Source organism: Trachinotus anak, unplaced genomic scaffold, assembly GCF_046630095.1.
Source record: "Trachinotus anak isolate AG129_WGS33_773 ecotype Australia unplaced genomic scaffold, CSIRO_AGI_Tana_v1 ptg000028l, whole genome shotgun sequence".
NCBI lineage: Eukaryota > Metazoa > Chordata > Actinopteri > Carangiformes > Carangidae > Trachinotus > Trachinotus anak.
In genome coordinates this window covers 3,871,393-3,940,872 of record NW_027273879.1, presented here as the reverse complement: position 1 = coordinate 3,940,872, position 69,480 = coordinate 3,871,393, and the positions used below count along the sequence as shown (strand labels likewise).

The 69,480-nt window shown below is 41.4% G+C and overlaps 1 protein-coding gene across 2 annotated transcripts; it reads left to right on the top strand.

Annotated features, from left to right (window-relative positions):
* Positions 1–21,595: 21,595 nt before the first annotated feature.
* olfm1b (olfactomedin 1b) lies at positions 21,596–42,231 on the top strand. 2 transcript variants are annotated; one of them, XM_071466204.1, is made up of 6 exons: positions 21,596–22,118; positions 28,743–28,892; positions 29,608–29,763; positions 32,268–32,487; positions 37,431–37,537; positions 40,037–42,231. In XM_071466204.1, the coding sequence occupies exons 1-6, from the start codon at positions 22,053–22,055 to the stop codon at positions 40,709–40,711; spliced, it is 1,374 nt and encodes a 457-aa protein (XP_071322305.1). In that variant the 5' UTR covers positions 21,596–22,052; the 3' UTR covers positions 40,712–42,231. The 2 variants fall into 2 exon arrangements, with proteins under 2 accessions (XP_071322305.1, XP_071322304.1); XM_071466203.1 differs by lacking the exon at positions 21,596–22,118 and adding an exon at positions 26,767–27,262.
* Positions 42,232–69,480: the final 27,249 nt, after the last annotated feature.

Below are 69,480 nucleotides of genomic sequence, written 5' to 3'. Positions count from 1 at the left end.
CAAGATAAAAGCACGTTAGTACTGTCAGATTTTTAATCGCATCTCTTTCAATTACATTGATTTTGTTACATTTTCATTTTTCTTTGAGTTCAGTCTCCGTCTCTTACAATAAATCTACAGCCTTCTAAATCCTGCTTTGTTAATGCATGTCATTTTACAAATAATCGCCTTTCTTTTTCTCACTTTGACTCTCTTGCTTGCGCACACATCCATATCCACAATTTCCAGTCATGGTGAATAAATATATTCCATAAATGATAAATCAAGAAGAGAGATTTCTCCCCTTCCCATTCCTTTCCTTTCCTTTTTTTCCCTTTCTGCTCTGCTACAAACACACAAACACACATATCTTCACTTTTCCAGTGTAAAAGTCTCATGAGCATATGCTTTTCCTTAACTAATTAAAGCGCTAAACATTAAATTAGGGACCCAGTCAGCCTCCCATTTGTCATGAAGTGGCAGACTGTCACCAAAATCCAGACGCTTCTCTCTGCCTCTCCACCCCTCCTTACCATTTGTTGTTGTCACTAACTGTTCAATTGAGGCACCTTTTTTTTTTTTTTTTTTTTTTTCCCTTTAAGAGAAGGGTGCAGCCGTGCCTGTCTGACGTGTAGATGCTACTGAGTGCCAGCACAGGTGTACAGTTGGCAACGAGAGTATCATGCAGAAGCAGCTCTGACAGCTGAAAACTCGGCGTGATACCTCACCAGCCTGCTTCAAAACACAAACATGATTCTACAGAATTTTAATAGCAATGCAATATGAAGTAGAGGAAAAAAGAATACTGGGCAATTTCTGTGGACGTCAGTGTGAATTGGAAGTTTCTAGAACAAGTAGAAATGTGATGCATGGCCTCTGAGCAACAAAAACAAAGCAGATTGTCCGCTGTGCATATTAATTACACTGTGGCCTTGTTTGGAGGAAAGCTTGGGGACAAATTGTTAACCTACACCCAGGTGCCTGGAAAATGATGACAACTCCCCACTTCACAATCCAAGCTCCTAATCCCACTTTGCAGGGGTCCACCTGTCTGAGGATTGTTAGTTAAGGCTCTGCTACCGGTGTCCATCTTTAGCAGGGTGATTCTGTGTTAGCTTTGAGAGCAGCACCCTGCAGCAGTCGGGGAGTTGGGATGGGGGTGGGTGCGGAGTATCATTATGGGAACCACGTTTCCTGCAGTAGCTGGTAGCTACAGCCGTTGCTGTTGTGCAGCTGCTGACAGGATGGAATTAAACACAGTTTGAGCTCTGACAGTGAAGGCTGTGACCATGAGGAATTTTTAAGGCAGACTCGCAGGCATCGCAGCGTCCTATCACGAGTCCTCAGCAAAGCATCCTGCACAGCATTGACTATCAAAGGAGTATGAGGAAGGGAGGGGTGAGAGGGGTGTTACTAAATGTCAGGTGCCACATTTGTTATATTACATTGAATCTCTGCAACTTCACAGTGATAACAAGTCACTGTGCCAAGAAAAAGTTTAGCACATAAAACCACAACTTCTTCTTGTTTTACACTAAACAAGAGACAATTTATTATTTCTAGGTGCAGGTAGGTGGATTTGTTTACTTTGGACCTTGTGGATGGGGTCAGGCTACTTCACTTGTATTGGAGTAATATTTGACCAGGAGTATCTCTACTGTGACAGAAGTAGGTGTCTATTTTGTCCACCTCTGGACAGAACGGACAGATAAAAGCTGCATCCCAATCATAGACTGTAGGGGCAGCATCCTTTAGAGGACACAGTCTATGAAGTTGTGGCCTTTCATAGTCATCATAGACTGCAGAGGCAGAACTGAAATGAAACGGTCCAGTCACCAGCTGTGCCCGCCCCTTACTGTTGTGTTGCAGGAAAGTGGTTTTAACAGTTGTGCCATTAGCTGTTGAACTGAGCTGAAACCCAATGCTTACATTAAAAAAAATGTAATCCTGGGGCTCTCTGTTGGCGTGGAATGAATCTTGGAATAGGTTGGAGTCTTTGTTGCTCAGGAAAAGACGGCCACATTTGAAGGAGCCTTCGAAAAGGGACAGCCTGGTTGCACCACTGTGACAAGATCAGTCTTCAAATGCAGCCTGAATTGTGACACAGTATCAATGTCGAACTATTCCATTAAAACAATGTTATAAAATATATAATATTGGAGAAACTGCTGCCTCTTGCATAAGTGCCAATTCATGTTTCTGCCAGTGGGTGCTCTAAATGGTTGAAATTCCCACACCCACACTCAATATACACTTCCTGCAAAAACTGCAGCCTACATGACTTGTTGCTATACAGATTTGGAAAAGTCAAATGCACACATTTCAGCACTATAGGAGATGAACAGCGCCAACGACAAATATATACACACACAGAGGGCCCAGAAGCACCCACGGTTTCAGCACCTATGGCCTCTTGTGCCGAGTAACAAAATATACATCAAATTATCTCCCAGCAACGACCATATACAGTCTTCTATATTGTTTGTATGTTGACATAAAACTATTAAAACTTGCATGTGTGCCTGTATGTTAAATAGCTTGTGGACAATCTGTCTCACTCAGACAACAAACATAAGAACGGGGAGGAGGGGGGGGTCAATCACTTCTGCACTTGGAGGACACGGCAATTTTTAATAATAGCTCAACAAGTCTGTTCTGTTCCTCAAAAATAGGTTTGTCTTTCAGCCATCTGTCTCTGTTGAATCATTTCATTTCCCCATTACATCCACTACTGTCTCTCCTCCTCCTTTCTCTGATTTGCTCAGTCCTCCTCAGTGCCGTCCACAGTGCCTGATGCAATGTGCCGGCATCCACACATTAACGCCAAAGTCAATGGGAAGACGGAGGGGGCGAAATGATTTGCACAGGACTGTGGGAATTAGTTGCACAGCAGTCAGATACCCTGGGGTTGCATAAGAAGGAAATTGGATCGAGAGGGAGCAAGAGTGGGCCGTGTGGTGTCATTTATTCCGATAGATCAGTAGAGAGGTGGTGTATCACTCATAATGGTGAGCAGTGAACACAGCTGAGCTGCTGTGTAACATGACAGGCAGGAGCCATAAACTTACTGTATGTAGGTGGCAGTAACTTACTGAGCAGCGTAATGCGGAGGCATGATTTGCTGCCAGGACTATGAATGTGCATTGAAGATAAGCTTGTGAAAAGGCAAGACGGTCTTCATATTGTTATCTATCCTCTGTGCATTTACTTGTGTGACCCCCTTTCATTTTAGGTTTTTCATTTCATTTTTCATGTCCCTGTGAGAGTGGCGGCAGTAGGCCAACAAATCGTTAATGGCTGATAAAGGCTGTGTGGTCGACTTTTTTTTTTTTTTTTTTTCTTTAGCTGTAAATAAGAGAAATCAGTGTATTTGCTTTGACACAGAAATAGCTTTTTGTATTGTGGCCTACTTGGTTCTGTGAGTCAATGCATTATTAATGGTGTTGTGCTGCGATAAAACTGCGAGCGTCCAGTGCAGGATGGGCTAGCACATAAAAAGAAAAATATTTGGCAACAAGATGCTCAGGCATTATGATCTTTATGATCACAGCTTAAGCTTTCAGATTATTGTGTTAATTATTTAATAGCCGAACAGCTGTTTGGGCACCTCCTCCTATTTCTATTACTTCAATTTGTTTTCTCATTCCTGGCTGGAGAAAAAAAGCGTCCAGTTGAAAATAGAAGCAAATGGATTACAAAACACTGTAGTTTTAGTTCAGTAGTGATTGTGCAGTATTATCATTCTGACACACTCCTTAGTTCCAAGATGCAAACAAGACCCGTGCAGCTTGATGCCAGTTTCCTTGTCATTTCAGTCGGGCTCATTTAGGCATAAACTGGCCTCAGAGAGAGAGGGAACACGGAATTAGCTGGAAGCCAAGTCACAAAGCATTCAGCACCTGATTCTCAGCTTGGACAGATGGCAGAATTGTAGCATGATCGCACAAGCATGCATGAAGACAGAGAGGAAGAGGGGAGAGGCAGAAACACACACACACACACACACACACACACACACACACACACACACACACACACACACACACACACACACACACACACACACACACACACACACACACACACACACACACACACACGTCTGTGTTCCCTTAGGCGTGTGGCCAAGAGACCCAATGTTTCATATGGATTAAAGTCTCTCTATGAAACCTGCGACTGAACATGAGACACTGGATCATCAGACATTGCCAAAACAGCTGTCAGGGGGCTAGTCACAGTACCCGGCAGTGAGTCACAGTTCCTGTCCACAGGATGTTTATTTTGTCATATGAGGATGTGAAGGAGATTTTCAATTCGGAGACCATCACACTTGGCCCACCATGTGTCAGATCCTCCTCCGCCCAAACGTCACAGACCTCTGAGCTGTCGGACTTCCTGTGCTGATGCTGTCCACACAGCTGGTGTTCCAGACCTGGTTACTGTAGTTTGAGGATCATAACGGCTTTCACATTATGCCCATATATTTGCGCACCGGTATCAGCTGTACCCACGCTTAAGCCCCGCGGTTTCTCAGGGCCGGTGTTAATCCATCAATACTTAGATCTGTCTCCCCACCCTTCCATGGATCCAAGATGACGAGCAGAGCTAAGAAAAGCATGGACAGACAGAAGCTGGTGATAACACATTATCCTCGCCATCTAATCCCCCTTCTAATTAGAGATGCTGAATTAGACCAAGAAAAAACAATACAAGGAAAAAATGAGAAGAGACAGTACCAGACATGCACGGGGTTTGTTTACTGTTTGAACTAGTCAATTAAAGGACCATACCGCCAGGTTTGCATGTTTAAAGCCATTAATTACACATCACACACTTTACACTACTGCTGAGCGTTTTCCTAAGCATGCCAGAAGTCTCTAGATTGATTTCATTGCTTCCAGGCAGCCTTTTGTTTCCAGCTATTGGTTTCATTTCAGTACCTCATGAAATTTCATTAACTTAGAGGCCATTTTTAATTTTCTTTCTAACAGGTGATCCATCACAGTGAATGTAGATTTAACTTTTTTTTTATCTGTTGGAACCTCTTTAAAGGTGTCCTTGTTGGAGCATTCATGAACACAACCAAGGGTGAGCTCGCAAATAGCTGTATTTTAACGCTGCACTTATTTAGATATTTAGATTTATTTAGATATTTAGATCTATCTATCTAGTTCCATTCTATTATATATTCCATAATTCTCCTTTTGGCTGTGTTATTGTCTGCACCAAATAGCTAAGAAAAATATCCACTGTGTTCACTAGATAGATAGATAGATAGATAGATAGATAGATAGATAGATAGATAGATAGATAGATAGATAGATAGATAGATAGAGTGAAAAGGTGTGACAAACCTACAGAGACTTATTACCCAACTTTGCAGCTCTAGAGTTGTTTTGCCTTTTAGCTCATTGTTTTGGTTCGGCTCTCGTCGACACAGTTTTGCAGCCACAACAGGCCACACTACCTGCCCAGCACCAAATGATAAACCAACAAAGTTAATGATTAGCCGGTGAACACAGTGGATATTTTTCTTAGCTATTTGGTGCAGACAATAACACAGCCAAAAGGAGAATTATGGAATATATAATAGAATGGAACAAAAAATAAAGATTGAAAAAGTTGGCCTGGTCAATAGGAGGGTAGAACTTTTTGTTTTCAAGTGGGAGAGCAAGAGAAAGTTTGCTTTTTGATAAAAGACCTACAGTCAGTGTTAAAGTTTAACTGCAACCGCATTCTCTCTCTAAAATTCACCATACCACAGCTGCTATAAACAGATGTTTCACAAAGCTGGAATGAACTGACAGGATCGTACCTTAAAATCTTTGAATCTCTGAGCATCCTTCAACACATCACCAGGGTTTGTGAGGGTTCAGTGCTCAAAACTGTTATCACATGACAATACAGAAGACAAAATGAATAAACATGAAGTCCATAGTGATGGAATATCTCTGTTTCACTTGTTTGAAAGTTGGAGGTAAGAGCGTACTGAAGACTAAACAACAATGATTTCCTGGAATATAATGTGCACAAGTGAGAAAGACAATGAGGTTGTTTATTACTTTAATTATTTCCTTCTTGATTTCATCACTGTCTCTGTATAGACTTAGGCATGAAGGTGGCATCGTGTGTGTGTCTGTGACTGCTTTTTGTGAGAGAGGTAGAAAGATGCTCCCGGTGACACCATCTACTGCTGTCACTCACCTCCCTTCCCCATTATCTTTTGTGCAGTCCCTCCACCCTTTCTCTGGCTCCTATTTTGTCTTTCAGCGAACATTTATTGCTTTGCAGAATTTAAATCCCTCCTTCACTCTTGTGCTGCATATTCTTCGCTTCCCTCTGACTCTTTGTTTGCTTTCCCTATCTGTATTTTTTTTTTTTTATATCAAGCACCAATTTTCTCTCAGTCTTTTCGTATTCCATCACTCACTGATTTTTCTGCTGCTGCTCATCCTCTTTGTGTGTGGTTGTACACCACTGTTGTCTTATCCTCTCTGTTTGTACAGGCAAAGCTGAGGTAGATGTTATTTCTCAGGATGCTGAGGTGTTAATGGTTTTTAATAAATCCATCCTATACAAGGTTATAGAGAGTAAAGGAGAAGAAAAGGGGGTAGTGAAGAGAAAAACGCGTCTTGCTTTTGCACACTTTTTTAAACTAATTAGATTGCAGTTTGCTATGTGAACTGAGTGGACAGATTGAGATTTAAAAAAACAGAAAAAAACTGAGTTATAGAAAAATTACATTTCTGTGACCTGGAAAAATATGGCAGCTACATCTCAAAAAGCAGCTTCTCTGTGAATTTCAGAAGTTAACTTGCTGATGTTGTGAAGAAACTTTGCTGAGCCCAGAAAATAAACGGGGGATAGTAGATGGCCTAGTGAAGGCTGTTTGAGGTGTTACTCAGACAGAAAGATGTTAAAGTATGTTTCCTCCCTCTTCACGGGACAAACTGCAGCATATTTACTCCTGGACAAATCTTTATCAAACCCTGGCGAACACCCAGAGTCAAGAGTTGTAAAAGTTTTAGAGAGCTATGAAAGGTGTGATCTGTAATTGGCTTGGCATGCTGCTTTTATAACTTGTGGACAGTAACAGGAAACACAGATCAGAGATGTCAAAAGGCAAAGTGCTGCAGGCCAGGTGGTACTCTCAAAGCTATATCCAATAAACCTGAATTGGTATTTTTGTATCATCACTGTCTCTTTTCCCATATCCTGGCCGGCACCTCACCCAAACCCCAAGACTAAAACAACTCGCAGTTTCTTTATTATTTTTTGCTGTTGATGGAGTCGGTGAGAAAGCCAGACAGACCCAGAGGGTGGTGATGTCAGACCTCTACTGATACACAACATTACAACTCAACCAACTGGGGGCGACAGCAGTTTAATAATGTACATCCACTGGACAGAAAAGAAGGCGCTGCCATGTTTTTTATACAAGAAGTATCTCTTATAAAAGGCGTCTCTATGCCAGGCAGCGTTCTGTGTGAACTCTCAGCTCGCTAATATAGGTACGTCACATTACGCAGGCAGTGCTGTACTGGGAGACAATAGAGCTTAATGAAGGCAGCGTATCCTCCTTTGGGCAAACGTAGCTTCCCAGTCCACTCAGCTGAAAACTGCATCATCTACAGAGGACTAAAGAGGGAAATCTCAAGCTGCCATGAGGCAGAGGGGAGCCTGTCCACCCTCACTCCAGGCACCCTCATCTTCCTCCCCTCACCAAATGACCCATTGCCTGGTTTATGAAAAGCAATCTCTCTCTCTCTCTCTCGCTCGCTCGCTCGCTCGCAGAAAGTAAAGTAATAAAACTGCAGGATGAATGAGGCATGCTGAATATTTGGCTAAACACATAATCTGTGTTTTGTAATATGTGTATTGACAGGGGCAGCTTTGTTTGCATAATTAGACACAACTGACCATATGCTGAAGCCCTCCCACAGCAATCATCCCTTCACAGGCCTGTCATGATGAAGCAGTGTGAGTACAAAGAGGACATTAAACATCATCACGCTGAACACGAAAACTGATGTACTCATCAGTTCACCTTTACAGCTGTGTTGTGTTTACAATTGCGCTTTTGCCAACTATTACTAACTTTGTAAGAGGAAAGGCTTTTGTAGAAGAGGTAAGAGCTAAATCAACCTACATGTTGGAAGTGTGGTGATGACATTGAAGTCATGCGATGGTGGTGTAGTTTGTTTCTAGCTTAACATTAGCTTTTTACTTCTGGTCAGTATCAAACTTTATCTTGACACACAATAATCCAAACATCCAAACCCCATGTAAACATCCTATTGGCTTTTCGTCGATGGAACCAGGGTGACGCTAACATCCGGGTTAGCCGGAGCCACAGCCAACTTCATGGTAACAAACTCAGTTGACTGACACTTGATTTTACATGAAAACAAAATTAAGGAGTACAAGAACATGCTGCTGCTCTATTTCCATGTCTTTTGTTTGTGAGGCTGCTGACATTTTTTTTTTTTTAAACTGGTAATTGTTGCTTTAGCCTTGTGTTTCAGTATTATATGTCATCTGTAAATGGACTGCAGTTATATAGCGGTAATATATAAGCTAATCAACCGCTCAAAGCGATTTACACTCCAAGTCACATTCACCCATTCACATTCACACAGCGTGTGCTATCTACACAGCACATCTCAATCACACTCACGGATACACCGATGGCACGTAAGAGGCAACTTGGGTTTCAGTATCTTGCCCAAGGACACCTTGACACACGGACTGGAGGAGCCGGTGATCAAACCACTGACCTTCTGATTAGTGGACGACCTGCTCTACCTCCTGAGCCACATCCACTCTAATCACCCTAAGTAGCAGTCTTTTTAAAATGATTCAACCAGTTCTCAACTGCTAACTAGCTAGAAATGGATGGTTACTGGTAATGAGAGGCCTTTTTTTTACTGTCTGAAATGAGGAGACCATTATTTCAAAAATTACTATATCTTTCATCTGGTAATTCCTATCACTATAAGCTGTGTTGTGCCATGCATGCTAGCATGGAAAGCTAACAGGAGTAACATCTGTAGCCAAGTGGGGTGGGGTTGAGCAAAGGTCAGTTTCATGCAGGTGGTGTCACTTTAACAATAATTTTTACTGTATTTACTATAATGAATTATTCACAGAATGAAATTAGACCTCAGAAGAAAAGGGAAGCCCTCTTGATTGTTTTAGAAGTTGTTGAATCTTCTCTTGCCTGCAGAGTTTGAAGGGAAAGACACTTTTTTTTTTGGTCTCATCAAAAAAGGAGCAACACTATCACTGTCTAAAGATTCGTAAAGGCTGCTAATGATGCCCAATGTGATGCAAATTACTCATTCATAGCCGCTGCCTGGCTATGCCTAGAAAGGGGGGGGGGGGGGGTTTGGATGGAACCTCTAATGCAGAACAGAGCTGAAATTAATTTGCAAACAATATCTTTTCTTATACCACTGCAACTAAATCAAACACAGAAAGGAATCCCGTTGAAGCCTGCGGATGCTTGTTCAGATTACATTAGAAATTCTATTTCAAAAAGAGCAGCCGACAGTGCCCGGCCTGCTCATCATCACACTGACAATTTACCCCCCCCTACCTCCCCTCCTGCCAGTTTGAAGAGCTGAACAGGCTGAGCGTCTGGTGTCAAATTCATTCAGAGAAGTGTTGGTGCGGTTTAATATTACATGCTTTGGGCATCCAGTTAGGGTTGGGCTGTGTGTGCACATCAAGACTGCAAATCAAAACCATTTCTGCGCTGCTTTGTTCTCATACACATCAAATTCACAATCACATGTAAAAGAGAATAGTGTTTTTGGCAAGATGAAGTACGGCTCATTTACTCAGTGTCCAGCTGAAGCAACAGATATTTAAAGCATCGACCTGCTCCATGCAGGGCTGCACATCAGCTCTTACGTGATGTGGATCTGTCAACACAGCTCAGGCAAGCACTCTGTTCACTGTGCACATACAGCACTGAGATGAAGATGTGAGGAAGAAACCCTCAACTTCTTCTTGCAAACTAAAAAACCAATGCCTTGTCAGAAGGCAGCTCTGCAGGGTCATGTTGATTTACTCTGTTCATTGTGCAGCCTCCTGAAATAAGAGAGAGGCAATGACTTTATAGAGTAATCGTAACTGTTTGATGCTTCATATTTTTATTTTATTTTTTTTTTTTTTTATTTTTTACAATCCATACTGGTCTACAGGCTGAGAAAACATTATGCAATCAGCTGATTCAGTTCATCACAGTATGTCTGGTGTATAGCCATGTGTAGGATATGAGAACAAGCTTCACAGAAAGCATGAAAATGACAAATTAAACAAACTACCTCAATTTCTTTGCTCAAAACCAAAAACCAAAGAAAACAGGGGTTTCATGATTAATTTGTGTGCTCCTTTGATTACTAGATACATTTTCAAGACCAATATTATTGTATCAATACCTTAAAAACTGCAGGACCACCTGCAGAATGCGGTTGGGGAAAATGAATTATTTGCAGCAACACTACACTAAAATGTTTCCCTGCTAAAAAATTTAAGCTAGCCTGTTTGCTGGCTACCATCTTTGCACGTGTGTAGTCTGTCTGTGGAAGCCTACAACAATGGGGGAGGGGTGGATGAGACTGATTGTGTCCCAACTGTATTGTAGGGTGTCTCCATCTCTGTTACATTGTTTGTTTGAGGGGGGGGTGACAATGCACCTCTATGCATGCCCACTAGCAAGACAGATGCTTGCTGCTACACAGGTGTGATTGGATCATGCACCTGCCTCTGGTGTGGGCATTGATTTCTTCCCCTGCAGGGCCCAGTATTTAAAGGGGGAGACCTGAGAGACTGAGCTCCCATTGATTTTACCCTCAAACTGATCATGAGTCTTTGGAGACATGATCAACATTAATCTGTGATGCTGCATGATGGACCAACTAGCAGGGGTTCGGCCGTTCACTCAGCGCAGATACAAGCCTAAATGAGCCGTTCAGAAGCGGAGCGAGGCAGCTCCGCTGTTCATATGAAATCAAAGCTGTATGTTGACATTTCGCTTGATTAGCGTTGCAACATATCGACAGGTCAGGGTTGAAGAGCGGCGATGCAACGAGGGCTTAGAATGATAATGTGTTATTGCTTCAGAAATGTAATTGTAGCCTGAGTCAAGGATGAATTACAATGAAAACCTGCGCGTTTTTGTCTGTGGTTTTGCTGGTCCAAAAGATTAATCCCTGCCAGGGCTGATTTTCAGTAGGACACCCCAGTTTAATTGCAATAAATTGAGAATTCATTACTGTGCCGCCAATGCCGAATGTCACTTTCCATCATTTGTCTGCTGACTCCGTGGTGACTCGACAAGCACACTATATTTATAATTCACACACTCTCACATACTGTCCTGAAAATAGTTTCTCTATGATATCATTCAGTATAATGAATGATTAATTACACTGACTGTCAAACTAACCCCATATACAAGTGCAGTAAATATAGCATACCCTACTATATATCTGTACTTTATGTAATGTTGCTACAAAATAATACACACTAAAGACAATATACAGGAAATTAAAGTCACTCCCATGAATTGAAATACTGTATCCAGCCCTGTGATAGACTGGCGACCTGTCCAGGGTGTTCCCTCGCACCCACTGTCAGCTGGGATTAGCTCCAGCTCCACCTGCGACCCTCAAAAGGATAAGCAGCATAGCTAATGGATGGATGGAACGATGTTGCCTCTCTTGACCTCTGATTCATGGTTATATCTCTAATGCATTTCTAAATTAAAATACACAGTTGGTTTGGAGCTGAGGGTGAGTGTTTTGTCACCCCGGATGACATTTACTTGCATTTTTTTAATGGCACTCACACAAACCCAGAGAGAATGGATTGCCTGGGGGGCACATCGACAAAGCGAACAGTTAAACAGCATCATTATCATCCATAGCACCAGGCAAACTCATTTCATTTTTAATGTATGTAGGTGCATTTCTATTTGTGTGGCACAAAGGCGATAAACAAATCAAAGGAAATTACATTTAGATATGCAAGCTGCTGGCTGTGTAACTTTGTGTGCGTGTGTGGCCATAGTCCACTTGTGTGTTTGTATAATGTGCTTTGGAACTTGTGTGATGAATGTGTCTTTGGCTTTGTATAAAATTAATAATATGTAAGAAGTGCCATTTTGGTCCACACTGACATAAAATATGAACATTGAAAAGTGTGTGTGTGTGTGTGTGTGTGTGTGTGTGTGTGTGTGTGTGTGTGTGAAGCTGAAGATATGGAACCCTGAATAAATTATTTGTTTACAATGAGATTGTGTATCAGTGAGTACATACATGCTTGTGCGTACACTGTATTTGTGCACATCATTCTGCTCATAGTAGCTTGATCATTTTTCTGCATATTGATTTAGTTGTAATATGCATGCATTAATTTTGCAATCTTGTACAAACAAAATCATACACTAAGAGGGGTGGGTGTGTGTGTGTGTGTGTGTGTGTGTGTGTGTGTGTGTGTGTGTGTGCTCGTGCTCGGTCTCTCCTCCAGCCAAAACAGTATTCCTGAACAGCCACCCCTTTTTGTATTTGGGAGTTCCACCAGATACTGCTTGATTTCATGCTTTTCAATGATGCTCTTTGACCGGCTGCAGACTTTGCCGTAGGCACTCAAAGCAGAAATATTACAACCATAATGAATATCGAAAAAATGCAGTGCGGGGTTTTTAACAAGTGCTTATACACGGTGTATTAGGATGATGAATTCCCCTGCCTTGGCACCCTCCAGATACAGCACAAAAAGATGAAAACTATGTCTCACACACAGAACGAGAGCGAGGAGAGACAGATTTATAAAAAAAAAAAAAAAAAAAAAAAAGAGGGGGAAAAATGCATGTGTTACTGCACAGTGTGTGATCTTGATTAAAGATGCACTGTCGGGAGAGGTGGACAAACTATTACACACACCTTTGTAATAACTGCAATCCATTATAACAGCACAAACAACTGCAAAAACCATGAGAGTCATCAGCATCTCTGACACTGCATCTGAACAAGAACTGCGCACGATAAGCTTCAGAGGTGCATTAAGATGGCACAGGTGTCCCCCCCCCCCCCCCTACAGGTACACATGACATCATCTGACAAACAGCCCTTAAATAGGAACATGAGTATGCAGATAAAAGCCAGACCTCTTTTGGATGTTAGACAGGTAATCCTCATATAACACACTGAGGATATTCAATGCTGTCTGATTTATGAGCCGTCTTTATTTCTACACACACTGTTTTGTTTTTTTCTTTTGGTTTCTATGGCGCCCCGGTGTTAAAGCCAGTGGAACTTGCAGTCACTGCTTTGAAGTTGTAACACTCTCACTGTGACGTCTCAGAGTAGCAAATACATCACTATAATCCGAGTGCTTCCTTTGATGGTCTTTGAAATAGTGTTTAACTGAACTCCACAGTGCTAGTGTATAATGGTTCATGCAGGAATCGGGAATCACATTCAGATCACTACTGAACTGAGAGGGCAGTTTTTTGCTCTCAAGAACAAATCGCACACATTCACCCTCATAAATCACTTGAGAGCAGCCTGGCAAAGTTTCTCAGAACCAACTTTGAATACTAAGTCACTTTTCTTGTCTACTCATCTTGGCGTTCATTTTCGCGTGTGTGCGTGTGTGCGTGTGTGCGTGTGTGTGTGTGTGTGTGTGTGTGTGTGTGTGCTGCTCAACCAGTTTCTCTTGTAATGTATAACTGAACAATTTCTGTATGGAACAGTTACACAGTGTCAGGGTGCAAATCCAATTTCCAGACAATAACAACTGGTGAGGTATAATTTGCCGAGAGAGATCAACCAAATCTTGTGTACTGAGAAAAGTTCCAGTTAAGAAACACATTTTCAATACAGTTGTGGGAATATTACAATAACTGTCATGAATCAATTCATAGTTAACAAGTTATCATGCTTTAACCCATATTGATTTTTTTTTTTTTTTTTTTTTTTTTTTTTTTTTGGGGTCATTTGGGGACAGCACTGACCTTTTTACCTTGACTAACATCAGAGACAGTTCAGAAAGAACAGAGCGTACTTTGAATCATTTCCTGTATCTGTGTCACATGGGTTTTGCCACAGCACCGTCTCTTTAGGAGAGTATAGCGGCAGGTCTTTGCCCTCCGATGGGAGAAGTGAACATGAGCACAGATTATGGCTGAGTCTTTTGCCGCATAGTCACTGAAGTAAACACTGGACCAGTTTTTCATATCTTCCAAATATTCTGATGCTAAAATAGTAGTTTTCAGACAAGTTAAACAGAATTTAAAAACTTGTTTCTTAGCGTTGTTGTTGTTGTTGTTGTTGTTGTTGTTGTTGTTGTTGTTGTTGTAGTATATTCTTATTATTAGACTGATTATGATCTTGTACTGGGTTGATCAGATTTTAAGCTAGCAGATAAAAAGGAGCAGCAAAATAAGGTGCTAACTTGTTCTGTATCTAGTGTTTTATTGTTTTGATGTGGACAAGCCATAGTTAAAAATGCCCAAGCAGCATGTCTGTCTTTTCTTTTCCAAAGGATGCAGACAGTTAAATAACAAATTAGCTGTTAATATTAGCTGCTGTACTGTACACATTTCATACTACTGACCACACCCACTGAGGGGACAGGAAGTGTACACCATTTCATACCACTGGCACAGCTTGTAGTGGTTCATCTTTGTTGTAGAGCATCTTTGCTAACATGTTGGCATGTAGGCAAGTGTTAGCTCCTTATTTACATATCCAGCAGATACAGACCGACATTCATTTGTGTGTGTCTCTGGATGCCAAATGTTCCACTATGTTTACCAGCTAGCTTTGCCTGTCTGCTGCTCGGTGCTGGTCAGGCAGCATGTGGTGAATATCTTTGCTGGAAAATATCAGAAGGAGTCAGCGTTAGTTGCTGTCTTTTAGTTCATTGTAAAACCACAATAATGGTGTGAAAAACGCTTAATGACCTTGTAGACCTGAGGGGAACTGCGATAATTGTCACTACAATTAACACATTTTTACAAATACGTAATTTTTTTGTTCCATTGTAACTATACTGATATACTAATATACTATTTATTATAGCAGCTTTAACCATCACATGACTATAGTGATTGCATTTATAGCAATTGCAAACAAAAGTGACACAAATCAGTGTACTCTTTAACAGCTGTGCTCCACACAACTACAGTAACAAGCATTTAAATGAAGGCTAAAACACACACTGCGTTGACCTTCAAGGCAAACACAGTGAAGAAATCTGGAGCCTAGCGACGCTATAATTTGAGGACATGCAGAAGGTGAGGCGTTGCTGCGAGCTTATACAGCGTAATTAAGACATTCACAAATCTGGCAACCCAGTAGGGTGGAAAGCACATTACTGAGATGCAGCTCCTTCCTCTAACTACTGATCTGGCAACTGACGGCATCCTCCTGTAATTATCTCTGACATGAATACAAGAACCACACAGAGAAGCTGTGTGTGATGAGCAAACAAAGGACGGTGCCGTATGACAGAAATACTAACATCAAGAGTGACTGTGAGCTCTCCCCATCCCTCTCCCATACTCTATTCTCTCCATTGTTTTGTTTTGCTTGTCCATCAGTCCGTGTGCTGCTGCATTTCTCTTCCTTTTTTTTTTTTTTTTTTTGGCTTTCTGTTTCTCCATGATGGCCTCGGTCTGTTTAACCTCTCCCTGTCTTCCATTGTCCGTCAATGTCCCTCTGTGTATGTCTGCAGCATCATTCTGGCCTGACCTACATAACCTCTGGTCATCAATTTTGTATATAGCTGATGCATTATGATGCATGGATGTCTGTGGCAGAGAGGTCCCTCCGGGGATGACACACACACACGCACACACACGCGCACACACAAGCATAAATCAGAACCATAGCCATCGCTGGCTAACATAAGCCCCCCAGCAACAACACAAACTAACAGCACTGCAGCCTATTCAGAGGCAGAGAAACATGGAGAAAGACTGCACAGTCTGACTGAGGATGATTATCTCGGCAGAGACACTGGATGTAGTGAATAAAGAAATAAATGGAACGGATAATTAAGAGATGAAGGGAGAAATACACAGACCTTGGGTTTAATAGAGGTTTGACGCAACAAACTGAATAGAGAACAAATAGGCCAATACAGACGCATTGAAACCTTGTAAACCCATACAGTCATTCAGCTGTAAATGATGTTTGACTATGTGTTTATGAGCAGCACATACTATCAGACTGGAAGTGCTGAATAAAAGAGCATCTACAGTTAGCGTGTCGCACAGTGAATATGTCTGGATCTTTTTGGAGTCTCTCTGTTTTTATGGCAGAAGGTGCATAATATTTGTCATTTAGGATTTTTTTCCCCTTTTTGCTGTTGCTGTAAATGTCTGCATTAGTTTAATCACAGTGCTTAGTCAGTGAATCAAAGGCAGGGCCTAGGGACTGGCCTGCAGGCTTCTCCACTCCAGGGCATACAGAGTTAGTTGTGTTTACCGTAGCAAACTGTCGCTTCAGCAACGCTTACAGCAGCCTACATCACCTACAAAAACCTACAGATAAACATAAAAGACATAAATATTACTGCATCTGTGCAAAAGATCAATTCGGAGGAGGGAAACTTGACCATTTGCCCCGCCCTGCCCCGCCCTTTCTGGTGTGGCACATATGAAGTTTATGTTTAAATGTGGCCAATTTTTCCCATTTAAATTCTTAGTACTTTTTGAAACAACTGATCCTTGATTTAACACACAGACAAAAGCAGGCTTTTCATTTCAAGCCAGTAGCTGTCAGTTTTGCCAGATGAAATGATAACTGTGGCTGGGATATTTTATTGAAGCTAGCTGGCTAATTATTGTTGACTCGAGTTACGGTTGAAAAACTGTGTCCGACTGCTTTGTTTTGAAACAAGAATCCCATGAAAAGGTTTTTAAATGTGCCCTTAATGGCTACATACATGAGATAATGCTAAAAGACTGAGGCTAATGCTACATGTCCCAGGCAAACAGTCAGCATGTAGAGAAGTCTGAAGCTTGACAGATCAGCTGTACCTTATTCCCTTAGGGTTGCTTAGCTATGGCTGGACAGGGGAGGGGCTTAACAAATGATCATTTGCAGAAATATCTAAAACTATTTAAAGTTTTCAGCTGTGAGGAGTGAGATATTACTAGTCCATCCATCCAATTCTGTAATGAACAAGGTTAGGTCAGGGAGGTTGGATGTTAATAATCTAATTCATACTCTGTAATTCTGAACTTCCCATAAAGCTTTAATGACTTTTGGATGTGGCAATTGGAGAGGCCACATAATGTGTTTGACTTCATCTCGACAGCGATGGAACCGCTCTTGAATTGCTCGAGCAGTAGCGACATCACCATCCTGCAGTATGAGAGCAGCATAAGGAAAACATATTTGCCTCACTGGGTGCACCTAAGGCTGCAAACACAATCTAATATCCTTTAGCTGGTGTACAATCATGTAGAGAGATCATTGGATCTAATGTTTCAGAGTAGATGGCTGTCTGGATCGCTACAGAGCTAAAACCATGGATAACATCTGGTAGCTGACACTGATCCGTCCATCCAGATGGAGACAAATGAGTGAAAAAAATGATTCATCAGCCCAAACTTTTTTCCTTTGCAGGAGCCCAGGATTTGTGCATAACATTCAAGTGCAAAAAGGACAATTTCACAGAGGTTGGTTCTTTTGAGAATTTCTAAAACAAACATTACTATTTGTCATTTGTACAGATAGGTTGCTTCATTTCTTTTACACTCCCTTTTCTTTTTCTCCATTTACTCTTCTCCTCCCTCCTCCTCCTCCATCTTCTTTTCTTTCTCATTCTCCACACAACACTCTTTCTTTTTTCCTCCCAAGGTCTGCAGGCTAAATGCTGATCGAGTGATTATCCAATACATTAATACTGACTGAAGATCAACACACAGGGGGCTATTAAATCATACTTTTATGAAGGTCTGCCTGTGAGTGCAGAACTGATCAAGGTCCTGGGCCCATCCAGACCGGGACCACTTCACACTAAATGAACAGAGCATTACTGAGACATAACAGGAGTGTGGAATATATCTTTAATAGGTATCTGTAGCATCAGGTCTGCATAGAGCACAGGGAGAGAAAGTGATGAAAGGGGGAAGTAATGGCTGCGTGCCTGAGAGGAAAGACACAAATTCTATTAAGACCTAAATTTAAACTGGAGCTCTTTTGCTTGGTGTCTCTCTCTCTCTCCCTCTCTCTTTTGCACACACTATACTCGCAAAAACCTAACTGCGAAGAAGAAGAAAAGAACTCAGCTGATGAAAGAACTAGGCCTTTCTCAAATGAGGACAAATTTTGGAAGGTTAATCAATTTTTTTTTTTATTCTGTGAAACTTGGATAACTATGCCAAATCTTGGCTTTTTAGTTAATGCTAAACACAAAGAGAAATAAAGAGTGAGAAAAGTGAGAGTCAGGGGGTGAGGAGGGTGTGCAATCAGTCTGGGTCCTTTCACAAAGTCAATGCAGCTTCTCAGCACATGCATTTTCCTCAGAGCGACTTCCCCCTCCAATGCACCTGCGATGAAAACATTTTACATACATCTGCATGCAAACAAGACAATCCAGAAATTTGCATTTTGAGCTCAATGGACAGGAAATGAATCATGAGGAGAAATACCCACATACGAGCAGCCACATTAAATCAACATCCCCACTCAGCTCTGCTCTGTTTGAACAGCGTTTTCATTGAATTCTTCCAAATCACAATGGTGCTCCATCATCTCCTGTTCCCTGTGTTGACATTCAGAATCTTTGAAAGTTTTTCCATTCATCACCTCTTCTCGACTGCCCTCGTCATGATCCTCTTTCTAGTAGCACGAGTAGACTGGAATGTGAGGAGACGCATTATCATGTCCTAATTTAACCTCTGCAAAAGTAAAAATATGCAGGGAACCGCTAATTAATCTAACTAGAGCTTGGTGTCGTCTCTCACACACAAGCCTCAAAACACCCAAAGACAGACAAACACACATCTAAAGTGCCCTTCTGTTCTTCGCAACTTTGCCTCTTAAAGGAGCTATTTGTAAGTTTTAAACATGGTTTCTTGCCAGGAGTGGGTGGTGGTGATTTTGGCTTGACAAGAGCTTCAGCCATGGCTGTCTTTATAAAACAAGAAGTTATAATCCGCCCTCTGAGCAGCGCTACATCTTCAGGACAGATTGGAAGCTACAGTGAGTAGCAGTGGGGAAAGTGACACGTACACACCCCGGTTCCATGGCCCAAGTCTGGCCCATAAACTAGATTCCGGCTGTTATCCTTCTGTGTTAACCGACAGTCAGAAGATTTTATTTGTGTGCGCCAGAATTGGTCCCGATGTGGAACTAGCATCTCACAATAATGCTGTATATGGGCCAGACTTGGGCGTACACTGGGCCAGAAGAAACACAAGCATACAGGCTAGATGTAACGTGCTATCTGGGCAGCTAGGTCATATGCAAGCTTCAGTAGAAGAAAAGATGCTAACATTGGCATTACTTTCCACTGCTGGAGTCAGCTCTTGTTGAGTAAAGGAATGAAGTTTTGATGCAGAACGTTTCCTCTAGACTGGTAAGTAGACAGCTTTTAATGTTAACGCTGACTATGTAGCAATAGCAAAACTTATAAATAGCTCCCTTAATAACAAACATTTAATCAGGAGTGGTTAAAGGGTCTTCTCTGCTTAGTGGTATCCACTTTAGCTTCATGTTTTCAAGACAAACTTTAATATTGGCCAAGGTGCTGGTGAGATGTATCCCCCGCTGTCCGGTGTGTGGGCTGTGTACCACCACTCAGGGAGAGGTTCCTGCCGACAAGCAAATGTTCCTCTTTATGTCTGCAGCATTCCACTTTCATTACACACAGATCTCATTCCCCTGCCCCATAATCAAATCCTCATTGAGTGAGCTGAAACTCAGTCACTTGCACTGCCAGTAGCACCCTAAAACACATGCAATCATGTGTACATGCACGTGCCTTCACCGTAGACCACGCAGTCTGCGGCCTGCACAGTTTGAACTTGCGAATATGATGGAAAGCAGCACGAAGGCAGTGCAGGAAGCAAGAGTTGTTTTTCACTCATTATCTTGAAAATCAAAATCCTGCTCTTAAAATGTGAGTATGATGAGTCTGACCTTGTGTTACTTCTCTGAGGCGCATGGACAAACGGCCAGAATCCACTTACAGAAAAATGAAAGTCCACATTAGAGAATACAGATATGATCTTGCCCTAGTTCCATTACTGAAGTGATTTATGCATCTTGGAGCCACCAAAAGAGAATTTATCTCAGCTGAGAGTCTGTCTACAGGCCACTGAGCTATTAGTGTGTAATGTGGTTCAGACCGTCACAGGCAGGCAGAAGCAGAACAGCTTCATCATCACATGACCACTCAATTAAGAGCCTATTGTTGACATTCACAATGGGATGAGTACAGTATCAAAGTAGTATTCTACATACAGTAGCTCTAGGCATAAAGCATACTGCTACACTAACACACACCCACACACACACAGACACACACACACACACCAGTTCTTTCACTGACAGAACCAAAAATTGAACGCACAGCTGTAAACTGAAGGCCCTGCACAACCCCACAGATGTCTGATGACATGTCTGCTCATGTTGAAGCTGAAGGAAGGTGAAGGTTGGCCACAACGGGAATTAGCTGAGGTCACCGGGGTCCAAAAAGAGGGATAAAGATCTGTCAACTCTGTTGCCCCTGTAAGTGCTGGATAGATAACAGGAAGGTCAGAAAGAAGTCAGTCAAGCTTGAGCGACAGGAGAGGTGGTGGGATTGGACAAAATGATCAGAAATCACCTGTATGGATCTATTATGCAGGAGCTTTTTAATCCGAATAACTCTTTAGCCCTGACCCTGTTAAGTTTCTGGGGTTTTACCAAACTGGACAAAATTTACATTCACTAAAGCTGGAACAATTAGTCCATTAATCGATCAATCAACAGAGAAATAATCAAACTGTTTTGGTTTGGGTATTTTATTGGCTGATTCTGATATTTCTTTTTACAGTCATTATGTTTAAATTGGAGTTATTTTAGGCCAAATAATGCATAAAGAAAGAACTGAGTATCCTGACAGAGCTGGATTTCCAATGCATACAAATATTGCTAAATCATGGCTATATTCTCAGTCCTACACAGGACTTTTTACTTAAAATGTCATCCTTGCAGAACACTAGGATACTTTATAACACACAGGAAACATTGTGTGTAGAAAAAATGTTTGTAACGTTGAGCAGTGAGAGAGGAAGAAAACTGGCTCAGCATGCCTCTGTACGTTGCTGCTTGATCCTGTAATTGCATGCAGCCAAGGCTTGAAACTGTTTTTCATTATGAAATGGATTCAGTGAATCAATAAATTATTGTAAATAAAAAAACAAGATGCAAACCCATAAAGATTAGATGCTGATTGGGCCTCGATTTTTCTTTTTCTTTTTTTTTTTCTTCCTTTTTTCCCCCTGTGATACTGTAACTGACAGAAAATCATGCTGGACAAGGCGTCTTCCCTCCTGAACGCCTGCCAATTTAAATCTCCCTCTCTCGGCGATGCAACTTCCGTTTTCAGCACCATGTACAGCGCCGTCACCCTCATTTTTTCATCGAGAGCTTACACGGCAGCTTGAGGCGGGGAGGTAAACTTTTGGCGATATCGGAGTGAAGGTTTATAGCCGTGTGTGCGACAGTGTTTGCGCGTCTTTAGCCCAATGTTCATCTCAGTGCGTCGCAGCGATAAATAAGTGCGGAGCCGCGGAGAACCGAGGGGAGAGGCGCGGAAGATAGGCTCCCGATATGAAATGAATATGCACGGAGACGATTCCGCGAAACACATTTGTCGCTTTCTGCTGCTGGGTTGCTGAGGGATAAAATAATCATAAGAATAATAGAAGAAAAGAACCGAGCGACTTTCAACGCACGAAGAGAGCCGGGAGCGGGGAAAGGACTGCTGTGCGGGGGGACGCAAAGGGACTCGATCTGCATGTGAGACCGCTGGTCCTCACACACCGGAGGCAAGAGATGCAGCCTGCGAGCAAGCTCCTGACTCTGATTCTCCTCATCTTCATGGGCACAGAACTCACCCAAGTAGGTTTTTATTTGATTTTATTTTATTTTCCCTTAACGCCATTTTCCACCTCCTGTGTTGTAAAAACGCGATTAATTGGCTTCCAGATCCGTTTAGAGATTAGCGGGTTACCTCGTATAAAGAGCCCCGGTGAATTAGCCCTCTACCCCGCTTAAACAGATTAACGGGTGGGATTACATGATGTGAATACATTGTGCTTGACGGGCGCGGATAGATCCAGAAGAGCCCTGCTCAGTCTCTCCACCGCCGGGGTTGTTAAACCGGCCAGATATACGGGGAAATATTACACAATCTATCAATTCCCATATTAGTAAATAGTCAGAATAATCAGCTGCAGGGTTTTTCTGATCTAATGCAATATGTTGCCTGTAGCTTTCTCTAAAAAGGCCATTGTTGTGGCAGAGTATGGGCTGCTGCTCTTCAGGGCTCAACAATCAAATGCAGTGTCTCAGAGAAGGTGTTTTGAGCATGCTCAGTGACCACACTGTGACTTACTGTTGTCTGTGTGAGGGGAAGGGAACATTTAGTCCAGCAATGTAAAGCCACACAGCACAGTAGTAAACAAAATAGCTGCTCAATAAAATGCATCTCTGTGATTCTTCACTGGAAATAGTAATTACTTCCTGCTATTGAAAAAGCCATACATATAATAGTTACTGTTGCATTAAAGTGTTGCCTTTTTAGATGCTGACAAACAGTACAATGGTGGGGAGGGGGCATAAGGGTTTAAAATTATTTATTGCAGGGCCCTGCCACCACTGGATTGAAGAATTTGATGATTTAATTGCCCTTGCTTGAGCAGAGGGTCATATTTCATAGGCTTCAGTGTCGTGTGAATCCATTTGTAGTTGGTAATTGGAGACTAAAAAAAAATCAAATGTGCCACTGAGGTACTATCAATAAAGTCATCTCTACTCCCAGTGTATCCGTGATATACTCTGCTCCAAGTGACAAACTCAATAAAATGTGTTGTGGAAGTCGGTTTCAGCAAACCCTGCTGGCCCTGATAGCCAACATGTTAGAACAATATTGATATTATATTGCCTCGACAGAAATATGCCAGCGATTGATTTTTCCCCAAATTTATGAGGAACGTCAGTTTCGTTGTGAGCTGAACATTTTTTTTTATTCATAGAGCAACAGCTTGGCTTTGACATTCATGTGGAATTTGATTTGTAAATTGATCAAAGCTGTGTGCTTACACACAGTTATTACTGCTGTTATTTTATCTCCCCTGCACTGAAGCATCAAACATTGTGGTCGGTGATGTGAACTAGACTTGCAGCACGGCAGCAGAGTGCACAGAAAAATGCTGACACAATCGAACAATGTGGCTATTTGCACTGATTGATGGAAGCCATCCGTCAGAGGGGGTGGGGTGGGGAGGAAGAGAGAGCGTGTTACACTTTGTGTTTCATGCTGGTTCCTCCGTGTCCTGCATGGTGCGAGCCAGGGCCCGCGTTACGGTGACAGTCTTCTCTCTGATGGCCTGAGAGTGTGTGTCATCTGCTTGAAGGTAAGTCGATTTTAGTCCACAGCTTGCCTGTCTACTCCCTTCCAGGAGAACAGGAACACAAGATACACTGACAGGCTCTATTTATACTGCCCTGGCTTTAGAAACCTGCAACACATTTCACTGTAGGACGGCCAGGCCTCTCCACACCCCAGCGCTGTTTGAAGATAGATATAAAAAGTGAGAGGTGTATCTAGAGACAGAAAGAGCCTTTTATTGCTCACCAGAAAAAAGCCATCCGGGCAGTATGGCCTCAACCTTTTTGATGCTGAACAATAACACCCTCTTAATGACCACATTTACAGCCTTGCTTCACAAGTCTCAAGTTTTCAGACAGTGTGTTGCAGCTGCAGCTCTTTTCTTAACATCTGGCCGACGGAGCAGGGAGACGCCTGATTAGCAGCACACTCTCCTCTTTAATTCTGCCCGCATTCATTCACCTCTATCCCCTCGGATGAAGGATTTGGCGACTGCCTGGTGCTCACACAGGGAAGAATAGTAAGCAGCCAGAGCGGCATCTGTTCCTCACCTAGTGGCTCCCCCATGGCTGCAGGCCCACATCCTAAAGCATCTCTCTGACACCTGACAAAACAGATGGCACCGCTATAGCCGCCCCTTAGACACCATGCAACCTACATATCATAGCTCACCCTACAAACAACTGTCACGCAAAGAAACACTGTGCAACATCTGCTCCCGCCAAGGCTTAAGATTTGTGTGCGTGCACGATCAAGGATATAGTTTTTAAATTGATGTGTAGATTTTTACATTTAAAATGAATTCAAATGAAACAACAAAATCTACTTTGCCAACACGTCCACATCTATGCTCCTCAAATTAAATTATAAGGGGGTCCAGCAAGGGAACACTTTGAAACAGTGAAGGGTTTTTTAATGTCTGAAACTGAGAAAATCAATCCGGTTTTATGTGAGAAACTGAGATGGAGTTGAGCTGAATTGCAATATGCGTGGTGTGATTGGCAGCTGGGGTTGAAGCTATTTATTATTCAGTATGGTTGGTTGAGCGATGAAGCAAGAGGAGGAGAGAGAGAGAGAGAAAGAAAGCGAGCAGAAGTGGAGTAGGTGGAGATATGGTGCCTTTTGTAGTACACTTGCAGGCAGGGAAAGTGATTTTTTGCTACTTTATGAGCATGATCCTACTGTATATGTATACAGCCTAAATACCTGTTGGCTATAATGCAATACAGTATAACGGAAATCCAACTTTTATGAAGATTTAATGCTGCATTTGTAGTTTTTATTTTATTTTACTGAATTATACCCGAAAGATGCATCTGCCTGCACCTGAAGTCGTAATTTGTGTCTCATGTTGCACAGTGAAAATAACATCAGAGCCACATCTATACAGCACAACAACATGAGCCACATTCTCACAATAATTACCATATAATTTGATCAACGCCTCTCTCTATGCAGGACTGTTATATTAGACTGCATAACTGATTGCTGTGCAGGTGTTGCTTTTATTATGTCTACACATCAGAGATCTTGTACACAATTATAAGTCCCTGCTTGTTTGTTTGATCCTAGTGCAAGTGTAGTGCAGTTCTAATGAAGGTGCATTGTTTTAATGTCCAAAGCTCTCTATAAATCTCTCTGATAAATAGACTGACTCATGGGCTGGTGACTGAATGACTAATTGATTTATTCACTGAGTCAGTCATGTTTTATTAACGCACCTGTGGTGTCCCTCCTGACACTGCTGTGTTAAATACTGAGCGCTTAATCTAGAGAGGAGGGACATGAACTTTTTGAAGGTTTCTTTTTCACTCGTACTGAAACTGAACGGGCTCCACAGTCGTGAAGCTTAGAGAACTAGTGGTATCCATCTAAAAGCTATATGTCATCAGAGGCTGTACTGAACTGCACCACACTACACTACACTATAGAGCGGGCTGGACAGCACTGCAGCGAGCTGACCCTCGCTGAATCTCCTCGGTAACCTGTGGAACCATCACTTCACTGAGCTCTCACCTCAAAGGCTGTAAAGAAGTGGGAGAGAGATGAGAGGCCAGAAAGAGAGAGGATGGGGTAGAGAGAAATATGGAGGCGCACTGAGCTCTAACTTTCCCTCTATTTTTGAGTTTACCAGAAAAGCGCATTATGGAGATGACAGAAATAACTGTGGACACAGAGCCGCTCTTGCTATTCTTGGGATCTCATGTATCATGCAGCACTACAATTTAGCCCATAGGCTGGAGTATTTGCCTCAAGGCTGATGTGGACTTAGGCTCTTGACAAATGAATTATTTGTCATCTCTGAACACTGACTGTTTATCCTGTTTAGAATAGCATCTTACACTGTAGGAGAATTTAAGAAACTTAAAGATGCACCCATTAACTACACTTTGTAATGCAGCTGCAATGATTTGAGCTCCAATAATTATCAATTCTCAATCAAAAAAACATGAAATGTCAATCAAAATCGACGAGTACCTCCAGTCTTTTTAAAATTTTATTTTGAAAGATATATATTTTTGTATGTTTCCTGTCTCGTCCTTTCATTATAAAAGCCCTCCTTATTTTGATTTCAGCAACGCCAAAATCAGCTACACGATGGCGCCAGAGTGTCACGAATTAAAGGCTCATGCTCAGTTTGAGCTGAGGGCTCAGACTGTCCCATTAATAAAACATTGAACAGTCCTAACACCCCACTGTCATTGCATTGCGACATTTTGCACAAGTATTTCGTGTGTGTTTTGACGTGCAGGCCTGATTTTGTTCCAGTTTAAATGAAGAGTGATCCGACAGCCTCTTCTTCTTCTCCTTCTTTTTGGGGCACTGGAGGAAGAAATGTTACTGTCTGCTATAAATAATAACTCAGCATCAGTGTCGGCCGACCTCGGCTCATTGTCATTCCCTCAGGGGACAGTCAGTGTCGGACAGCTATGGGCGACACAGGCGCAATTCAGGATATTACCATGAACGGACCCCAACCTGGCTGACATCATTGCGTCTGGCGATATAGATAGATCCGTAGTACCTCCTCCTTCTCCTCCTCTCATCCGTTTGGAGCAGCCTGTGTGTAGTCAGTGGCACTTAATCACAGAGCGCACCGAGGCAGGAGGCGGACCATCGGGCGTGAACGAAATAGTAACGGTGAACCGGGGAGGCAGCAGTGTGCGGGACAACGCAGACAGAGGAGCTACCCAGAGGACGTTTCCCCAAAGCTGCCCTCGGCTTTTATCCTCTCCCATCTTCATCCTCCACTGACTGGATCAAGTGTTGCAGCCTTATCTCCCCCCCCCCGTCCCTTTCTTCCACTTTTCAGTCGTACCTTCACCGCGTCCGACTCGTTCGCCGCCAGGACTTCACTGGAGATGTCCAAGAAAAGAGCAGCCGAGCCGGAGTCCCGGGTGAAACAGCAAGCTGCTCTGGGCACCATGACTCGCCTCCCTCGTTCCTCGCTGGAGTCTGTAGAATGAAGACGGCTTGAATAAAGTCCAAGCAGAGCGCAAAGATGTCGGTGCCTTTGCTGAAGATCGGCGTCGTGCTCAGCACCATGGCGATGATTACCAACTGGATGTCGCAGACCCTCCCCTCTCTGGTGGGGCTCAATACCACCAAGCTCACGGCGGCGCAGGGAGGGTATCCAGACCGGAGCACAGGAGTAAGTGCGCAAGTTTCGCATATTTCCAGCAGCTACTTGGCGTTTTTTTTTTTTTTTTTTGGTTTTCGTTTTTTTTCCTGAATGAATGTCGACTGTTGCAATCTAATTAGCTGCAATCCAAAAATAGGCAGCGTGAGATTTTGAGGGCGTCTGATTCACACTTCAGAGGAGAGATTCTGTCAACGCGGTGCGCTTTTGCAGGGCGCACGCAAAAGTTAAGAAAAAAATAAAAATAATTAAAAAAAAAAAGACTTGGAGAAGCATCATAGAAATCTTCCTCCTGCGTTTGATGTGGCTCCAGATGCCACTGGTTCTGCTGGCTCCTGTCGGCAGCCCGCACTAAGTGGAAAGTTATCTGCTGCTTATTATCTCCGGCACTGATATAAATAAGATATTCAGTTGCGGGAAAATTAGGGGATTGATGTGACAGATTTCAAAGCAGTGTTATTTTTACCCCCACGAAGCAGCGGGAGTCCTCATTCTTCCTTTTTTTTCACCGCCTGTGTGAATGGGAGAGCGTCAAAGCCCAAGCTACTGTTACAGAGTGGAGATGAAGCGTTTCTTTGTTTCTCTGTCAGGCTCCTGGCTCTGTCGGCGCCTGGATAGTGTTATGAGCTGCTCTGTCAAGTGGAGGTTAGCACTGAAATTTAGAACAATGGATGCTGAAGGCGAGGAAATAAATAAATATGTAGTAATAGAAGAGGATGTGGTGAACTGACTCCTGCTATTGTGTTTCCTTTTTTCTTTTTTTACAAGTAGATTTTTTTTCAGATTTAATTTCATCACCAGAGGAACAGCTCTAACCAGATGCACACTGAGATTTGAAGACAGGCGCCTGATAGTGGTTTTCTTTGTCCTGTCAGCACATCCTTTGGTAGGAAACGGTGCAGCTGACTAACAGCTGCTGTGATTGCTCCTTCTGCATTGTGTGAAGTCAAGTCCTTCTCACTAATTGAATCAATCAGCAGGTCTGTCCGGTGCTCATTTTATTGCTGATGCTCTGATGAATGTCTTTGTCAAAGTCATTTAGTCTTATCCAATCAGCAGTTTATTAACTGGAGTTGTGTCTCAAGGGGGAAGAATAAGAAAAAGTGGGGGAAAAAAAAAAACCCCTCTCCTCCTGACGTCACGCTTTACTCTCAAGAGCCTTCACACTCCCAACCCGCTGAATAATGGGAGTAGCTTCGGCATGCACACCTGATTGGCCGCATCCTCCCTTTGTGTGGCTTTAACATATATAGTATGATGGTGCAGACCGGGTGGAGCCTGGCGGCTTGTGGCGTCCACATGGCGATGAAAGCAATACAGCCTCGGCATTAAGCAGGCACAGCAAACTCAAAGTGAATAATCTAGTCTTACTGGGCTCAAACGTGTCAGACTCAAACCTTTGGTCTTTTTCTGTCTTTGTCTGTTTGCTGTTTTTTGTTCTCTGCCATTCAACTCTCCGTCTTTCTCCCTCTATCCACTCCTCTGTCCGCAGGTGTTGCCAGCAAACCCAGAGGAATCGTGGCAGGTGTACAGTTCAGCCCAGGATAGTGAGGGAAGGTGTGTCTGCACTGTGGTGGCGCCCCAGCAGTCCATGTGTTCACGGGATGCCCGCACCAAACAACTGAGGCAGCTGTTAGAGAAGGTAATTACCGGCTTTATTCCTCAGCAACACACGACCCCAGGAATCAAAGTCGCACAACGCCCAGGGTGACCACCTTCACTCCTTTTATCTTCCTCACACACAAAGAGAAAGACACTGACACAGCCGACATACAGGCTTACTCATGTTTGTGCCTTTCAGTCACCTCTGCCTGTCGGACAAGAATGGGAATCATGCTCTAATGAGCTCCCTGGAAACCCAACAGGCATCATGGGAGGCAGCTCTACACTGACTCCATGACTTTCTATTGTGCTGCACAGATCCAAAGCAACACATCTAATGATGCAACCCAGCTCAACACCCAGAGAGCGGAAGCTGGGACTACCACATCCGCACAAAAGGAATATTTAAGCAAATTTATGACAAAATCCTTTTTATTTAAGGATTGAGACCATCCTCATGCAATGCAGACTGAAGAATGCAGACAAAAACATAGCTCACTTGAATAAAATGAAGATGAGCCAAGTTTAGAGTTTCTGAAACCAAATGTCTTAACAGTATGCAGTCTACACTTGCACCACGTGTCTGAGGCCCCTGGCTAGTTGGCCTGATGTCACAGTTTATGAATCACTTAAAGGAGGATGCCAAGCCAAAGCAACATATTGAAAATCTGTTGAATTTCCTCTGCATCTCGAGCTTTTTTTTTTCCTCTAAGAAACAGAGTTATTTAATTACTCTGACCAATGTGGCTCTCCAGGTCCAGAACATGACCCAGTCCATCCAGGTGCTGGACCAGCGGACCCAGAGGGACCTGCAGTATGTGGAAAAGATGGAGGTCCAGCTCCGTGGTCTGGAGACTAAGTTCAGGCAGGTGGAGGAGAACCACAAGCAGAACATCGCCAAGCAATACAAGGTACGGAGCCACATCTCGAGCCATTGACCCAACCGCCATTCTGTCAAACATATTCATAGCTGCTCTGTAGCTCATCAAACACAGCTTTACCCATTTTGTGTTTGTGCTCCCACTGTGGAGAGGGCTCAGACTTACCTAAACCACCATCCCGCACATCAAGAAATCCATAATGCATCAGTGAAGAGGGTTCATGATTCAATATATAAACTCAACTGAAACAATTCGTATTATTATTCCACACCAGCTCGCTTTTTAAAATGTGATGGAATCCTAAATCAATTGTTAAATAAGGAGATTTAATAAAACATTTTTTGATTCTCACAATGACTATGGTGTACACACTTTTAGTGCAACCTTGTACAGTGGCTGCGTTCTCACTGCAAGTTTGCACAAAATAGCAATAGCAATTTTTCTTTATTATTATTTTTTTGTTGACAAAACCCTGTTGCCAGTGGTCCATGTTTCCAGTGAGCGCTGTTATGCTAATAAAGCCAGGGATTTGTCATCTCGCAGAATCATTCCAATTAAAAATGGCGTTGGATTTCCAGCATCTGCTAAGCGTTGGGACGGTGGTTTCGATTGCATCCACTGCGATAGCCGTTGTAGTATTTGATCGAATGCGACAAGAGCATCTGGGGCACGAAACGATGCAGAGGCAAACCCCTTATATCTGGCAGCGGCCAGATATCAGGTATTTTTGGGAGATAATCTGCATGCCATGTGACCACTCAAGTCATGTCATGTGACTTAAATGCAGAAAAAGTGTTTCCATTTCACTTTCGTGAAATATTGCTTTGTCGAATAGTCTAAAAAACCTTTCTTTTATTTAAATTGGGCTGCAAATAACGATGCAGGTTCTTGCGCCCAATTAATTACCTATATTTAAAATGTAAGGAACTTGTTAAAAGTACCTATCATTATAGTTTCTTAAAGCCTAGGATGACGTCCCCAAATCACTTGTTTGGCCTGAAAACAGTCCAAAAATAAAACACATTCATTTCCATAAATACCATTTACATAATTGAGAAGCTGGAACCAAGGGAATTTTGGTATTTTAGCTCTGAAAATTACTTTTATATTAAACATTTAACCAGTTCTCAAAATAGTTAACATTTAATTTGCTGTTGATCAAATAATCAATAAATCATTTCAGCTCTACATTGAATTAAACTTCGTTTAAGGTTTCCCAAAGTGAAACTGTCAAAACTCTTATTTAAATTAGTGAGAATTTCATCAAAGAAAAAGTGGATGAGATTATGGATTTCATTTGATGCCACCTTAGTTTTTGTTACTCAGTGCTATGGGCATAGTGTAGATGGGAACAAAATAATACTGAAGCTCAATACCCAGAGCTGTTTGCAGTCACTCACACAAATGCATTGTATTCTTACCTTTAGCACTCTGAGCCAACAACATCTTAAGTGTTTGTATCATTCACCTGCTCCGACACATTTGTGTGATGTGATCCTGTCATCTGTGCATGCTCGAAGACCTCATGACGCCACATTCGGTGCATGTGTGCAATATTCTGTAACCTGTCTCAAGTGCATATTACTAAGTGTGCGTGCGTTTGTTTGTTTGTGTGTCTGTTAGATAGGTTAGCAAGCTCTAGCCCCTGTCAACAGTTTGTCGTCTTCTTGCTTGCAGGGCTAACTTTAAGACATGTAAAGAGAACCACAGGGAAGAAGAGGCAGGTCAATTCCAGATTCCCCTGAACTGGGCCACAGTACTGAGAGCATTTGGGCGTCAAACAGTTAATTTATCTTTAGCTCCATTAAGACTAAGAAACCCTACCCCTCTCCCAAACCAACCCACCACTGATCTCTTCCTGCATGTTACTGCTGTTAAAGTTTTCCATCTAAAAGCTTTTTTAAAAAGTTAATACATTTATTATTATTATGATTACTATTATTATTATCATTATTATTATCATTATTATTATTATTATTATTATTATTATTATTATTACTATTATTATCATTATTATCAATTGCTGTTATTCATTTTATTTTCCTTGGCTTTTGTCTATGCATATTTGGTTACTCAACAAATCTATAAGTAAAACTATAGACGTAAAATTCGAGACACTTTGTTGTGTGTGACATGTAAAAGCATGTAACCCTTAATACGATGTTGCATTTTAAACGATGATGACCAATAAAGAGCTTTCCCAATTGTTGTCGGTGTACCGAGGGCTTGCTTTTTAACGGCTGGTCACTGCCGGGACGGAGCCACCTGCTCTGCTCGTCCAGCGGGCGGAGAATATTTTCTGGGTTTGTTTGCTCAGACACACATCTGCACAGACAAAACACAGCTGTTCACACACATCACACTGCACATGGACACAAACAGGGGGTCTTCATGTCAGTGAAGAGGCAGGATAGAGTCAGAGTAGCAAGGTCAGACAGGTGTTTTTTTTTCCCCTCTTTTCTTTTTCTTTTATGGACAGCGGAACTCCTTTTGTCGCGCATGACACTCAACCGAGCTTATTCTAATCCTTTCAGGCCATAAAAGCGAAAATGGAGGAGCTTAGACCGTTGATACCAGTGTTGGAGGAGTACAAAGCCGATGCCAAATTGGTATTGCAGTTTAAGGAGGAGGTCCAGAATCTGACGTCAGTTCTAAGCGAACTTCAGGAGGAGATGGGGGCCTATGACTACGAGGAGCTCCACAACAGAGTGTCAAATCTTGAGGAGAGACTCCGAGCATGCATGCAAAAATTAGGTAGGCACAGAAAGTTGTTGGCACACACTGTGTTTCAGTCACACGCATGCACCAACACTCCCACTGACATACAGTATGTTGACTGGCCAGAAAGAGATGCTCAGGCACATTCACATGATACAGAAACATTGTGTCTGGCTGCAGTGATCCACACAGTACACAGGCTTACATCATACTCACCATTCACACTGTTTCATGCGTGCCCACCCGCTAAGGGACTTTGCTACTGGTTTCGTCTGAGAAACTGTTAATGAAGTCCAGGAGAGGGCTACACATGTACCCACAGAACTGGAGATAACTTCTGCACATTCTGTCGGCAAAGAAACAAGAAACTACTGCTGAAATTACTGGTCCTTTGACAGGAAGTTGATCAGCACCAATTCTATAATGGATTAAATCGTTTATCAATCAAAAGTCAAACATTTCCAGGGTCCCTGCTCCTCAAATTTGAGGATGTGCTTCCATCATTTCTGTAACTGTGTTTACATCATTGCAAACTGAACACCCTTTGGGTTTTGCACCATTGATCAGACAAAAACCATTTGAAAATCCTGCCTCAGGCTCTGGTAAATTTTTCATATATTTTTTTAACCATTTATAGAATAAATATTAAATCGAAAGATTCATTGATAATGAATGTAAAGTCCCAAAAGGTGCACCTGTTAACTTTGCATTTGTTTGGACACATGCAAATCTTCTTTCAAATGTAGAAAACTGGCTCCCTGTGATGAAACTGATGGGATATTAAAATTCATGAGGCTTGGGGAGTTTTCACACAGTTCCATCTACAAACACACACCGGTGGATGGCAGACAGAGGAAGAGAGCTACAGAGTCAGCTTTCACGTTTCAATCACAGTCTTTACTTTGCTTTTAGCCTCTGTCTCCGTCTCTTCACACCTCTGTCAGGGCCCACAGTGTTAATAGATGTACACCCACACTACAGTGACTAAGATATATTGCAACAGCAGAGACACTTGCACGCCGCACATCACACGTATATTGTGTCCCCGTTTCAAATTATTCACTGTGCAAGATGACAGAAAGAAATTGGGAAAAGCTTCTGGTTACAATCCCTGCTGGTCTTTTTTTTTGTGGAGCACAAGTTAAGATTGAAATACAACAGTGGTTGTATTTAAATTGAATATGTAGAGAACACAAATCAGATGCCTTATCTCAGCTCTCCAGCGAATACATTCTTTTTCTGTATCTGTGCATACACCATTATTTTCTCACTGGCTACTTCTCACCACCTACCGGACTGGAGCAGGAGTCTCCATGTTTTCACTTTCAGTTCAGTGCACATGCCTCTCCTCACATCTGTGGTCAGACTGCCTAGGATATTAGAGAAGGGAACTGCAGGAGTCAGTCCACTGTGTGTGTGTGTGTGTGTGTGTGTGTGTGTGTGTGTGTGTGTGTGTGTGTGTGTGTGTGTGTGTGTGTGTGTGTGTGTGTGTGTGTGTGTGTGTGTGTGTGTGTGTGTGTGTGTGTGTGCGCGCGCGCGCGAGCGTGTGCGAAAGAGATCAGACAAGATAAAGGCGAGGTCACCCAGTAAGGGACCGGCTCAGGCAGAACAGAGGGTGGCTATTCCTTTCATCTTCAGGCGACTGCAGAGGCACTCATGCATAGTGTGCACAAATACACTCCAGTACGTTATTGGGATTAAACTTGAGAAGGTCACTAGCCATATTAGCATTGGCAGAACAACAACAGGAAAAAATAGAGAAAAAATAGAGAGGGAATGAGAAATTTAAGTGCTGAATAATAGATGGGGTGACAGGAGAGAGTGAGAGAAAGTGGTAAGAGGAAGGATAGAGAGTGATAAAGTGAAGGCGAGCTGGAAAAGTAAGAGAGTAACCAGGGTCCCCGCAGAGCTGTCCTTCAAGCTGTTTTATGCCAGAGAGACTAACAGCCCAGCGGCTGCTGGGACACAATGCCCATCGATCAAGAGGACATGCCAGCTTGCTGGGCAATAATCAAATAAATAAATCACCCAGTGTCATGGCCCAGCAATGTGCAGGCACAGAGAGCTTTAGGCAAATCTCGGCCCTTCACAAAGAAATACTGATGAATGGAGCAAGAAGGTCATAACTGTACACAAAGCCCTCTGCTACCTGCCATTGTTTTCACCTTCAATTTCCTCTGTAGAGAATAAAATTACAGGCAAGTAATATAGTGAGGTTCACATGCCACTGAATCAATATTTCTCTTCTTACAAACAACATCACCCTCTCTCTTTGTCTTAACTCTCCCTCTATTTTCTCTTTAGCAAAGGGTACAATATAACATCTGGGTTTTATTACCAACTGGATGTTATATTTGTTTTAAAATAACATCCTGACGACAGTAAGGTTAGAAAGCACCAGAAAAGTAGGTTTCAGATATGAAGTATTTCTCTATAACATTAAACATTAAACATAAAGAATCGTCACTAGCACTTATTGCTGCGCTAACACTTCTTATTGCACTTAACCTTGATTGTTCCCCTTTCTGTAAGTCACTTTGGAAAAAAGCGTCTGCTAAATGACTAAATGTAAATGTAAACATTAACAACTAATTAAGCCAATAATCATCTTAAAAATGTCTTCAGGTATTCTTTTCATGAAGTTATGAAGAGTTTAGTGCTCAAAACTCAGCTGATCATGTTCATGTGGAGTAAAGTGGGTGTGGTTTGATCAGATTTGAATGACACTGAGCCCCACCCTCATGAAACCAGCGACAGGAGCCCAGAGAAAAACAGAAACAGAAATCTCTCATGGTAAACGGCCAGCAGTGTTCAAACTTTGGCAGAAAATGTTGAGTTCATGGAGGAGCCCAACAGTCACTGTAAAAAAAAAAAAAAAAAAAAAAAAAAAAAAAAAGATGATAATTGACTGATTGATTAAACTGTCAGGGCCTCTAAACTAAAGTACAGGTTAGGGAAACTAATTTGGAAGAGAAAATCTACTTCCTGATTCAGCTTTGACCTGTCATACTTGCCGTAGTTGTGCACACACAGTTTTTTCTGTGGTGTTGACTTGGGCTGCAACGATTTGCCAATCAGCTGATCAACAGCAAATTAATTTGCAAGTATTTCGATCATTGAATAATTATTTTTTAAGCAAAAATTATGAACTTTTGCTTATTCCAACTTCCCAAATGTGAGGATCTGATGTTTTTCTTCAACACACATAAGATTAAACTGAATATCTTTGGGTTTTTGAGTGTTGGTCAGATAAAACAGCACACCAAGACACCACTTTGGGCTGTGGGAAATAATGTAAACTATTTTCTGACATTTTATAGACAAAACAATGAACTGAATAATCAAGATATAATCAGTAGATTAATAGACTGGAAAAGCAAATTTAAAATGAAAATAATTCTTACAGGTGGTCTTTCTATTGGGTGACATTTTGGAAGTGCTCATTTTTATCTCCAAATAAAGTGGTTTAGATAATAAAATTTACAAGCTGTCTAATCATCTGTGAACCATCAACACTGTTGCAGCTTCCCAGATCTTTGGTGAACACAGTGTCATCAGTGCTGATAAAAATCAAGTTCAATCAATCTTTTAAAGACAAATAGCAATTGAGTGTGTAGTCTATATCTGAATCCTCACTTGCTGTAGGAAAGGTTGATGTGGTTTATTTATTTATTTATTTATTTTTTATATCAGCTCCAGTTCCCATTAGGTTTTCCATTTGCTCTGCCCTCTGCTTCAGGCCAGGCAAATTTAGGCCAAAAGGAGATTAGACCCTGAGTGTATCTCCAGAATGAAGATCCACCAGCGGGCTCCCCGGCAGCCTGCAATAGTTGTTGTCATCTAAAGATAGAGGCATGATTAGAGAAAAGAAATAAATAAATCAATGGCCAGTGTATTACTGACGCCTCTAATCCCACTGAAGGTTATGTAAGGGACTTAACCTCCACTAGAAATAGTAGACGCTGTTCATGTGGCGATGTGTTTGTCTCTCGGCCGCCGCTGAGGTGTGATGCCCACTCACACTGGCATATGTCGCACACAGAGGCAGACAAATGCTCCCAACACGTATTCAAAAGAACAAGTTTCACTGTGTAGGTGGAGGACGCATTTGATGAGACAAGAAGATGGAGTGAGACAGGAAACTGAGTGAGTCAAAAAAAAAAAAGGTCAAATCTGGATTTTATGGCTTTAAAGTAAAATGACATTTCACAACAATGAAGAGCAACAAGAGATGATGGGGGAGATGAAGAATAGCATTACGGTGTGGGGTTAATGCATGGAGCGCTTCACAGAGAAAGATGCTAATGAAAACCTAAAATGAGGCATCGTCACAGTCGCACTCTTTCAATTAGCATACCAAAACGATTCATTACATTCATAGGAAAAAAATTAGCTCATCAGAATCATCTAATTGACCTTTGTCTTGCAGAAATATCCTCTGAAAAATGGCCCATGTCCAGATGACTGGATGTACTGCAGTAGTGTTGTTTGGTAAAATCGTGTCTCCCATTTGTGTGTTCTCATTAGAAAAGGGGGACATTAGTGTGACCAGCTCTCAGTCACGGGGGGGGGAACATGGAGCCCAGTGTTAGTTTTGTCAGATTCACATCAACACCTCAGTCAGCACCAATTAACACTACAGCAGCTTACAAGCAGCACACACACACACACACTCTCACACACACACAAGACTGCCCATTTGCCTTTTCCTCTCACTTCCTCACACATCCGCAGACACACAGAGTAAAACAGGCATTAGCATGTGTGGACTGAATAATAAGCACCTCCTGTACACTCTGTGCAAAGAGAAAGGCAGAGGCATGGCAACAAGCTGGACATCCACTTCCTCATCCTTCAGGCTTAACTCATTTGGATGTAATGTAAATGAAAGTGAAGCCCTTGTAATAGATTGTGAATTAGTCTAAATACCCAGGTGGGTGCTGCTCTGGATGTTCCCGTTTCACTTCTTTCTTTCGCAGCATGCGGGAAACTGACGGGCATCAGTGATCCCATCACCATCAAGACGTCCGGGTCCAGGTTCGGCTCCTGGATGACTGACCCTCTGGCACCTGAGGGTGATACACGGGTATGTACTGCTGCACGCATCAGTCACACAGCATGGATGGGAATCATCTCCTAATAAGATGTTGAATTCATTTCTATGTACGGCTGAGTATTGAACCTCTGTCAGTACCAAGAGCTGATGGTGAATTTTGGCTCAGATTTTCACTCTTCTTCACTTATTTTTTGATAAGTTTCTGATTTAAATAATAATTCGGCCAATTTGAGTCTATTTTCATTTTATTCAGGCAAACTTCTTGTGGGTGAGTTTAATATTTGAGGTTTGGTTCCTTTTGTGAAATGAAAAACATGCTAATTTTCTTTAGGTGTATTAAAGTATGGTTTGGGTATTGCTACCAGTTAGCACAAGTTTTTAAAAACAATACTTTTTAAACAATACTCAGCTCTGTCGTTCTATGGCGATAGTTTGACAATTTGGGAAACATACTTATTCACTCTTGAGAAATAGATGAGAAAAACACGAAGTTACAGCCAGCAGCCAGCTTAGTCTTGCTATTTCTATAAGTAAAGAAATCTTCCCAATATCACAGCTAAATCTCACTAATTGACGTGTTATGTCATGTCTGTTGAATCTCTACAAAAACCGAACCATAAATTGTAGGTTTACCTACAATTTCACAGTGATGACAATACTCAAAAGTCACAGCTCCTAGCCAACAAATAAGCTGCTACATTACGACTCATAAAACCACAATTAATGAGCTTTGTTGTGGGCTCTGTTGTTGTGGGACAGAGCCAGGCACGCTGTGTCGCCCTGTTTCCGGCTAACTGGCTGCTGGCTGCAGCTAATTTGATGGACAGGGATGAGAGTGGTATCGACCCTCTTACCAAGAAAGTAAATGTCACAGTGTTCCTTTAAGGTGCCCGTTCACCCTGTTGAAGGTGATCTTTTAGGTTCTTCAATATTTGATCAGATAAAGTAATTAGGTGATTTCTAGGTGCTTTTATCAATCTTCTTTTTTGAAATCCAAACTGGCCAGATGCAGTGAATCAGCTGTACTGTCATCCTCCATGTTTTTCTTTGCTTTCCATCTTTTTAATTTGATCCTGCTGCTGCATCCTTGCTCGAGAGGAGTGAATGTCTTTCTTCAGCCCAGAACGTTTTGTGTGTGTGCGTGTGTGTGTGTGTGTCATAATTAAAATAAAAGTCATTACATCCCAGTATGTACCTGGAATATGTGGTTATGATGGTGATATAAATATTAATCCATGTAACACATAAAAAATTAACATGCCAATATTTGACATCCACAAACTGTGGGAGACCCCCTCCTCCCCCTTTGTGTCGGTCAAGAGACAAGTACCTAAAGACTAGTTTTCCTGACTTGAAAGTTAATAATGACCTCCAGCTATGATCGAGGTCACCTCTCAGTGTGTTTTATCAGCTGATTGCATGTGATTTCCCTTTGTGGAGCACGGCTTCTGTTGGTTCAATAAACGGGTCTGCTTTCATCACAGAAACATATTAAAACCAAATGCCAGGGATATGTGGTTTTAGTGGGAAGCTGCCCAGCGGACAAGAAAGGGAGAGAGCTGGAAATAAAGAAAGTTTATTTGTCTGCTAAGCATGAGGATGCTCTTTGTGCACCCGCTTTATTAGACATTTTAATAAGAGACAGGACTCTCAATGTCACATGGGAGGAAAAAGGATGAAAACTTGAGGAGAACTAGCAGCATGCAGTACAGTATCTGTGTAAATTTGCAGTTTGCTTCCTGAAGGCTAATTGTCATGACAACACAGGCTGTTTAAAGTGTATATATTTAAAGAATTCACAGCAGTAAGGGTGAAGCTAGTGCTGACTAAGATTATATTTAGCATACAGTAAAGACAACTTTTTTTTTTTTTTTTGTAGAAACTAATACATTTTGAAGAGAACACATGAAAGCTGTGCTGCGTTATCAAAGTGCAGAAGAGGAAGAATGAGTCTAATTGACAGGAGCAGACAGGCCCGCTTCTCTTTTCATCTGTTTTTTTTTGCTGGCCCTGTGGAGACCCGCTTCCTTTGTGCGAACAGTTTTTTTAAGTCAATCGCAGGAGCACGTGGAAGCAGGTAGGGGAAGGGCTTCAGGTGTCTCAGTCCCACTAAGACTGAGGAAGTTTTTGAGCCTCCCAGCGGTTCCGGGATGAGAGCTCCCTGCCCACAACCACAGGGGCCAACAGGAAGCTGGGCCGAAGCAGCTGAGACGGGCCTTTTATCTGGAATGACGGGCATTATCCCTGCGGGGACCGGCTCATGCCACCCTGCGGCTATCAGCCTGACTGTTTGTATTCAAAAGCTGCCAGATCTCAGCTTCGTCTGCTCCTTCAGGAAGTCTCGGCGTTAACTTAATTGGGATGCTTGTTGACGTTGTGATTTGATTTATTCTGTGAGTGATCAGCATACAAGATCTTGATATTCACAAAGGCGCGCTGACAGATGATGATGACAGGGTATCAAGCTGCGAAGCACTGCTGTGTGTGATCCTGATGCGTCTTTCTTTTTTCTCTTGTCATGATGTTTAGGTCTGGTACATGGATGGTTACCATAACAACCGCTTTGTGCGGGAGTACAAGTCGATGCAGGACTTCATGACGTCGGACAACTTCACGTCCCACCGCCTGCCCCACCCGTGGTCAGGAACAGGTCAGGTGGTCTACAACGGCTCCATCTACTTCAACAAGTTCCAGAGCCACGTCATCATCAAGTTCGACTTCCGCACCTCTTCCATCAGCAAGTCCCGGCAGCTTGACTACGCCGGCTTCAATAACGCGTATCACTACGCCTGGGGTGGCCACTCTGACATTGACCTAATGGTGGATGAGGGAGGCCTGTGGGCTGTCTACGCCACCAACCAGAACGCCGGCAATATCGTCATCAGCAAGCTCAACCCCAACACGCTGCAGATCATCAAGAGCTGGACCACCAACCACCCCAAACGGAGCGCGGGCGAGTCTTTTATGATCTGCGGTACTCTCTACGTCACCAACGGCTACTCGGGGGGCACAAAGGTCTACTACGCCTACTCCACCAACTCCTCTACCTACGAGTACATCGACATTGCCCTCCAGAATAAGTACTCACATATCTCCATGCTGGACTACAACCCACGTGACCGAGCCCTCTATGCTTGGAACAATGGCCACCAGGTCCTCTACAATGTCACACTGTTCCATGTCATCCGCTCAGAAGAACTGTAACCATGGAAAATGGATTACATACATAAATACATATTGTCTGTGTAGAGATCTCCCCATATTCAGAAATATATCTGCGAAAGAAAAAGACTCAATGGCAAGACCATTCTATTTATAATATCAAATAACTTTTACTGAGAGACTGAATCAGCAGTGAATGCAAAGTGGATTGAATGTGCATACACATGACACTGAAAAAATAAATCTAAAATTGAAGGGTTTCATTCCAAAATGTGATATATTTGTTTAGAAAAAATGATCAATTAATATCACAAACTCACAGATGACAGATCAAAACAGAACTGTCTTGTACATAAAAGACTTAATATGAATTCTAACTTTAAAAGTTACCCATAGTAGACTTTATTTTAATAGCTGCCATCATTTTGTTAGAGGTATTTTATTTTGGAATGAAACTCTTTGTTTGCCGCATAGAACATGATTGTAAAAGTAGACTATGTATCCAGATGTAAAAGAATAAGAACAGATGCCAAAAAAAACAAACATCACGCCTTTTTTTTTTTTTTAATATAATGGAATATCACCCTCTGCTCATCCCCCTGGCTCCGGTTCTTCTGCAGAAATCCTCCCAGCTGAACTTTTCTTTTGGTCAACGGGGGTCCTGAGACAAAGACTGTTGGTAATAAACTGTCGGACCACCCGGGTCCCATGGACAAGGCAGAAGTGTGGGAGGTCAGTCTAGTCAGAAGGCTTGATAGCCTGATGGGTGCAGTCTGTCATATTGTTTTTATCAAGTACAGTAGCAAATCAAAAGTCTGTAGAGAAACAGCAAAACAACAATAACGACATCCACTAAAAGACCTGAAGGCACTGACTGTTGGCAGCGCTGTTTGAGATGATTTTCCTGTGTTAGTGACTATGTGTGAAAAAGGCTTTCTTTTGCATGAGTGTTTTCTATCACTCCGGTATGCTCTTCTGAATGTCTTTTGCTGTATGATACTATAAAAAAAAAAGGGTAGGGTGGGAGGGGGAGCAAGGCAACACCTTGGGGTTTGAGGTTTTTTGCAAAGATATTTCTTTTTTTTTATTCGTGCTTTTTTGTATTTGGTTCCTGTTTTGTTTATTTCCATTTCTCTGCAATCATTTTATTTTTCAAATGTTCTTGTATCACTGTAACTGTTGGCACCGGTTTGGCCTCTCTGTATTTGTTTATTTGGACTGTGTGGGAGGAATCTATCTCTCACATCTAACTCACATCTCTCTGAAGAGAAAAAAAAAACAAACAGAATGTATCAAGTCTTGTATCCTGGGAACCTGGTCCTCCTATCTTCAATTCACATCATGCGCCTGTAGTAGGAAGAGGTTTTTTTTTTTTTTTTTTTTTAGAGGATTATCCTGTCTCATGTCATGTATCCCCCCACTGCTAGTGAAGGATAATGCTGTTTAAATGTATACCCTTGCCGAGGACAAAAGCTTTCCACTCTTTTTGCGCTTTGCTGGACATGTGTTGTATCTGAGATGAGATAGTTAATGATTCGTGTCAATAAAACAGAGAAATCTGACACAGATTGTTGCCTTAAAAAGCCACAAGCTGCCATGTGACAGCACACTTAGTGCATGCCTGCTCATATGGAGATCACTTTTAACATCAGAACTAATGCTCTTAGTTCCTGCCTTTATGGGCCATCCTTCATTTAGCTTAAACAGAGCGATTCCTCTGTTCTTTTGTTGAGTTATGGGGAAACAGACTCTGTCATATCTTAAAGTGAGGATCTATAACTTTTGAGTAAAGAAACAACACATTACTCCTCTTACAAATGAAAAGTTAAATTCATAAACAATAAAAGGTTCAATACAGTCAGGGGTTTTGCTGCTACAGCCATAGATGGTCTGGTATGACAGGACAATGGTAGGCCACAGTGTCAACTGTAGTCAGTTCTATAAGCTCACTGTAAAGTTCCTCTCCAGACAGGTTTTAAACTATGTAAAAAATACTCTATCATAAATATTTTGAACAAACCAAAAAAAAAAGAAAGCTAACTGGGGCTAGAAGCACATCTATGCTTACTTCCTCACTGAGAAATCTGGATCAGGGCTTGTGCTCCACCCACCACCGCTGCTTGCTCCAGGTTGACAAGTGAAAGAGCCGAGAGTATCAAGATACTTAGTCAGAACCAGACTCAGGAGTTTGTTGAGGAGTGCAGAGTTTGTTGTGCACAAGAAGAAGTATCAAATATATCCTAAATGATACTAAAAGAAGTGTCAAAACAGTTAGCTTAGTTAGCATCTTTTATTTGTTTATGTTGTTTGTTAGCTTGTAACTGGCAGTGGCTGACACAGTGTTAGTAGTTGTGCTAATGCAAACTCTTGCTCTCTGTACTGTCAAGGTTTCGATGACCGGTGAAAGAGCAGTGCATATCCAGATGGTTAAGTGTTAGAGGAAACATCAGAGAGACGCAGCCACATGTTTGAGCCCCAGTCAGACCCAGACTCAAATGTAGGGTCTGTATTGACAAGGCTCTGGGTTTATTTTACCTGTCCCCCCTTCCCTAAGAGTTGATGGGATTGGTTCCTTAGGTTTGTGACGTACGAATCCCTGGCTCTATGAATCCGTTCTTATGAGCCTGTCATTGGTTCACTGCAGTTCCATAGTGGAAATGAGCAGCCATGGCACTGATGCTTATTTCAATCATGATATGTCTTGTATCATAAAGAAAACACCATATGGACATGCTAACAAGGTTAAAATCTTGATTTTCATTGGTGGGAAGCTTTAAAAAAGACATAAAACAACAAACTAATAGGCACTATTACAGCTTTTATTTTCACTATTTGCTTCTGTCACTTTGATAATCACAGTGGCAGCATTTTAAACATGGTCACTAGATGTAATGGGCTGTTTTTTGGTTGCTGAACTATTTCTTTTCAAGTGCAAAGTTTAATTTATCAGTGTTTAACAGAGTTATCAACTGGAATAACCCATTTGTGTTTTTTTTTTCAATCACTTGACATTTTTCATTTGCATGTTGTGATTTCTTCTTATCAAGGCAAAACTGTCCACTTTTTGTTCACAGTTGTCCCTCGTTTGATCTCCACTGATTCACTTACCCCCACCACCACCACCACCCTTCTTTTTCTCCTTCATCCTTCAGCCAGTCTATCTTTCCCGCTCTTTGTTGCTCCCGCTCCCTCACTGCCTCTTAGTCCTCTGATGTTTCAATCGATGAATAAATGATTGCTTCTATTTTCACTCCAAGTTCTTGGCCAACACAAGCTGCTTTACTCCCCAGAAAGAGAGATAGGATTTGGGAGACAGACAGAAAGACGGAAAAGAGAGAGCGAGAGAAAAAAAAACATGTTCCGTGCAAGGTCTCGCAGCATATGACACGATGAGCTGTCAGTCAGGAGCTGAATATATTTGCATCTTGATTGGCGCATCAAGAGACATACCAGCACTCCCTCTAGTCCCACTTCACCCACCCCCAACACCACCACACATGCATTCACTTGTGAACCTGACAGTTGCATTTCATTTCATCATTTTGCATGTTGGTCCTCTCTTTTCATTTCTGCATCAATGTCTTCTTTACACCAGATTTAAATAGGTGCAGCAGGCTAATTATCTTGCATATACCTTGCTGTCTGAATGCCACGAGTACTGCAGCAGCCCTCCTGGGAATAAAGGACGGACACAGTGAGCGGTTTGACCTTGCTTCGGCCAGCTGTAAGGTGCATCATTCCCCCAAGGACAAAACCACTTATCAGTGATAGAAAGCTACTGCGTACGTGCAAACGAGAGACTTGTGAAAATGTTGTATAGCCCTGCAGGGACTTTACATTGCTGTTCAAAAATCTATGACAATCACAACTGTAGACTTCTCCCCGCGCCATATTACATAATTTACCTTTATATCTGACTCCCAGACAGCTCCTCTATGGCCTCTTTTTGTACATTTGAAGGTTGAGTTATGTAACCCTGAAAAGTCTGACTGTCAGAATGCTATTAAAGCAGACACAAACCGCTAACTGATATTCAACTTAGAAATGACTCATTTGTGCAGCTGCCTTTGCAAATTTATGTAAAATTATGTAATGTGGCCGGTTGAAGCATCTTAAAAATGATGACATGCCACTAAAAAGATACGAGCTTGACAACATTATATGGAGCAGAGCATTAGTTTAAACAGAAGCCAAAGTTGTGCTCTGATTATCTGATTGGCACCAGCTGCTTCATTCATGCTTCACCATCAGTATCTCATTCATCGGCTGCTTGGCTATCAGCTGACAAGTAACAGCCAATCGTATTCATACCGGTGTACAATCTGTATGCACACCTGTATGAATATGATATACAGGTGTGAAGGTGTCTGTACTTGTACGGATATAAACCCGACACTTGTGGTTGTTAAGGTGGGATTAGTTTTATCAGTATAATCAAAGATCAAAGAGTTGTCTCTGTCTCTATCTGACTGAACTAATGAACCTACAACAGACTGGTAAATTCATAAAAATTCAGACTTCGAAGCAGGTGTCTGTGTCAGGAAAGGTCTATTCAGAGATGCAGCTGTTCTACTGACTACATTTCAAAACCTGCATTTAAACACTGGTGCCAAGTGTTTGGTCTGACCTTTTCTTTCCAATCTGCAAACTGTAGATTTTCAGTGATACTATTGCAACATTAAAACTATCCCATGGTTTCAGTTTTGATTATCCCAATACAAAGTGCAGCTTTATTTCATTTGTCAATTCTAAACAGAAGTTTCAGACTCACTGGGTCTGGTCTCTCCCTAAAATTCTGCAATCCACCAAATAGTTTGAGTTTCATTCAAGATAAAAACCTGATTAATCCCTAACTGTCTGGAGAACCAGTGCAGTAATAACATTTCTACGGCCTAGGACCTACCCCGCACTCAAGCAATTACTGTGAACCTTTTTAAATTTAATGCCAGATGACGCATACCGACAGTTTCTCATACACAATCTTTTTTGTGACTGTTCCATTGCAAAATTTTCCATTCAGATTCATCACACTGGCAGGGGACAAAAAAAAGAAATAAAGCCTTGTCTTACATTTTCATTGTAGCTGGGAGCAATCTCCGAGCTAAAACTATTACAAGCCCAGTGTGTGTTGGAATAACAGCCAATAATAAATCAATAGAACAATAAAGAGTAAGACTGAGAGAGAAAAACAACAGCAATAAAGACAATTCATTTTAATTATGATGCAATAAAAAAAGGCAAAGTGAAAAGAACTCAGCTGTCCCTTTTGCAATTCTCAGTGCACTAGTTTCATTTACAGTTGTGTCCTTGTCAGCAATTCAAACACCTGTTCTGTAACAAAATGTCTCCTTAATTAGCATTTTCTTTAATGCACTGCTCTCACAAAGGTGCATGTGTACACACACAGAGATGCGTGTACCACCAGAGCCAAACTAAATCTCCGTACATTATAGGATTATGCTCCTGTTTCCTTCTGAATACATTTACCTTTGGGGAAAATGTAAATGCTGCTTGGATCACATTCACTGGCAACATGTTTTGTTTTGTTTTTTAATCCAGGAAGTGTGACATTTCTACTCAGATGGGTGGTTGTTATACAAAGCCCAGATTTCAACACCAGTGACTGAGAAAGCTGGTGGTTTGGGTTAAATGTTGAAACATTTACTACAACATTATACTCTAAGTCAGTGCTTATTTTCTCCAGCATTTATATGTGCATTAATTGATTTTTTTTTTTTTTTTTTGCATAGGTCAATTTTTTCAACCCCCTGATACGACCCATAGGAGTGTCTCCTATAATAGTGCCCATACGGCGGCAGTCTTACCGGACCTTGGTTATCATGGCCACAATAATAAACACATGGACTGTACCAAGAGTGATGTACCTACTGTACCTACGTTGCCATGGTTACTCTAATAACGGTCATGGTTTGGTTAGGTTCAGGCACTTGAACTACTTGGTTAGGTTTAGGAAAACATTGTGATTTGGGTTAAAATAAGCACTTCCTTAACATTAAACAATCGTTGTTGTCATGGTTACAATAATAGCGACGTGTCTGACTTAGTCAAACTGTCACATGGGAATGGAACACCGTTCTGCTGTGTCATATTCCTGTATTTTGCTGACCCATCCATCTACCTCAACCTCCTCCTGACATGGACTTTGTCGCTCTATAAACTCACCGCACTTTTCCCTTTGCTCCTGTCATCATTACTGCGGCCACTAGATGTTGCCTAGCAACAAAGTGTAACTATGGGTCATAATAACCTGCTGCACAAATGACTCACGGGCTCGTATTTCACATGAGGGCAGTTTTTTGGTCTCCACCAACTCCTGAAGGAAATATCTGACTCTTAAGTCGCTAATTGCTTCGATGTTAGCTAGTCCCAAAGTTTGCGTGCTGTATGGTGTGGGCATGTGGCAGCAGGTAGCGTTCAGTTGGATTTTAGAGCTGTAATGCTGCTGTTAAAGCAGTGAGACTGAAGCAAAACAGTAAGGTTGCAGAGAATCAGAACAATGAGCAGACGGATGCTACAACACTCAGCAGAGCTAAGGAGAACTGTAGAGTAGGAGATCATTTATGGGTTCATTATTAACCCAGTGCTTGATCTAACATAAAATGTCCATCATGTTATAGCTGCCAGGAGCTGTTTGTAGGGACATAAGTTAAATATGATGATGTGAACATTTCGCAGATAAGCTCAGTATGAATATTTTCTAGTTGTGTAATCTGTGCAGCATTTTATTTCTTGCAAAACTTACTTGCTAATACAGAGTAGCTGTATATGAATGTGATTTTTCAGGAAGCAGAGACTTTTTTTAAGTTCTTAAAGTACAACTGATCATAAAAGAGCACTGGCAAAGTCAACAACGGACTGTGTTTTTGGATCTAACTCTTCCAGACCATGAAACAAGTCTGCTTTGAACCTTAAAACCCCTGACTGCCTGCGGGGCTCACTGAGGATCGATGAGCTGTTCATAGTTGTTGTCTTATGCTCATGTCCTCTGGTGTGTTACTAACCATAACTGTGCTCCGCCAACCATATAGAACACTTGCTTTCACACTTAAGTGGCCACATGTGGCGATGACAGTTTTGCCACGTACAGCATTTTGCTTGGACAATATGGGTGGTCTTTTGCCAAGGGTCAGGCCTTATGTGTGCGCGCTTGTTCATGTGTACTAGCTCACGCATGTGTATTTGTGTGTGGGTACGTATCACCAACAAGCTGTGGTGACAAAATGCATGCCATCTGTGCACACGGGAGATTTCACACTCGTGTTCTTGTTTGAGTTGTGCCAGTATTCTCATTGGGGACGCTGGCCAATCATCACAGGGAAGCAAAGAGCAACAAGCTCCAGCCTGTTAGCCGGTCACATGTTCACCGCACTGATTTTTAATAATATATGGCCTCCACATGAGGAGAAAGAGTTTTTTTTTTTCTTTTTTTTTCTCTAAAACTTGTTGTTAGATTGGACAAATTGATTTTTCCAAGTCTGAAAATGATCTATCGATGTTTTTTCATCTTAACAAATGTAGTTTCTACAGAAGTGCATCGATATCTTGTTTGCCAAAATGCGTAAGCAGTGATTAGTATCTTCAATGACTACAAATTAGTCTGCGGTGAGGTACGATCCAGTAGAGTAGCCCGTGAGTGTTGAGTCACGGGTTGTGATTCAGTACAGGCATTTCTAATCCCTGCTTCCAGATGATTTGAGGACAGACTGTGACAGAACAATGAATTATTCAATATCAGCTGTTCACCTGGAATGAAACCAAGGGACGAACTCAAAATGATGTGGGTGACTGAAAGTAAAGAATGGCGGCGACAGAGAAAAATCCTCCTTCCTCACTTGCTTCAGAGCCCATCACAGAGACTCACGTATTTTTTAAAATTACCACCTGCCTCTGATAAGGGACTTCAAATGAAGCCACTCAGATTCCTCACCTGTGGAGAGACTTGTTTCACCAGTGCAGCTTTTTTTTGTGTGTGTGTGTCTTCCCTGATTTCTGATGGTCTGGAGACTCCAGCAAAAAGATGTCAATATCACAATTACTTTAATACTGTGAGGGCCTGCTCACATAGCATGCCTTACTATCGTCAAATACCTTCAATTTGGAAACTAATTCAGCGCTGCGTCCATCCATTCCACGCAGCTGCTGTTCTGCAGGAGTGCTGTCAGCGCTGCCTGATTACTCTGTTTCACCTGACACCTGAAGCTTTGACAGGGGCAGTGATAACAGCGTTAGATGTGACCGGATCAATACCACCAGGCAAATCGCCCCCTGTGCGCCATCAGCACATTATTATGCACTCAACCTCTCCACCTCAATCACATGTACAGTCTCTGACCTGCACTCTAAAGGTTACACCGCACGCACGGAACATCTGAAGCCGCTCTTTCTCATCTCTCAGAGAGCTGTAATCGTGTTACTCGTCTCTGTTGCCGACTCCCCGCCACATTTTATCTCTCCCTGCCTCAGTCATCAAGAATGCAAATTGGGAGTGACAGAGCAATTGTGAATTCCATCACACAGAGATAGAGCTGTCGACCACGTGTTAGTGATTGAACTCTTTAGTATCTGTGTTTGCGCATCATTTTGTGTGCATGTTTGCTGGTGGGCATCAACTATAAATCTCTATAAATTCACAGCACAAACCTCCAACATCAATCCTTATTCTCATATTATAACACATAATGCACAGTAAATCAACCTGAAATTAGATATACATAGCAGAACACACATTTTAGGTTTGGTTGTGTACTCACATACCTCACTCGTGCACACCACACACTACTGATTTGACTGATTTCCACATACTCTGAAGATTTCATTTGGCATCTTAATTTGGTTTAATAAAAATACTCTTCTTAAGTTTAAAAAAAAAAAAAAGATATATAGAGCAGTGCAGGTTAATACTTACATCTAATCAAACCTGAACACCAATCAGCATTGACCGAGGACTAATCCTAAACCAATATCACATTCCAATCCAAATCCCACTGATCCCTGCACATACATCTGTGCAAGGGCACATGCATAAATGGGACATCCACATTTACTTATGTGTGTGTGTCCTGTATATGTGTTGCATTTAGAGACACTGTGATGCAGTTTCAAAACCCAACCCCACAACACGTACACACCGCCTTATGGAACCCCTATACAGCTCTCCCAACCCCCATCTCTGCCCCCAGGTGCACTGAGGCAGAGAGCAGAATGGAGCAGAGCCGTGTGTGGTGACAGTGACATCCATCGCATGCAATGAATAATCAATGAACACCATCTGGTGCATACAACGGGGGAGCACAGCGCCAATCGTTTACTCCAGGATGGCTCTCTCTCTCTCTCTCTCTCTCTCTTCATCCCACACACTGTCTCCCACTTCCACCGTCTCTCTCACCTGGTCTCTCACCTTTTGTTTCCCACTTTTCCCACACATATTACCACTACACAGCTACTGAACCGTTTTCGCTCATCGTCTCTGTCTTTTTCTCCATCTACATCTCTTCGCTCTGTTCTGACCCCCACCACCACTCCCAGTGCTCCCCAGTGGCCTCTGTGACAGGCCGGTCATGGTATCCCTCATTCTAATTCTGCGGTACAATTCCCAGGCAGCTAATAAGGTGACCCATTGCCCTTTAAAGGACATCTGCCTTTATGATTTATAATAACTGAATAGCTTATTAGAATGGTCTAAAAGTATTGTAGAAGCACTTAAATGATATAATCTGAAGGACACCTGGTTTTGGAAAACGAAGAACTTACAAAGGTCTGACTACAAAAGTGATCTTTGTATCCCCTTTTCTTCATTTTACAACTTTTTTTTTTACAGCTCATGAAGTTAAGCAGTAATACTCTTATTACCAACCTTCAGCTGAAGCAGGTGAATTTTCATTTTACATTTGCATCAGACCCCGTCTGATCTGACTTATATGCAGCTACTGTATCTCTCTGAGTAGGTCTATAACTCCTGTCTGGCTTGGCTTGGCACTCCATTTAGCCCCCTGCATTTCATCCAGAATTGCTTCCTTGACGTGCCATCAGCCTCCCTAAACCCTCTCATGTCACCCATCCCTTTCATTTCCTCTGCGCAAAAGTCTCTGGCAACTCTCCTGGCAAAATTGCAACTTGCCCCAATCTGGCCTATCCAGCTCCTATCGTCAAGCTTCCAGATGTCTGAAGAATTTATAACACTAAAGTTAGTCTAGAGAAGGCTGGGAATGTGTTGTCATTACACTTGTCATTACAGGCCATGATAAAACAACATTTGGGTGAATTTGTGTTTGCTCAAACAGAAAACTAACAAGACCTCCAGGAGGTGTATACATCTTTAAAATGGCCCCTTCAGAGTCGTTTTTAGTTCTGTTTGTTAAATTTCTCCCCTGAACGGTGATTTAGTCCAGTCAGAGCTCGGCCTGTACAGCCTGGGATTTCTCCACATGTTGAAAGGTACATGAGGCTGTAGAGAGTCTAGAGGGTGGTGTCTGTGCTTTAGCATTTCCAAAATCCAAAATTATTAGCATGTTTAGCTTACTAACTTATTAACTACAGAAATGTTAAAAGTGTTACTTTGAAGGCTAATGAGCAGGTTATCATCTGACTAAGTTTGTTATAAATTTCTGGGGTTAACTACCAGAGTTTAGGATAATTCAGGGTTCGCATCCTTTGGAGTACAGGCTCTATGAAGGTGTGGCCCTTCGTAGCCACCACAGACTGCAAAAGCTGAATTGAGATGAGACTGGTCTATGGAGGATTTTTGCTTTGCCTGCCTGGGCGGGCACAACTGGTCCAGTTCTCTGTCAGTGTTGTTTGCTGCCGCATTATTTTCATTACCGGCGCGCAGTGAATCTTGGGATAAGTTTGGCCACGAAGGATCCACCTGTTGGAGCCTTCGTTGGAGCCGCATTTAAAGGGGCCTTCGACATAGGTTACCCTAGTCAGTGCGACGCAGTCTTCAAACGCAGTCTCAGAAGGATGTGCCCCTTAATTGGGACACAGCTACGGTGGCAATATCCTGCTCTTTCTGCTCTGTCTCAAATCAAAGTCCAATTATCTTCTCAAACTGTCAGTTGATGTTTTCCTGTACCTCAAATCATGACTCGGCCTCCACTTCACTCTAACACAGGTCACTTTTAAGTGTCCTCTTTACTTACTGCACATAGAGGTTTTTGGAAGAAAGAGGACTGCACGTCACAGAAAATATTCAATATTCAATATATATGTGTCAAGACTGTCAAGGCCATGCTGCATCTGTCTGGCAGCTGCACATCATGATTCCTTTGGCTTTAGTAGCAATTCAATAAACTGTTCAACCATGATTCTAATTGTTTAGACCAAAACATGTCTACTAATATAAAGTATGTTATTAATGTTTATTTGCATTGATTACATTTCCTCTGCATTATTTAGTCAGTTTGGTTTGTGGTGTAAACAGTAGCACAGAGGCTGTTTTAATTAAAGCTTTTAATTAAAGCTAAACAAGATGCTGCTGAGTGCTTACTTCAGTAGGATGACAACACTTGTGCTTCTTTTTGGTAAGTGACATACCCTCCCTCTTCTTCTGTGGTTGTGGGCACCTCAAGATTTCATCTTTGTTCTTATTTTGTTGCACAAGGTGTTTTACAAGGAGCCATTTAAATTTGTTAAGGCTCTGTTCGTTCAACAAAAGCTACAAAGCAGGAGACAGAAGACCACTTAGGAAAGGTGCAGATGCATACAAATAAGAAAAAGAGAATTAGAGTTGGCCAGAGATATGAGACCAGTTGGAGTGATCAGCCTCCCAAATTGAAAGATGTGCAAAATGTGGGAAGGCAAGCAAAGGCTTCATTAGCCCCAGGGCTGAAGGGAAGCACTCTGCCAGCTACGGGAAAGTGCACTGAGAATTTTGTGAGAGCTCATCAAGTCAGTATGCATAGAAAGGCTTTCATTTATTTCTGGTAAAACTGGCCTAAATTTGATTTACGTTATGAAAAATATGTTTCTGGCTTGTTAATGACGAGACGGAGACTTGGGATGGAAAACTGCACCACAACTGAGATCTGCCGTGTAGGCTGTTCAATGGAAATACATGTAAAACCGCAGGGGGGGGGGGGACTGCAACAACCATGGATGCAACAATAAACTGCATTTGGACTGACAGGCAGATAGATCTGATGGGAAAGTCTTGCAGAGTGTCGGCAAACTGCAGATATACCCAAACTGAAAAAGTCGACATTTCCAATAATAAAAATATGAAATAATAAAAATATGTATTGTCCATTAAACACCAAGCACCCATTTAGTAATAACAAGCAAATCCAATTACTTTTAAATGTTTTTGATAGATTTTGAGATTTAAAAAAAACCAAAACATTTTTAACACCCCTCTCTACTCTCTAAAAATAAAACTACCTCTCTCTATATAGGAAATTCTATAAGTTTACACTTAAATGATCCCTAGCTGCCTTATGCTCTACCCCAGTGGGAAATATCCCCATTAATACGTCAGATAAAGGAAGAAAAATGCTACCAAAATGTCAGCGAGTGTGTCCCACTATCCAACAAATGCTTCCCCCTGTCCTTCACTCCCTCCCTCCTTTTTTATTTCACAATGTACTTGTCCTGTAAAAACAAACAACTTTTTGTTATCTCCCTTGTAGTAGATTTACCAGGGTAAACACAGCATGAGTTTATGTGCCACGCTGACCTAAATTGTAAGGTCAAGTTAACAATAAAGAGTCAACAACAAGCTTTATTAGCTCACAGTTATCGGTGTAGGGTTGGCAGGTTGTGAGAATACAGCCTGAGGCTGATTCATTGAAAATATAAGATATAATACAGACACACACTTTATGTAAAACTGTGTTAATTACAGACTGAGACTGCAGAAGTGAGGTTTTGAATATAATGTTTGTTGTAGATCCATAAAAGGCTGTTGAACAGCGAGATACTATTGATGCAGACGATGACGACAGAAGCAGGCAACCTTTCTATTTCTGTTCACTTCTTATGAAGGAAGTGAGGAAAATAGAGTGGAGATGAGGCGGACAGCAACGCTCACAATTCATTAGCTTGAAAACTGGAAAATCCAATCATCATAAATTCTGTCATGACAAAGTCACCTTATAATGACGGGTTTGCAGACACAGATCAAACGAGACAAAAGCTTTTGCTGTATTCCTTGTAAAAACTGTCACAAACAATGTTCATTTGTTTCTGCACTTGACAGCACCATGAAGGAGTTTCTACTGAGATTCAACTATTTACATATTTTAACTTCACTTAAGATGTTTCATTCATTTTGACTGACGAGTTTCATCATTTTCTGTGTAAGTTACAGCAGCGTGTGTGTGTGTGTGTGTGTGTGTGTGTGATGCTCACCCTTTTGTGCTTTGAGCAGCAGCTCCTGTGATCTGGTCTTTGGTTGAGTGCCAGGTACCCTCCCAGAGAGACAAGGCTTTGCCTTTAATTATTTTCCTGAATGATTGAGGACAGTTTAATAGTCGTTTCCCAGCTATCCAGTGGTGATAACGATGAAAGCCACCAAATGGAGGGAAAAGCTATTTCTATTAAACCTGTCCTGTGAATTAATCTCGACTCCATTGGTTCTATCACTACATAAAAGGGGAAACATGAAGCAGAAAAGCTCAGAATAAAATCATGTACGCAGGTTGATCAGTTGTTGAAACTGTAAATAAATATAAAAATTTATAGCAAGTGTCAACGAATGTGTGATTTTATTGCAAACGCAGCCAACTGTAAAAGACAGAGTACGTCTTTATTTTCTCTGAGGAAGTATCAGCGTGACCCTCTGTTCCCCTGCTGGGACGTCTCTTTTGTAAGGCAAAACTCCCAGAAAACACCAGGGGGTACACATCTTGCCCCAAAACTCACTGAGCTGAGCTGGTGAGTTGTGCCTCCATTGGCCTGTGCAGACTGATCTGGCAAATATCCCCTCAGTGGCTGGCGCACACAAACCAAATATGGCTGGAAGACAGGAGAAGAAAAAAACTGTTCTTTGTGTTTAGTTAATCCCAAATGTCCCATTGGTTTGAAATGAAGTCAGCTTGTGGTTCTTGGCTTGAGATTACGAGGGGAAGATTTCCAGTTCCCTCGCCATCTGATTGCTTGTGTTCTCTATGGAACGAAGCGATGCAGATGCCACCAGCTATGCAAACACAACATCACAATGGGCTATCAATTCAAGAAACAAAACAAAAAACAAAAAAAAAACAGACCATTTCTTTCCATTCACGTTCAAATGAAAGTATATGCTGCTTTTAAACTTCCTAGTCCATATTCTCTCTCTGTCGGTGCACTTTTATCCTGCTTTAATTAAGGAAAGTAAAGGGACACCCCCCCACTGCTCCCTGAGCTGAGAGCTGCCACTGTTGCCGACCTCTCTGTATAAGGAGGAAAATGATGGCAACAGGGTGGTAGGTTGATTTTAATTAGTTGGGTAGCACCAGGAATCTGTTATTTTTTTCTTCGGAATGTGTCTCGTTTACAACCTCAAGGTTGAAACCCCTCTGTCCTGGCATCCCTGAGATTCTTCTTTTAAAACTACCGCGATTACTGATGCAAAGCAATCAGTGCCAGCAACTGCTGTACTTTGGCAAACATGCAGGAGCAGCAGAAACATGCAGGGACCAGCAGAAATTATTGTGCAATTAAAAATGAAAAGATATGTTTTAATTGCACCATGCCCCTGTCTGTGTTGTATGTGCATAAAAACTACCTAAACTACCTCTGTTAATGACATTTAAGACTCCATGTTTGGTCTCAGTTCTGACCTTCCAAACTCTTTCTATGCTCACTCTAAACTAAAGGATTTGTTCCTACTTTCACATCATGTAGGACGACAAGTCCTTCAAATTAAACTACAAAATGTGTTGTTTGTAACTGTCCTTCAGAATGACACCAACAAGCATTTTTCAGGGCTGTGCAAAGCACACACACACACACACACACACACACACACACACACACACACACACACACACACCACAAATCACGTCTGCAAGGAAAAAACCCTTCTCTGATCTTACACAGCTGTGGTTCAGGTCTGGTATGTACCATAGTCAGGGAACAGTCATGGTTGAAAGAAGCCAATACTCACTGTCAGCAAAAAGAAACACGAAACAAACAGTTGACTCCTATGTCCAACTACATCACCGTACTTCCTCTGTGGACTTTGTTGCTCTATAACAGTGTTACACTGTTTCCCCCTACAACAGTCACAGTTCCTACAGCCACTATAGGGCTTTGTCAGAATTATCTTCCCCAGACATAAACATGATTTATAGTTGATGAGAACACTATCTACAAATTGGGAACTGTTAATTATGGTAAATTCAATATGACAAAAATATCTTAATAGTTTTTTTCCTCAACACTACACATTATATAGTTGGAGTTGGTACAGTTTTTTTGTTTTTTTTTTCATTAACTGAGATCACAACATGAGGTTCGGTGTGGTACCATACTGTATTTATATCCTGAGTGTGTGTGTGTGTGTGTGTGTGTGTGTGTGTGTGTGTGTGTGTGTGTGTGTGTGTGTGTGTGAAGATGTTTCTTTGTTTTCATCTACAGATTTAGTTCTCTGCCATTCTGGGAAGAAAAAAAAAAACACAATATATTTTTAATACTGCTAAAAGGAGATGCATGTGCAGATGTCTCCAGTAAAAAATATACCATTATTTTTGAGATTAGGTTTTTATTTATTCATTTATTTTTTTTAGACTTCTGGCAGCCCTGGTCCTGGTATTAACCACAACTCCACACAACAGCAACACTGGCAAACAAAGAGAAGCAGCAGGGATGTGGCGAGCTTCAGACTGATGTGCGAAAAACTGAGACAACCCTCAGAGGACTCGTGCAGAAAATGAGCTGGCGGGATGCACTATAACCAACGTTTGGCTGCTTTTCGATTAGTTCCCACTTCCCATGAATGCTATAATGCACAAATCAAATTGTAGAAGAGCAATGGGTTTTAACTTTTCATGTGCACCAGGCCATGGCTGAATTTTCATCCCAGCACCTGTAATCGGTGATCTACATTTGCTCTCCTGGGGCCAGAAACTGGTTTTATCTCAAAGAAAGAAGCACGTTCATGTGCAGCAGCTTGGAGCCACTGAAACCTCCAACGACCCCAGACAGGAAATTGGCAGCGCCGGCTTCAGACCAAAGGCAATACACTTGGAGAATTCTCAAAAAATAAAAATGTTATGAAGCAGCCACTGCATTTAATTGAATCAGGTTTCTTCCAACATACCTGCACCGCTGGAACAAACATTTTAAAAAGACCCAGACATGCATGTATTATTCCTGTGGCACCTTGTTTTCATTTCTTAGCACCGTTGAAAGGCTAACAAAGCAGAATGAGCACCTTTTTTTTTTTTTTTTGCACCACTCAGACTTAAGTAGAACAATCAGAATTTCCCTTTTTTTGCTTCCTTTCATTTCGTCCTCCTTTATCAGCAACACAGAAATCCTGGAATCTTCATTTCATCTTCCCATTAATAGACACCATCTCTGCTCTCATATGCAAATTCATTACAAAGAGCTGTGGATAATCTAAATTGCCCATTTTGTTATGAGATTTCTCACATGATATGGGGCGAATTGTTCAAATTCTGAAACAGAGCAGCGGATGGAAATACAAGATCTATTTTCATTTTATCTCTGGCCTCCTTACTGAGAGAGGAAAAAAAAGTGTTTTGAGATTCTACAACAACTAATGACAAATCCTCAATATGCCAGAAATCAAACCTGAAAACTCTCTGAATAATATCGCTGTCAGGTGCAGCATCAGAGTAACCTGGAGCGGCATAATGGCAAATAGACAAAACGGCTGACAAACAGAGAGTAATGACGAGACAAGGTCATGTTTTCTGTTTGGAAATAGGGCGTCCCTGTCTCTTTACACAGAGAAAATGGCTGGTTACACTGATCGTCCGTCTCATCTGGGCCGGGAGCAGAGCAGAGCTGTGGATGCACTTTATTTTACAGTGATATTAATCAAAAGTGGATGAGCAATAAATGTCAAAGGTGTTGCGATGAGGAGAGTGAAGCTGATCAAAGCATGTGGTCGCAGCGTAGCACAAATATCACTGAAATAAAGCAACAACCTCTACAGCTTGTTGAATACATTCATTCCCTGTTATCTGACCTTTAAAAAAAACCTTGAAAATGAGACATCAAATCTGGAGCATTTCTCTATAACATTAAATATTCATGGCTGGAGGTGCTGCAATCAAAGGAAAAATTTGATAAAGACATTTATAGCTGTATTTTATTTATTTTATCAAGAGAGAAATCCTTAAAAATCTCTAAATTACTAACAAAGTGTTCTAACAAAAGAAAATACTGTAGGATCCCATCACTCAAAAGTTTTCAAGGCCTAAAGCAATTTATTCCAAACAGATTAAAACAAAACATTTTCTCTCACCAACAGATATTTTTGGTTTTGTTTGCTCAGATTTTATGATATTGTTTGTCTCTGAGATATCTGCACCCCAGTGGTGTGAATAAAATTTAATTTGTGCTGCTTACAGCAATGAAAAATAACGTTTTAAAAAACAGCAGTCTTTCCAGGAAACACTGGCCCCAGTACTCCATACAACCCACAGACCTTGCCGTGAAGTTTTCATCGGAGCTACTTTGACAAAAAGATTTTTTTTTTTTTTGTAATTTGGGTAAACTGACCCTTTCAACTGTACACACATGTACAACCTCCTTATCCTAATCTAAACTTATACCATACCCCAGTTCAGATCAAGCTGAACTGCAGTGAAAACTAAATCTGCCTCATTTTTTCTTGATGAGAAAATCAACATCCAGCCAGGTGGTGTGTTATTTGTGCTCTGCAAATCTATTCAAGGTTAAAGGTTTTGTGGTAGTGCAGCTCAGGTTGTTGGGTTTTTCAGCTTTTCTGAAATGTGAATCTTGTTGTTTGTGCTGGAAATCCTGTGCCAGTTTCTCCCATTAAAGGTCCCATATTTTACACTTTTCCAGTGTTTTCTCTTTGAAATCCATAAGAAGATATAATTGTGGTTAAAACCATCTCAGTGTAGTTTTACATCTCTCTCAGGCTTGTCTCTGGAGCTCTAGTAACAACAGGTCAGTCAGCCAATCAGAAGAGAGGCCCTGAACCTCTCTTCTGACTGTTTTCTGAGTGATCAAATAAAAATATGACAGATTCCAGGGGAAACACTCAGAGAAACTAAATCCTGCAAGGTTGGACTGAGGGCTTTGTTGTGACACCACAAAGTTACAGAAGTCCTAATGGCTTGTCTTTTGTCTAATGCATCAATTTCTGAATACAGGCTGCGTGCATTTCTCTGCGGACTGAGTCCTTTGATACTTTCACAGTATTAATATAGAACCTAGATCTGCTTTATAATAATAAGCAAACAAACATAAAACATGGAAATCTCTCTTTACACAAGTGTTCAAAGTCTGTTTCCAGATGCTGGGGAGTAATTAAAGCCTTTTGTGGCTCCGGAGGAAGCTGCGTGGAATCTGCTAAATTACCTAAACATGTCACTCGAGGCAGCATCAGCTAGTGCCAAAGACTACATGTTTGAAAATGAAAGAAAAAAAACACTTGGGGTGTAAAGTTAGAAAGGAGGGAGCTTATTAGACCTCAAGGTTAAATTAGCCACTACTAGCATACCACAACCGAATCTGTGACCAAAGTGTCGGCAGATACGCTGCATTATGGTTAATGTAGGTTCGAGGCTTTGACAAAGAGGTCAAATACATGAAATAACATAGATGATATCTTTGGTTCTGCTGCACTGATTTTGATGCTTTTTTTTTTTTTTTTTTTTTTAACTGTCCATAATGAGTCCAACAGTAGCAAAATAGAAAAGTAGATTTAACTATCACTTTGCACTGGTGATGTACATGTGAGCTCACAATGTGCAAATATTCATGTAAAATGAAGGCAAAAGTACAGAAAATTAATACTCTTTCACCTTGAGTACACATTCAAGGATCATCCATCTTCTTTGTTATCATGTACTGGCTCCATCCCACTACTTCTCTGTTCCCATATCCACTAATTAATCAGGTCATACATTTTATCCCAGAATCATGAATTATGAATTTCTTTCTTCTTACCTCTCCTGCAACAAATTATTTTTCTCTCAGCCAACTCACTGGGAGACAGACTATTCTGTTTGCGTGGAGAGTATCTACTTTAACACCATGTCTGCATCAGAAGTCATATTTCATGGGGGGATTACAAAGTAAGGTCAACACACCCAATCTCATTTGTTTGTTCTGTTTCATTTTCAGGGAGGCACATTTCCTCCCCACAACCAGCCAGGAAATAAAAGAGAAGCAGCAGGAGAGAAAGAGGTGTCGGTTGGGTGGGAGGAGGTTGGGGATCTGATCAAAAGCGCCGGCGTCTTAAACAGCACATGAAGCTGTTTCATCATCTCTTGATCCTCTTCTGACACCTCATATGATGGAGTGTTTGGTTCAGGGGGAGGTGTGTGCGTGTGTGTGTATATATATGTGTGTGTATGTACGATGGTTGGGATGATAATGCAGAGCCCATTCAAATGTCAATTCCCTTGGTGATCTTTGGCGCCCTGGTTTCTGGGAAGCTGTTTTCTTTTTTCACGGCAGTGAGATGATTTATTTCATATAACTGGAGTCTTCCACCAGATTTCATTTTAAAGGCAATTACAGTTCACTTTACAGTAAATCAAACCCTATTTTTCATACTGTGGTATGGTCAGCATTACGTCTGCATCAACCATCGGATGTATTTACATTCAGTAATTAGCTTTCTATAGAACAGTTTTCTGCCACTGGGTCTGCCAGTCCTACCTGCCTTCACACACACAAGGAAACAATACATGACTGTAATCCAGTGTTATGTTTATCATTGTGTCTCACTGATGTCAGCCTCACTGTTAACTGTTCACTCCCCCACAGCCATGTCAGAGCTGTATTAAATTACTGCTAATGCAAACATTTCCTGCTGCTGTTAGTTGACATTAAAGCCCTTCAGCTAGCTTTTACAGTCGCAGGAAACAGGAAATGTATTTATCACAAAGTCACCAAAACAAGACACTGTCGTAATGTTTCTTTTAAAATATTGCAGTATATTGCACTTCCTCCCTTCTTTGTTAAAACAATGTAAGTTTGTATGACTACACAAACAGTTACATTGTATTTCTAACACAATAGCTGCTCAGCGAGTGTATGCTGTATAACACCGCTCTTGCTTTTACCTTTGTTATCATGCGTGTTGCTAAATCAACCTCGACTGACATCCATATACATTACATACCAGTGTTAAAAAAAAATGCAGTCACTGAATAGACAACCACCTCATCTGGAGATCTAACCGATATAAATCATATTCAGTTGTTTCACAGTGACTTCCATGTAGTTGCACCTAAGAATTTCAACTAAATTCTGTCAAATATGCAGCTTTGTTCTATTGTCGGTCAAATTGTGTAGAGAATAATAATAATAGTATTGCAGCAGCAGAACAGTAAGTGAGATAGAGATAAGAACTGGTCTGGAAATTGAACCTTTCATGTTACTTTTCAAATCCTCAACTGGTGTACATGTGCTTAAAGTTTCAACCCTATTCACCTATGCAGGACAGCTGCTGCAGCATAACGTTCGTGTCAGGGTTTTTTTTTCATATTTTATTACATAACTTTTGATATTGTTTTTAACTATCTGATCAACGTTATTGTGCAAGAAAAGCATGTGGAGTCTCCTTCTTTCTGAAGGCAAAAATATTTTTAATCAGCTATTTTAGGCCAGTCTAGATAAATGAATGATACAAAGATCATTGTTTTCCTTTAAGCAGCACTAACATCATTTTATTCATTTAGAAACTCTGAGGTGTGTTTTCACTGTGTATGACATCAGCACAAAATGGTCTAAAAAGTGTAAATAAAAATACTCAAGTTGAAGTAGAAGCACAGTATTTGTACTTTGAAAACTACCTGACATGTTATGGTACAGGTGCGCTATAGTCCTACACTATATTGTGCAGCCCTTAACCATGTTTTTAAATTGAGGGAATGAATCATAAACCAGTGCCACATGTTTATTGCAGTAGATGCAAATAAATTCCACTTCCACTAAAACAAGATTTACCTTTCATAATTTTAGATTTTTTAGATCATTTCAGTTTTAGAAGCAGAACATGTGAATTAGAGACACTGAAAATGTTTGCTCTATCCTGTGTTAACTATTTTCAGACCAACTTTCTTAGACCACAACTTTTGCAGCAGCAAGGCTTTTATCTATAACTAAATGAAGGGATCAGATATCTCCCACTTTCCCTCTCACTTCAGAGGAGTTTATTGATCACTTGCAATAAATAGCTTTAACTCATCTTATATTACAAAGCTTATTACAGACCTTGTGACTAATTATGTATAGAGACATACGATCTCCAGAAAAAGAATAAACGTTTTTTTCAAAACATCTCACAAAGTCAACATTACAAACAGATATGGATCATGTACACCCAGTGACCAACAAGCTTATCTGCATGTATGTGTGTCCTAAACACAAACCTTCTTAAAGGGCGTCTGCAGTGGTTCAGTATTTCATTTATCCATAAAGCTGGTGCATGTGCATGAGGTCTTGTCAAACTGATGCAGCCAAGGACAATATCCTGACATTCCCAGTTCGAGTCAAGCTCCAAAAACCCTGTTTTCCTACATTTCCCATGATGCAGCTCAACAGTATTTTTCATTTTTCATCATACCCTTCCTGTCAGATAAATGTGTCTGTCTTTTGCGTGGCTTTCAGTTAAAAAAAAAAAAAAAAGGTTTAAAGGTGTTGTAGAACTTTACAAACTAAAAACATCTCATGTTTTTCTAGTCTTTTAGTCACAATAATAGTAATATTATAATACTAGTTTATTTTTTTTGTCACCTTACAATCATTTAATTTTCCACTGTTCATAAACATGCCCACAATGTATCAGAAAAATATGTACTATCAATTTCTCGTTTTGCTTTTCTATTGTCAAAACACATTCACAGCCGCAACATTTTTATATTTCAAAGCCATGTCGATGACCTCAAAGTAATTATCCCAAGATTTCACAATTTGGTGTCAAACCCAGCACTCACCGCTCCATCAGGGTGGAAGAATGAACATCTCAATTTCCATCAGCTGTGAATGATTCACGCCCAACATAAGAAAGTCTATTTTTGGAATAACAAGGGGGAGGAGGGAAAGAATCAGATTCTTCTCTCAGTTATTGAATAATTTACAGACCTTGCCAGTGTAGTCATTAAGGCTCTACAGTAGGCCGACAACGATGGCGGGGGGGATGGGGGTGGGGAGGGTTGGGGTGGGGACGGGGTCTGTCAAATGGAGAGGGAGACACGGAGAAAGATCGGCTATTTGGTGAGGAGAGGGAAGCAGAGACATCAGTGGCAGGTGGGTGGGTGGGCAGCGGGGGGGTGTGATGTTAAATACAAGAGAAGAAAGAAGCAGAATAGAAAATACTGGCATATCAAGGGAAATAGAAGGAGGGGGGAAAAAAATAGTTACCGTCAGTGTCATGATTAAAAGATTTATCGGAGTTGAAGGGGAGGGGAGCTGACTCTTCCCACAGCCACTCTTCCTTTTGTCTTCTTTGAACTCGGGATGTGTCGACAGGCTAAGAGAGTATGGTTAAAGCCGACTGATTGCAGTTATGAGGTGCTGTTCGGTCTTTGAATTAGCTGGTCTCAGAATTCTCTCAGAGGGGAAGAGAGGAGAGAGGAGACACAGAAAGAGAGAATGAGGGGGTATATAGATAGATAGATAGATAAATAGATAGATAGATAGAGGAGTTGTTGGTTGGGGCGGGTGGGTGAGAAAAGCTTTTACTGGAAGATCATGATGCTTTCCCATGATCCTCTTTTTCTCTTGCGGCACCACTCTCCCCTATTTACCAGCTGAGACAAGGCAGGGGGATTGGCAGGCTGTAACACAACAGACATTTTTTTTTTCCTCCAGTGGACTGGCTTCACTGTTATGGCACTGTCATTAACTGAGTCCACATAAAAGTGCAGATAAAAAGCCAACACTCTTGGCCCAAATTACCTCTGAGAGTTTACTGTTAATGTTTCCACAGCTCCACCCTCACGCCAGGCGTTTAGTGTTTCATAAAAGGTTTTTTCCACATTCTCCCTATCTTCGTCTTTGACTCCAGTAGCTGTGTTTATGCTCGGTTCCACAGCTCAGCACATATACTGTAAAATATGGAGCACCCAGACCATGACAAACCGGCGCGCATCTCCCTTTCCCTGTGTGTATCCCTGAATATTTCATAAACGGCGCGCAGCAGATGTTGTTGTAAAGCACATCAATATTTGATGTACTCTCTGTCTCTCTTTCTGATATTTTGTATTCCAGTGACATTGGCGACGGCGTTCGTGTTGGCCTAACAGCCACTGCGGTTTTGTCTATTACTGAGCATTAGGTTTGAGCCGTGTTCTGCTCGCTGGTGAATGGAGAAAACAAGTCACAACATTGCGTGAATGATAGCGGAGTGATCACTGTGCTTGTTTGCAGGTGGCTAATTAGCGTGGCTTGCCCACCCACCCCAAACCCGCCCCACCTTCCCCCTCCCGATCCTTCATTTTAGTGTGTCATAATTCTCAACGAGCTCCTTTTAACTACGCCCTAACGGTGGTGATTAATTTCAGAAATTACAGTTGAGGTTGCAAGGAAAGCATTTGCATAATACGCAAATTGTAGAGTGCTTTTTGAGTCACCCAGATGAATGGATTCGAGTTGGCAGAGCAACTGCCCATGAATGAACATGAGGTACGATTGAAACATATTTCCAAATGTCAAACTATTCAGATTTTCCTCAGCCTGTCTTGGCATATTTGTCAACACTATCACATATGCCCTGGCATGTTCTTATGCCACACACTGCTTGTTTTGGATTAATACAGATTAGGAAAAGGGGGGGAAAAAATCCCAATATAATCTGGATTACCAGAAGCCTCATCCCCTCTGGCCATGGCAATTCCCTGGAGAGTCAAAAGCCTGTGTGCAATGGCATTTTCTTTGACCCATTTGCAGCAGTGGCGGTACTGCAGGGTGAAATATGGAATATGAATGACTGCCTCCTCCCCTAAGAGCTTCCATTAAAGATCACTTAAGGGGCTCTGGTCCATTATTGAGAGGTTGCAGGGGGTGTGAAGCTGCTCTTCTTTTCAGAAGTGGTGGTGAAGTAGATGCATTAGTCGGTGTGTAGCATCTCTGTGTCATTATGATCAATGCGTATCTAAAAATGGGAATGGCTTACAATAACTATCATTTAGTGAGTGTTACTGATGTTACATTGAATTGGATGAGTGAGATGCATAAACAGACAGACAGGTGGATAGACGCAAAATATGAATTAATTCTGAAGCTTATTTGAATATAATTTCAAATTCCCTGTGAAAAAATAAGAGTTCTCTGTTGTACTGATAAGTGCATCTCTGCTCTGAGCACATTCTCTGGCCTTTCCCCTCTCCCCCACATGCACGAGTTGAACTGGCAGCCATTTCTCATGGGAGGTGCTGTTACATAGCATCTAAGAGGTTATTAAGGCTACCGTATCTGGGGGAGGATGAGCTGAGCGTGCAAAGATGACTCGCAGGCAGCAGCAAAATGGCCTCTTTTGACTGGCCGCTGCTCCTCTTAGAGTACAGCAAATCTAGCTTCAGGTGCATTGTGGTCTATAATAGTTGTGAGCAATAAGCCAGTAGTTTGTGGTGTGTGTATATGTGTGTGTGTGTGTGTGTGTGATTTTGCCTGGGGGAAAAAGGGATTTCTGCTGTGTATTTGATTTCCATGCCTGTGATCATTACATTTTCTTGTTGGCGGGGATCATCTTAATCCCTCCCCCTGGTGCGCATTTCATTCTGTCACAGCAAATGAAATACATTAATTTAATTTTTCAGACAATAGATGGCGCAAGCTACGTCTGAGAACGTGTTCGATTTCAGAGTTTCTCTCCACCTCTGCCATGTCGGCGACCCACTTCAAGAAAAAGCTACGAAAAAATGGACTAAAATGATGTTACTATTTTGCATGGGCTGCATAGTGATTCACAATCAGTAATGTGGAAAAGAAAAGAGCAAAAGAGGGAGGTTGTGGGCTTGAATGTCAACACTGGAATCAAATTATGAACACAAAAACATGTAAAGTTTGACCCTGAATGCCCCTTAATTCAACCTGTTTTATCATCCTCCCCTCAATCTGTAGATATCCTTGATCTGTAACAGCAGGCGAGTGGTACCCTCTGCTATCATAGGCCTCGGCAAACTCCCTCAATAACACTGTGAACTAGTTTTGAAACAATTGGTTTATATGTCTCTGGTGTCAATATGTCTGCGTGTTGCAATGAAGTCTCAATATACTGGATAACTTTCAAGTTTCTGTTCTTTTTATTCACTTTCCTTTGAACAGTTTCACTTCTAACTTCTACTTTAAATCCAAGTGTTAGGATTTTATTCATGTCGTTTAATGCTCTCTTTTTTTTTTTTTTTTTTTTACTCTTTTTTACTTTTATCCTCATCATTTATTTGCAGTCTTGTAAGACTGTTACAGTTATACATGTCTAACTGTTGGATTTTCCCCTTTCCTTTTGCTCTGTATGCAGCTCACCCATGTAAAAGAGAGTAAACTGCTCTCATTGGACTAAAGGTTAAATGAAATGGATGAATAAAAGGCATTTTGGTAGATTGAATATCACTGTCTGATATCACTGGTTAGCTTCGCTCAGACCCTGGTTAGAAATAGTCCAACCCTACACTACTGCACACTACATTTATCCAGATATAACATGTTCACTAGTGGTGTATTGTTGTGTATTATGAACAGAGCATTGTGCATTTTTAAATAATTCTGTAGGAAGCACAGACTTTTATTTTGAAGGAATGCACGTTTTTTGTGGGGGGGGGGGTTCTTGAAATGTTGTTGGTATGTTGTGAAATGTGAAGTTAAATTACACTTGTAATCTGGTAATGTTACATTTTAAAGTGGCAATTTAGCTTCTTTTCATGCATAAATCTGCTAATTGTGGGTTGATGTTTGTGTGTGTTGCAGGGCTGTGGTTTAGCTTGTCGTGCTAAAATGTACTGTTGAGATCGTGTTTGTGAGCATTTAGCGACTTCACTTATGATGTTGCACAGGCATTGCACTGCATGTACCCAAGAGAAACCCTGTGAGTGTCCTATTTTTCTCACAATTGATTATGTATTTTTTATTTTTATTTATTCTTTTTGTAATGCTACTGTAAATATCTTCTGTGTCTGAGCAATTCTCGGGAAGGCGCCGAGAGCATGTACACCCTCTGAATGTCCTATTTCTTCCCACTTGCAGTTGCGGAAAGCTGGAGAAGAAATTGATCAGAGACATTCCCAGGAGGTGTGTCCTTCTACACTAGACCAGCTGTTTCCCTCTGCTCCAAATCTTAATGCTAAGCTAAGCTAACCAGCTGCTGGCTCTAGCGTCATATAGGGCGTGCAGACATGAGAGTGGTATCAATCTTCTCATCTTTATCTGTCAATTCTTGGTGAGAAAGCAAATAAGAATATTACCCAAAATGTCAAATTATTTCTTTTGGTCAACCTCAGCTCTGGTCAATAATGAAGTGCATCACATAGCTATGAGCTAAATTTACTGTAGGAAAGAACAAATTTCAATAAAATGCTCAACTTCATAAGCATTGTACAATTTATCATCATGGTCATTAAGTGATTGCTGCATATTTAGCACTTGAACTTTCTTGCCTTTAAATCAAGTACTACGCTATATAAGAAAGATTGATTATTATTAATAGTTACGTGTAATGCTCAGTAAATCAATGGGATTTGCAAACATATATCAGTTGAAACACATTTTAACAGCGTACTTTTCTCACACAACTCCAAATAACGCTTTTCTGCCTTCCTCCTCTCTAACAGCTTCTCTGAGAGCATCCACAGGACATACATCACAGCCTGTGCACTGAAATCAGAATCATGAAGATAAATATGAAGTTACTTCATTATGGTTGGATGAAGGATGTTGTCAATTTCCATTTCATGTTTACACCCTGGTAATTTTCACAATGACAAATAATGAACAAGGCAATTGACAGAATAACATTTTAAATAACTAAATTCCATCTTGAGCAGCCTGGAGATAATTACTTTCAACAATATTTATGGTAATGAACTGGTGATTATGCATAATTCATTGTCATTTAGTTTTTAAATAGAGATCCAGGTTGTCCCAGTGACCTTAGCACACAATGGCCAGTGGACGACTTTCCATCAGTGTGTCTCAGAGGTGTTCACTCCTGCCATTGAACAGGACCCAGTTTATCGTTATCATGACTGTGCACTTTGAGTTTGAAAGGTCAGAGAAACTCTCGGTGTCTGGGCTTTGAGGAAAGTTAGGAAATCAGCAGTCAATTTGTCTCTGGAGCTACTGGCTGGAGGAAGATAAAGCCAGTCGCTGATGTTCTTTTTGATGAACACACCAGTCTAGTCTAACTGCAAGTTGACTAAGCAGCGAAACGGCATTGAGATACAAAACTAATCAGTATCATATGAAGAAATCCATAATCATTATATTTATATGCACACGACAAATTTAGATGAAGTGGGACAGCTTTTTCTCTGGCACTGGATGAAAAACACTCCAATTCCCACTTTGCTGAATGCTCTTTTTCTCACTCCCACCTCCGAGTGTAAAACTGCAAATTAAATAGGATGTTTGCCAAGCAAATTATGAGAATTGAATTTGTATACTGACTGTGCTGACATAAAGTAATTGCTTTATTAAAAGATTTAAAAAACAAAAACAGCACCTAATAATGGCAACTAGATGCAGAGATTTATTATTCATCACAGGGCTGTTATTTGCACATATCGAGATATAGAATTTAGCTTTAGAAGTAGCTCCAGCATTGATGCTCAATGTGTACAAATCATACAAATCACACACACTTCAAATGAACTGTATAATGATATTAATATTTAATATTTGAAGTCAGTATGTGTGCTCACATGCTACAGTTTGCTGTAGCAGCTCTACAGCAGCAGGACTGCAGCTGCACGAAAATGCAGTCAACTGTTGATGGATAAAAAGGAAAACAATAAGTGGGATGAATTTGCTCAGGCAATATGAACTTTAAAACAGTTTTTTTTTTGTAATAAATAAGCTCTTAGTAGCTGCAGCAATGCTAGCAGCTGTGTGAGGCTGTACAGTGTTTTGCACAGTGGTGCTTTTGAGTTGAATGCTAATGTCAACTCAAAAGCACCACAGTGCTAAAAGGGAATAAATTCATTACAATTCATTACATCCTGATAGAGACGTGAATGTCAGTAAAAATGTCACGGCAGTCCCTATAGTTGGTTAGATTTAACTCAAAAAAAGAGAAATGTGATCCTCATGGTGGCGCTAGAGGAAAAATCAGGCATCACCAAAACCAAAAATTCATGCCAAACCATCATATAGTTGTTGAGATATTTCAGTTTGGACTAAAGTTACATCAGTAGAGCCATGCCTCTACCATGGCTAGAAACACCTGACAACTTATTTGTTAGTTCTGATATCAATTTATATTCTGAAAGTTAATGTGTCTGGCTAGCTTGTGTAAAAGGAGTGTAAAAATGTGAAAATGGATGAAAACCCACATTAGAAATGAAGACGTTTGAGAGATACAGATGAGATAGTTTGTGAAGAGAAGAGAGGTACAAACAACAGTCGGGCACCCCAGGTTTTGATTTTCCTAAACTCTCGCAGCATATTGACGAGTGAAACTTTTCTGAGGGAAGATGACAGCTGGA

Bases quoted from the DNA above. Each gene is read 5' to 3' on its own strand.
- olfm1b (XM_071466203.1), top strand. From the start codon at position 27,113: ATGTCGGTGCCTTTGCTGAAGATCGGCGTCGTGCTCAGCACCATGGCG. The intron at 28,893-29,607 runs GTAATTACCGGC...GTGGCTCTCCAG, and splicing joins TGAGGCAGCTGTTAGAGAAG to GTCCAGAACATGACCCAGTC. The intron at 29,764-32,267 runs GTACGGAGCCAC...TAATCCTTTCAG, and splicing joins ACATCGCCAAGCAATACAAG to GCCATAAAAGCGAAAATGGA.